General features: G+C 36.3%; 2 protein-coding genes across 2 annotated transcripts; one reads left to right on the top strand and one right to left on the bottom strand.

The window, feature by feature from the left end:
* Nucleotides 1–708: 708 nt before the first annotated feature.
* On the bottom strand, nucleotides 709–19,878 carry LOC139117734 (uncharacterized). The gene is made up of 20 exons (XM_070680976.1): nucleotides 19,080–19,878; nucleotides 17,975–18,346; nucleotides 17,238–17,491; nucleotides 16,964–17,081; nucleotides 16,023–16,201; nucleotides 15,315–15,500; nucleotides 13,441–13,558; nucleotides 11,376–11,627; nucleotides 10,789–10,943; nucleotides 10,259–10,519; nucleotides 9,773–9,925; nucleotides 9,337–9,483; nucleotides 6,040–6,165; nucleotides 5,418–5,623; nucleotides 4,773–4,935; nucleotides 3,371–3,493; nucleotides 2,809–3,108; nucleotides 2,380–2,499; nucleotides 1,532–1,657; nucleotides 709–890 (listed from the first exon to the last, which is right to left on the bottom strand). The coding sequence occupies exons 3-20, from the start codon at nucleotides 17,296–17,298 to the stop codon at nucleotides 709–711; spliced, it is 2,976 nt and encodes a 991-aa protein (XP_070537077.1). The 5' UTR covers nucleotides 17,299–17,491; nucleotides 17,975–18,346; nucleotides 19,080–19,878.
* Nucleotides 19,868–35,493, top strand: LOC139117519 (uncharacterized). The gene is made up of 5 exons (XM_070680716.1): nucleotides 19,868–20,671; nucleotides 23,187–23,299; nucleotides 29,886–30,058; nucleotides 31,195–31,315; nucleotides 32,553–35,493. The coding sequence occupies exons 1-5, from the start codon at nucleotides 20,191–20,193 to the stop codon at nucleotides 32,937–32,939; spliced, it is 1,275 nt and encodes a 424-aa protein (XP_070536817.1). The 5' UTR covers nucleotides 19,868–20,190; the 3' UTR covers nucleotides 32,940–35,493.
* The last annotated feature ends 25,455 nt before the right edge of the window (nucleotides 35,494–60,948 follow it).

Genomic DNA, 60,948 nt, shown 5'->3' with positions numbered 1-60,948 from the left:
AGAATCTTCTGCCTGTATATTCCTGATGTAAAGTTGATCATCCACAGACTTGAATCTATCCCGGGATAAGTGTTCCTTGTTGTCCATCACCCAGAAAAATCTGGATACATAAAATCTGGATCATCTTCATGAAAAGTTGTGGTACACCAGGAAAACAGGATAACTTGTAGTTGGTATCCTTCAGGGCATACAACACTGGCATTGAGAAAAGAATTATGGAAGATTAAATTCAAGATTGATATTTAAATGGCATCATCATTGGAACATTTCCCTCAATCTTTCATTCAGAAATATTAGTGAAAGGATAGACTTATTTTGTAGTGTTATTGGTAGATGTATGATGAATTGTCTCTGATTGGAATCACTTTACACATCAATGTTTGGTTCGAGAGAGATAAAAGATGTATGACTGACATAGATGCTCTACGAAAACAACATATTGTGAAATGAATTTAATCCAGAATTATAATATCTATGCATCCACAACAAAGTAGATGTTCAGAACATTGAACTTGTTAACAGAATGAAAACTATTGGAACTATGTAAAGTAACAATGAAAATCAAAACAGCATTTTGAAACTCACAAAACTTTAAAAATTATTGTAATATAATGTCAATGTAAATTTAACAATAATTAACGATAATGAGACTTGCCAATTCATTAAATTGATAACATAAACACAAAATGCCAATATTAGAAAATCTGTTTATAGCACCAGTTTACCTGTCTTCTTTGTCTCCAGCTCCATCATTAATGTTTTGTTATATTCCATCTTGCTAATATTCAAATTTACTGGCGGTTCAAGTTCTTTTATAGGTAATTCCATGCCCATCATGCCAATTTTAGCCTGCTTTCTCATCATGCTTTCATTACGGTAACCACCATACTCTGGCAAAATAGAGTAATAAAATTCATTTGAATATTGACCTTTATGCAATGACTTTTAAAATTTGTGCAGATGTATGCTTTCCAGACTTTACTGTGATCTTATTGTGATAAGTTTCTGAAAAGTAAACCTTTTTCCACCATGGTTTTGGCAGACCCCAATGTTTCCATTGCTGAATGTTGAACTGTCTACAGGGAACTGTAAGGGGTGAAGCAATTAATTGTACAAACGCCTTTCAAAGAAGAGAATTGTAGTGTTAACTAGACATTTCTTGAAAATTACACTGTAACATGGACAGTTTGGTGACAAAGTTTTACAGACTGTACAGTACAGAGCAAGACCTTCAAATCTTACAAATATATCATTGAAATCAAAGAAATTATTGTGTCTGGGAAACACATGGTTTCATGATAAAAGTGTAACATGTTGAGTAGTTGGGTTCAAAAAGTCCTTGGCCTAGGAGGTGGATTGAATGGAAAGTCTATGGCACTTTAAGGGTTAACAATGCATAAAGTATTGTGTTACACTTTCATGTTTAAACTAAAATGAATTGACATTCTTGTGTTGAAGATAACAGAGATAGGTGAATATGATCTACTGTATGATATTCTGTTTTCAAATTACTAGCACTGACATTGCCTACCTCCACATGTACTGTCCTCTGTTGTCATGGCAGCGCTATGGTAACACGTACATGTAAAACCACCATCAACATTGGTGCAACGAGCATGATGATGACAAGGATTGCTTGACTGACACTCATCAATATCTGATGACAGATGTAGAGATACAGAGAAATGACAAAGTTAGCAATGACAGGGTGCATTAATACCGAACTCAATCATAATCTCTGCTAATTAGTATCCATTAGTTTTGGGGTTTAGATCATTTTTCTGTTCAAAATATAACAGGTGATTTTTTACCAGAAGACAATAAGTTTTCAGACACTGTGGTATGTATTTTAGTCAGATACTCATAGCTGTAGCTTAAATTATAGTAATATGAAAGGTTTATTGATCTGATTATAAAGTTCATTGTTGTGTTATTGTATCAACTCTTTGGGAAGTCATAATAGTACACTAAGTAACAACTTTAATGTTGGAAATGTTGATAATTTTCCTGAGATGAAGGGAACTATCATACTTTACTAATCAGATGGTGAATTGTGGGTGCTTTGTGTGTACAAGCTGAATCCTGAAAGTATTATGTTTTAAGGTAATCATCTTAGTCTGAAGTAAGCTTTGGTTCACAAACAAACAAACAAACAAATATGAAATTTCGTTTCTACTTCAATGAGTGCAAATCACACAAAACAGATGGAAAAAAAAAAATGCTTGTAATGACATGATCAGTTGATAATCAGTCCCATCCCTTCTCATATTTCTTCCTGGATTGGCAGAATATTTCTCATTACATATAGCGCAAAGATGAAGTTTGCTTTGTAATAACTTGACATTTTAAACACCATATGATGATGATGTGTATACATACCAGCACAATGAGTTCCATCACCAAGGTAACCAGTCTGACATCGACATTCAAATGTGCCAGGTAGATTGGAACAGATGGCACGGGGATCACAATAGTTGTTTACTTCACATTCATTGATGTCTGCAAGACAAATATTTATCGTAAAGGAAATTCAGAACTCATTATCTTGTCTTTCAAGGATTGATAGAATTATGTACACCACAATAAATTACTGTTTGTACTTAGCCTTTCATTGCACGGAATGGTATTGGTTTCACTGAAATACCATTTTTTGCTCTTCTGCAATTTCAACTCTTCCAAAAGATTTGCTATGTTTCAGTTTATAAAACCATGGAACAACATTTTGATGACATTTGATGAGCTAAATGAACTGGAAAATGGATGGAAAGGAAAGGAGAAAAGAAAATAATTGTTGAATGTAAAAGTTACCTTCACAAACAGGTAGCTGAGCACTCCACTGTCCAGTTTGTAAGCAAGTAAGAGCCTTGGATCCAGACAATCTATATCCATTGTAGCATGTAAACACAGCGTTATCATAGAAGGAATGAGATGCTCCAGATACCCTACCATTTTCAAACTCTCCAAGTTCAGGGCAATCGATTTCAACACAATGGTTTCCATCTCCTTTGTAACCTTCTTTACAGTGACATTCATAGCTTCCTGGTGTGTTGATACATTCTGCATGGCGGTCACAATTGTTTAAATTAAAGACGCTACATTCATCTAGATCTGAAAAAATAGTTAAATGGAGAAAACATATTACAATCAAAACAATGTGATACATTTTTTTTATTATTTAAATATTTCAAAACACTGGTTTGAGTACCACTGATTTTTATTTTCCAGCCTCCTAAAAAGGTGATAGTCAAATAAAAGATCTAAAGTTAGGCCTAGGAAACCTTCATACATCATTATCATGTACAACTATAATAACATATATTTTGAGAGAGAGAGAGAGAGAGAGAGAGAGAGAGAGATTAAGAGATTTTACCTTCACATTTTTTACCACTGCCTTCATAGCCTGTGTGACAAAGGCAAATGTATGCTGCCGGTGTGTTTTCACATTCTGCATGCTCATCACAATCATCAGTTTCCAATTCACATTCATTAATATCTGTCAACAAGAGTGAAAACATATGCTGTAAATAGTGATTATCCTTTAACTTTAGGATAAAACAGAAACACAAGGTATATATTCCAAACAAATCCTACATTACAAACAAGTGGTTTTGATTTTTGGGAAAAAATATACTTCAACATTTACGTAGGCTTTTTATACAACTAGAAACTCTACCAAACATTGGAACACTTCTAAAATTACGAAATAAGGCACACAACTTAATCTAAAGTCTCTACAAAAATTATACTTTCAGTAATTTCACTGATTATATGAACCTGACTATGGAAGCTATTGATTTCTAGTGGGCTTTTATACTGAAAATGAGTCAACAACGTGAACATATTTCCCTATATGTGAGAATGAGGATAAGTTTTCAAAAGTTTTTTTTATCCCAAAAAAGGTAAATTATTCTGTTTCAATGGTTGAAAAATGGTTTACTGAGCTCAAAGGTCACATGGTTTGAACCATAAATGAAGGGTTCTTCAAAACTTTAATGTCTTCACTGAGTCCATTTCACATACTTTGTACGAACTAATCTTTGTCAAACAGTTTAAGTTTTCTTGAAAGCCAGGGAAGAGATGGTCAGATAAGGAAAACAACCTCTGTTAGGTAGCTATTGTCTATAAACATCTAAACAAAATACATTCTAATTTTTAAGATTTGTTGAGAGAAAGCTTGAACACAATAGTAAACTACCACAAATGCCTATCTTCTTGGTGGAATAAAAAATGTTGGAAATATTTACCAAGTTCATCATGAAATCTTCTAGAAGCAACTTGATTTTCATCACTGTCATATGCATAGTATGTCAAATATCCAATAGTATTTGAATCCAGACTATTGATGTGGTATTGATATGTGACTGCTGGTGGATCAAGTATTGTGAATTCATGTGTTTTCTCCAAAACCCATTTACCAATCCAATCAGTATAGGAAACAGATCATAGTTGTACACATTGACACCAAATGGTTTGTTCGGTAATTGTGGTCCAAGTTCTGAAAAGTGATCAAAGTAGTACATGTGAAATATTTTTATGTTTCAACGATCTGACATACAAGTTATTGAAATATTGATGCATACCAGTTAACTTGACACTTAGAAGATTGCCTCACGGCTTTACTATATTAAAGTCAGATACTTATAAGTGTTTACAGTCTAGTTAATTTTGATTAGATTCTTTTCAGATTCAGATATTTCTTTATGTCTCTTGGTTTTCCATGATATCAACAACATGTACCATGTAAGTTGTGACAACATAGCAACATACCCTACCTATTGATTTGTGTATTATCTTAAAGGTGAATTTTGGTGTTGGAAATTGACCATTCTGAACCTCTACTGTAAAATAGTTCTCAGCAAAATCACTCTCTTCACAGCTGAATTGCTTCTGTTTACCGTCTTCACTGACCATGAACTCAACCTCTTCATCCTTGAACTGCAATCATACAGTACACACCATAATCTTTGTAGGTGATTGACATTAAATATCTTTAGATTTTCTCTCAGATGATCAACATTTCAAAATTATAGGTGACCGCCTTTGCACAAAATGGCAAATTATTAGTTCCTTGCAGTGACATTTGGTGAAAAAGATAGCATCACTGTCCAGTACACAAAGTATGCATTCACATAAAAATTAGATTGCATAGATATTGCTTGGATTGCGTCACATTTGATGGGTTAGATCAACTAAAAGTACATCTGTAATCAAGCAAATAAAAATCAGTCTACTTTGCTTTTGTATCTACCTGACTATTTTATCCCAATGCATCAAAAATTTGGCATGATCCTAATATAATCGTATGATTCTTTGGGAAATAAAAGCACTGAACAATTTTTAGCAAAAGCATAAAGTAATTGTCAGTCTTGCACATAGAGTAAATTAACAATTGTTTTGTAAGTGAAGTTAATCATTACCTTGGTTGATTTTGAAGAAGTCCTGTTCAACTTGGCAATGTGTTTCATCCAAACTATCTGATCAGTTCTATATTTTCCTGTAATGTCCATGTCTATTTCAATTCCACACTGGTGAAGTTGATGTGTTATGATAATACACCTGTGTACTTTCTCCATATAGTGATCGCAGATGTCCGGATTGGCCAATTTGATGGTAACTTTCTGAGCTGTCAGTGAAAAACATTACAAAGTGAATGGTTGATCTTGTGAAGTGTGAAAATACAATTTTTTCACTTCCTGTCATCGATCTTTTTAGCAATATGGGATGGAACATGATAATTTTGAAACTTTTTGTTTGATGTAATTTTGAACCACAGAATCAAACCTTTCATTTCAAGATGTAACTGAATCAAAAAACTATTGGGACTGTTGCAGGAAAAGTTGACAAGAAATCAAATAGATTGTCTAAAATGGTAGAATACATAACTCTATCTATTTATGTCATACAATCCTGCAATTTGCTGTAAAAATTTCAAACATGCCATTCTAGAGTGCCTTTACCATACAAATATTCACCTTACAAAGTGAGATTGAAGCCATTTGCTTCACATTAATTAGACAGGACAAAGATAATTGTGCATACCTATACACTGTTTACCATCACCATGGTAACCAGTCTGACACTGGCATTGGTAGGAACCTTCAGAGTTTTGACATACAGCAAACGGACTACAGTCATTCAATGTTGCATCATCACATTCATCAACATCTGAAAATCATTGAGAAATCTGTCATTAGTTACAAATCCTGTTGTAAAAGTTGAGTAAATTTTGTAGTGTTTCATCTGGGCAGCATGACTTTAGAAAGTCATGCACTACTTTGTCTAAGCAAAGTAAAGCAATGGTGCAGTGTGATGACAGCCTATCATGTCAGTACCAGAATTAGGATACTTTTATGATGAAAACTTTTCAATGCATACTAAAATATAATTTTTTGAAATTTCAGGCAGTTTTTACAACTTGCATAACATAATTCTCCTTTAATAATTCAAAATCTCCTTTAGTGTGGAAGCTTGGTAAAACTCTTTGTTTGGATTTTATAATCCTCATTAATTAATTCTTTAATCTTAAGTAACTCCTTTCTGATTAAAATCCAACAGAAAAAGTACTGAATTTTCTGGTCTCAAATAGTGCCATGTATTTTACAAGTAAACCCAGTCACAAAGTACAGAAATCATTAGAAATGAACTTGCATTATAGCTGTATAAGCATCTTACAAGGTCTGTTCTGCATGGTTCTCAAAATCATACCATGAATATTGACTTGAAGAAGTCACGTCTATGCTGTGAATTTATTTTCCAATATGACCAGCTGATGAATAGGCTGGGCACTATCTTGAAATATACAAACTCTATTACTCTGGACTCTGTTAGCTCCAGCAACAATTCCGTCTATGATTTTTTCCGACATGGGATGTAAGTGAGAGCTTAAAGATGAAGGAAAGCTACTAGAAAAACAGAACTTGTGACATAACTACAGGAAAATATTGCAAGAGTTAACAAGTCAATGATGCAACATTTCTAACCCATTGTAATTTGCCTCTCACCTTCCTCACATGCTTGGCCTCGGAAACCAGGTAAACATAAACACTGCCAACCAGTATTGTCACCATTCTCCAAACATCTACCATGTACACATGGATTACTGTGGCATATAGATTTCTCTGTGATAAGACAGGGTTTAAAAATGACACATGTGACAGGGATAGAAATACTTTTTTATTTCTCGTGGCAAAAGTTTGCCACTGGATATAAAATCAGGTGGCAATTATGAAAAATCTGGTGGCAGTTTAACACATCATGTGATTGGTATAATAAAACATTTTCTCATTGCCACATACTCTATCTAATCTATAAATTCTTGAAAATATGGTGAGTAACATCACAAAAAATCAACCAATACTGCAGGCCTCGAAAAAAATTTTTCAAACTTACTAACCGTGGGACACGTGAATTTCATTTTTACTTGCCCGAGAGGAAAAATTACTTGCCCTAAATTTCTAATAACTGTACTAGTAATTTGTAACAGAGAGCAAGAGTTTGGCCATATGAAGTGAATTCAAAGAGGGAAAAAAACAGATTCAAACATGAACTACATTCTTGTTAAAATGGAGGACTATTACCAAATCTGAAATGTCGCAGAAGAAATGTGAGAATAGATTTGGCCATCTAGAAAACATCCATTTGAATTTGGAGTTTTTTCCACAACCTAATCCAAATTAAAATCTTTGCATAAGATTGTGTGATTTACAATGTGCATGGCTGGCTGCTGCTCTTTATTGTACCAAGCTGAGATCACAAACAACTGCTCTGCTAGTGTTTATCTGCCAATGCATATGCACATGTACCATGTGTACATCTGCACCCTTTTACCTGTTTACATATATGTTTACTCACGGAGCACAGCCGTCTTTCAAAGTTTTATTTTGATAAATGTATTAGTCAAGAGAGCAGATTCAAGTTTCATTTTCGTTACTCTTCAGTGCAGATTTGTTTTCTGTAAGTGAGAGCCGATCCCTAACAACCAAGGTCACGTAATTTGAAACTGTCTGCATCTCACGCACTACGTAGCTGCAATATGTGGCCTCCTTGGTCGACTGCCAGTGAGCCCGTTTTGACTACGATGTAAACTTGTACTTTTTCATCTGGGTGTTGATTTACGTTGAACAGTAAGCATTGCCGAGATCCATGGCTTCGAATAAGTTTACATCCATTTACCAAGCACATGGTGCAATTACACTATCGCGTGAAGCCGATCGACTGTCATACGACATACACTTGCACAAAGAGAATGGCAACCACTGTCAAGAGCATACCACTTACCACTTTACGGCACACATACAAAACAGTGAGTTCACTCCGTGTCGTCGGAGAGAACATGTCGCAAAAATCTATTTTTACGACTTTTTGTGTTTTACAACAGCAAGAACGATTATTTTGCGATGTCGGGCGGATTTTCAAGGGTTTTCAGAAAAAAATTCTTAGAGTTGAAGGACTTACAATGATTGTAGGCGTGTACAGACCTAATGAAATACGTTTTCAAGCTTGAATTGTCCAGAGCTTAGTTAATTCAACCGCTGGTGCACTTTCCCGTCGGACGGGAAGCATATTGATTTTACTTGCCCGAACGCAAAATTCACTAGCCACGGGCGTCGGGCGATAGGAATTTTTGAGCCCTGTACTGGCTAATGAATTGCAAGTATTTATTGTTATTTAATTCATGCAGGCTGCAGTTTGGCTTTATTTTCAAAATATCACAACATGCTTTTATCTTGTGCAGTATGACTGCATATGCGGCTATCACAGAGGGCAACAACATGTCAAGTGTACAAAAGCTGCTGTCATCGATATGGAGATTAGCCAATCACAAGTGTGGATTCACGCTGTGTTTTCATTCATGCCAAAATGTCGCAATTAGTTTGGGTTTTTTTTTAGCTAATGAGTTTTTCCGCCGTCGACGCGTCAGACAATGCGTGTTCCTTCAGTGTTCCTTCATTCAAGCCTTACGATCGATGACATGATGACCCAAAATTTAGTGGCAGAAAAATACCACCAGAAAAAAATTTTGGTGGCAGATTGACAGTTTTTGGTGGCAAATGCCACCATTGCCACCGATTATTTCGATCACTGTGTGATTATAAAATATGGTACGTACTTGTGATTTTGTTAATAAATATGAAGTTTCTATCTTAAAATTTTTCACCATTTCACTGAATTGTTGAAATATTTAAAATTTCACACACACAACAAAAGAATTAATATTGATGTATTGTGAAAAAAACACAGGCTGTCAACTGATCTGATTACACTTCAGAATATTGTTATTGTAACTAAAACAAGTGGGTTTAGTATTGTTTCGTAATTGTGGTGTTCCTCTCTTACCATTTTGACAATTCTCTCCAATATACTCGTCAGTACACAGACACTTGTACAAATAATCAATCACTGTGTTTTCTCCAAGTTTGTACTTCACTTCCTGGTTTTCACATGTTCCACCATTCAAGCATGGATAGCTGGCACACGGCAATTCTAGTAACAAAATAAAGTATTGAAAGTTTATATCTCTGAACGATCGAACTGCACTGTAGATTTAACTGCTTATTGCCACACACAATTTTGTTTTCTCTTATTTAATCATGAACATTTATATCATATTTATTTATGTACTTCTCCAGAGAAAATCATCAAGTTTTGGTCGAACTCTCTTCAGAAAAGTTAGCCAATTTAAGTATTTCAGAATGCACATGACAGTGCTCCTTTAGTAGTTGTATAAACAGTGTTGACATTCAAGATTACAAAAAAATACAGAAAAACTCACCTCGCAAGACATCCTGCTGTTCAACACCAGCAGGCTGTTCATTTTTTTGAAATTGCAAAATCATTTCATTGTGTTTATCTTCTTCTTCTTCTTTTACTTCTTCTGTCATGTCTGATGTAAGTTCATGAATGCTCTTTTCTTCTTCAGGTACACCTGAAAACAAGTATTGAAAAATACTTGAATTACTTGTTATAGTGTTTATAAAAAGCCATATCTATCATTTTTTTTTGCATGTGTAGCAATTTCTGTTTTCCATGAAGACTTATCCCTGCTGACTTCATTTAACAGCAGAAAGTGGAATGGTGGAACATTGAAACACATCTAGAACAAATTTCATAGCATTTGAAAAGGATAAAATTTAATTCTTGTGAAACGGTATATCAGTAGATGAGCCAAGATTCAATATACTCTTGATTCCAATTCTATGTCACCCTTTTAGAATAATGAATTAATGAATAAACAAACAAATAAATAAACAAAATTTACCGGGAAACTTGATCTTGAACGGATCTGATATAACTAATCGGGCACCACTAAAATATTGACAAGTCATACTGAGCATTGTATCACCGATAACACGAACATCAGACCTTCCACGCAATTCAGGTAGAATATGGTCATCCCTGACCCAATTCAGATGTGAACGGAACAAGAGTGGTATCTGGTATGGACAGTGAAATGTGGCACTTTCCCCTTCTGCAATTTCAAACTCATACGTTGATTCATCTTCAGGGTATGGCCCCATTCCTGTGAAAAAGACAAATGAGACTGAAATATTTCAAATCTGCAAACAATGCAGAAAAACAACTGTGATTGACATGCCAAGGTGGGCAGTGTGCTGCCCTGAATGGGTGTTACCCAGAGGTGGTGAGACTGTGGTTGACACGGTGGGCAGTGTGTTACCCTGGATGGTTACAGACAGCAAAACTGCTTCCAAGGTAAAAACAAAAGATTCATTGATATGTAAATGTTCCCTTTGTGCCAAAATAATTGTTTCCAACTGTCAAATCTATTACCTCGGACTTGTAGGAACATTGTTGAGGTTTCCTTTGCAGATATAACCCGTTGATACCATATTACAAGTTCATCATACAGTCCATTTATGTAAGAAATATCTTTCTCTTCTCCAGGGCCTTTTCCTAGATATGCAATATGTTGTTCTCCTGCAACCCTTTGTTAACATAGAGAAGAGAGAAAAATATGCCACAAATTCACTTCTTATATCCTAAAGCACACTCATCATTTCTGCACGCTAAATGATATTAACAAATCATGAACAATTTGTGATGCATTTCATCAAATCAATGTGAGTAGACTTACAATATTTGATTAATCAATGTCAAAACAAACAACGACAAAGAATATCGAAAGTGACATATATTGTCTCTACATTGAGTTTTTCATGATCGTACGGCAGGATTTTCAAATGTATACACAGTTAGAAGTGAACCAAAGAACCAAATCGTTTTGTTTGATGTTCTCCATATCATTCACATTTTGTCAGAAAAAGTTAAAGAGATGATATTGTTCTCAAAGTCCCATTCACTTTAAAGCTAGTAAATTTCAATAAATCAGAAAATGAATTTTTACAAATCAAGATTACCTTGGCTGGGCTTTCTCCTCAGCAAATTGTGATCCTTTAAGTTCAGAATTCAGGTACACTCTCATTTCACCAATAGGATCCCAGGAAACGACAATGTTTTGCCATTCTTCAATAACAATACGCAAGCCATCAACTTTCCACCTCCTTTCAGTTGTTGTCAGCGACACACTAATGGTGAAGTGACCCTTGGCTTCATTGTATTTGCCTTTGAGACACAAGCCACGGGGTTCTCCACAGACTAGATAGACAAAGCTTAGAAGCACAAATAACATGATTTATTGCAAATACATGTATTTACAAGTAATATATGTATCAGTCATGATTAATGTAACCACAAGAAGTTTGCTGAAAAAGTTTACATGTTGTGATATATTACTGGTGACAACTTCTTTATAATGCTTCAAGTAAGAAAAAAAATCACAACTTGGATTCATGTTTTATCGACAGGTGACTGATACATGAATTTGACAATAGTAGAGCTGGTCCGCAAGTACGTTAAGGCTTGGGCATCAAACGTTATCATGAATATGCATTAGGGCTCATGAATATTAATAAAACAACACTGCCCACACATGAGGCAACAACAGAAAATCTCTAAAATCACATCACAAACAAAGTTCCAAACTAGAACATCATCGAGCCAACGAATTGAATTAATTTTCACACTAACAACCTTACCCAATACAGACACAAAACACATCAAAGCACATAAAAGACAAGAGGGATGATGTGTGCACCCACTTTCCAATTTACAATTACCGTTTTAGTAACAGGCAACAGGGTCATAACCTTTTGGGTCACTTGTGAGATGAGACAATCGCGTACACAGCGGCAAGATTTCTTCCGAAAATTCCAACTTGTATAATGTAGATCGCATTATTTTTTAGAAATTTTGCTTTCTTCAAACTTAGGCTCAAAATATCTTTACAATCATACCTTTAACATGTATGATTTGGTAATGTTTCCTCAAAGAAATGACCAAAATTCAAACAAGAATTGTTTTTTTTTCTACGAATCATACATATTTGGCAGAAATATGAGGCGATTACCTTCAAAATTTTCTTTGAAAAGTGTGTTGATCGATTGTCCTGAACCCACTCTATTATCATATGCCGAAAAAAGTTTAAACGTTGTTAACAAGTTGGAATATGCTGATAAAATATAATTGATTTTGGCGGGGAAATGTTGATATAAAAATCACGTGACACATTTTATGCAAATTTAAATGACATAAACTGAAAGAGCTATCAAAACTACGTATGTGTACCAAATTTCATCAAAATATGACCGGTTGTTTTTGAGAAATTAATTACAGCCCGAAATTCGGTCTGGACCCCTGCCTTAACTCACTTGCGTCTTACAGTTTGTGTTATAAATCATATTTATTCACATGTTTTATTTCTCAGTCAAAGGAAAGTTATTTAAAGTAGCTATAACTACCAAATTACCAAATCTTGCATAAACATATTAAATACTATAATATTGTCATTTTTCTTGAAATTTCACCAAAGACTCTATCTTGGAAGCCAGTTTGAAAAGTGTATTCCTTGCAGAATTTCACTACATCAGGACCTACAATAAATGCTGACTCTAAGTTTTTTGTGAGTGTTTTTGACAAATTATCATTCTGAATTTTCATTGCTTGTCATCAACCTATTTGTTTCTACCCACACCTTAAAATCATTTGTAAAGGAATGCTTTAGTTTAGAAAAAGGAAATGATAATGCTTCACTTTTAATCAGCTTCATACATTGTTGGAAGTGGAAATTTATCATAAGAAATGTGAGTTGCAAAAATGCAACGCAAAGTAAACTTAAAACATCCATTTTACTTATCATCTATCTTATCTGATACTGTTAATTTTTTTCTGACTTTATGTTATTTTTTTTTCTCAGTTCATGTAACCCTTTTCATCCCCACCATGGAATGATATGTGTTAATAAAGTATACTAATATCCACTCATTGTAACCTACAACATATATGATCGTAATATTGTTACTGTTGCACAGTCACCAAACTTTAATTAAAATGAAACATCTGTGTTTGTTGTTATGGTATACTTACTCATCTCCAGTTGCAGAGTTTGGATTCAACCATAACGACAATGAGAGACCATCGATACAATTATCAGGTTCTGTTAGACATTCATCTGCATATGTATCTTTATACAATGTGAAAAACCCTGAAAAGAGGTGGATTTTCTTATATTAATGATTTGGAAAATTTCAATCTGAACAATCTGAGTTGCAAAGAATTTCAACCCTTACAACCACTTACTATTTGTGATACCAACCTTGTTTATGCTGAACAGGTTTCTTCTTAAACAACTATTGGCAAGAGTTTGGCAAGCATTTAGAATAGCATAAATGTTAAAAAAATACTTAAAAAATGTTTACCCATCTGCCTTTGAAGACTGAACAGTTCTATTAGTCAAGAATTAGATGAACTTTTGACAAAAATTTAAAACCTTGTGACAACTTTTTCTGCACAAACAGATTCTATTAATATAATAAAAATAAGAAAAAATAGTTCCCTTAGAGTATGGATGACAAAATCCAGCAAAAGTGCACATTTTGATCAAAATAACAATGATAGGCCATCTTCAGCATTCTGAAGAGTTAAAATGTGTAAATTATGAAAACAATTTAGCTTTTATTGTATGAGCAAGTAAACTCATTCATTGACATGCCTGAACATGCAAAGAAACATCAATCATGATAATATTACCATCAGAAAATTTCATCAGAACTCAAATGTGAAATATTTTGTAGCATATTAATATGTTGCCACGATGGTATCCTGTTCATCCAAAATATTATAGTTATCCACTCTTTTGAGCAAACTATTTCTTCATACCTTAATCCTAGATATATCTGTTCCATTTCAACTCAAACTAAACATCTGACTCCACATTAATAAATTTTACATGACAGGTTACAATAAACAATGCACACTAAGCAATTGATTTTATGGTTGTTAATACCAACTGCATTTTGATGTTACAGTAACCAAGGATGAAAAACTCATTTAGAAATCCACTAGCTCAATGGACAAGCAATAAACAATGATCACTTTCTCAGCTTCACTTCTCGCTAACCCACTGGTTACAGTTCAGCTGAAAGATTCATTCGTCTGTTGGGCTCGTAGAGCCAAAATCTACCAGCCTGGTCATTAATTTTACTAGTCCATGAGTTTGGGGCAGTGGATTTGACAGCCTCTGAGTATTTGATATATTGATCAAAATAAACATAAGTTACAATACCATACTGTGTCAAGTATGCCAATGCATCGTTCTAATTGGATGAGATCTCACACTAGAATAAATAGTCAAATCTGTCTTAGTGTTGACACTTACTGAGCAGTCACGTCTTTATGGTCATCACCTTGTGGCAGTGCCGTAATATTTTATATGTCAAAGGCCCTATAAAACAGCCACCTTTCTTGTGTAGTCATTGGTAACATGTAATTACTCCATTTGGTAAAAAACCTGTGTATAATTATCAGCATCATCTTTCTCTGAATAAACTCCGTTAAAAAGTTCCCAGATCCATTATTGACCAATTCTATATAAATCTGTGTGACAGTTGTACCAGATTTATAATATTGAATTTTTGTTAAATTTTCCTAAAGCCACCACTCAGCACACCACTTACATGTATACTGAAAGTAATGCCACACCCATCCTCTATAGAATGGCCACCTCCATTTAGTGATCACTTTTTCTTGGTTCCTCGTGTGACCACTATACACAGGTTTGATTGTATCTGCAATGCTAAAACCTTTGGAGGCAGGTATATATCTCAGTTTCGGTACAAATCACTCCATACAGAACTTGCCGAGCTGCTTGTACTATATGTTGCATATTGTACCAAAATCTTGTATATATCTGCCTGCATTAAGGGAATTGAAAAACCAAAAGAGAATTATTTTAAACTCACCGTTACATCTCTTGCGTTTCATATTTAAATATAAACTGTTACCAACAAGGCCTTCACTACTACGAGCACAAGTTCCAGTACTCTTCTTGTGTGATATGGTGTCTAGGAATTCCACATGCGATTCTTCACGATGTTGCATCATTTCAAAGTCCCAGTAATGGGCTATATCACCATAGTGATCAAACACTATTGAAAGGAAAGAAAAGTAACATGCAAATATACATATAATTATTATACATATATGTATATGAAGAAAGAGTTGAGTTATTACCCAACAATGAAGATGCACAATGATACATTACCTAAATGAACTGTGAACAACTGTTAAGCAACAATTGTCTTAAAAGGCATTGTAATGAAAGCAACAATCTTACAACTCAATCTTGAAGACGTAAAGTAAAGTGATCGAGTTGCCTCTTTTTAAAGACATTTTTTAAACTGGGCTCTTTTTAAATACACTTTTTAAACTGACTTCTTGTACTGAGACTTTTGTGAAGGAAAATGATAATACGAAATGTAAATGGTCTTACATTTCTACATGTAAATCACTGTAACTGGCCAACACTGCACTACCCATGGGTAGTAATCTAAACCTTAACCCTTTCACCCCCAGTTCCCTGTATACAGGTCCAACTTTACCATAGAAAACAATGGATTTGGGACAACCACGGTGGTGAAAGGGTTAATACATCATTGACAACAACAAACCTGGCTGAGACAACTGGAAATCTGTTTTTGCCCGGGTTTCCTGAGTTTCTTCATCTTTCAAGGTGCAGATATAACTACCATAGTCACTTTTCTTCAGATTTAATACTGTCAAATTTCGGCCATCATCACTAACCATGATATCAGTCCTGTCTAAATCAACTTTTGTAAGACCTTTATACCTGTTTAATAATTGAAAGAGCATAACTATGTAATTGCAGTAACATTTCACACATCATTAGCAAAAGGTGTCAAGTAGTGAGTTAGGTGGTCCACTTGACCGGTGTAAAACCAAGTGGCCATGATGTTCACCTTGTAATAGCCTGTGAACATAAAGACTGTGTTCTTCAATGTGCGATCAGTAGCTATCTATTGTACATATTGTTACGTTACAATTCCACATGTAAATTTGATTGTCCAGGGGATCGCGCAAATTTGGTGATCTTCACTAAAAATGTCACTGCAAATGCTCATCTGCAACAAGCATTGATTCAAATATTACGACAAAGCAAAGACACCATACGAAGATATTAAAAATAATTTATCATTCTGTATTTTGTGTTCTGAAGTAATTTAAATCTAAATCGTGATATCATGTATATTCATGGGGAACACACAATGTTGAGTCAGATAAGACAATCACAGTGTTCTTTAATTTCAGTCAATAGCAGTCTAATGTTATTGATGATAGACAGACAAAGAATTCCTTAATTAAAATGTGTCTTTCTTTTATGTAAATAGAAAAAGAACTGATTTAACACATGCTTTGACTTTCATTTGTTTTTACAATATCTCTAAAGCTTCTGAACTTGAATTCTCATTGATATCAGCTTTGAAAGCAGTTAGAAATATCTAGCAGATATTTATTATTTTTTCTCTCATAATTTCCTCTTCAATGCTACATCCTGCAAGTCATCTGAAATTGATCTGAACTTGTATCTTACCATTTGATATTCTCAGGTTTATAGTCACCAATGATTCTGACTGCAAAACTGACAGATGAACCGACAGGTCGGAATATTTCTCTTGGATAAACAGGAGACAGGGGATATATTGTGACTTCTGAATAACAGAAATATACATGCTATATGTTATTTAGGTCTTCCACAGAGCCTGAACATGTTAGTTTCACATTTATATCTATGAGATAGTTACAATCAATATCTGGATAAATATTTTGAAAATATACAATTCCGAGGGACAAATGATTATTCTTACCTCTACTGACTCTAATCTTCTTTTTGCTACAAAATATTTCTGTGTACTGTATATTGCACATGTAAATATCCCATAGTTCTCTTCCTGCAGATTAGAAATCTTCAATACATGTCCATTCTGTGAAATTTCTGCATTAGTTGGTAGTTCGCTCTTTCCTTCCATATACCAGTACAAGTAAGCAGCATATGTTGGTAATGTCAGGTATTTATCAATTGTGATTTCTACATCATCACCAACATGTTTGATGCCTGTACCTGTAAGTTAGAGAAGTGATATGTGTGAAATAACTGTATAAACTCAAGAAGTATAGCTAGATAACACCCCCTGACACCCCTGAGTTATTACAGAAATTAGTTGACTTAGTGCATGGTATCTATTCAGTCTATTTTTCCCATTCACATTAATTTCAATCATCAGCTTCCAACAAAATTAAAGATTACAAGCTGCATGAATGAAAAGAGTAAAAGTTGTATACTCTTCAATATAAAAAAGTGCATTACTGTTTGACCGCACTTTGAAAAAAAATTGCTGCCATGAAGGGCAGGAAAAAATTTATTGATACCCCTATCTTCTCCACCCTTCTGAAATTTAATCACAGAATGTTTCTCCCCTTATCATCTATAAAAGGATCAAAATTATATATCGTATAAATCTATCACTGAAATTGGTTACTGTCATGATTTACTGTAATTATGATTGCCACTAAAAAAACAAGCACTGCTAGTGACATTACTCACCTATTGGTTCAAGTTCAATTACAAATACTTGCTCTGCTGGAGTTTCACCATCATTTAACACAACCTTGAAACTGTTACTTGACACATCATAGTCTCTCAAATGTAGAATGACCACATAGCTTCGGTTGTTACTCACGTACATATTGTCTGGTGGACGACCATTCTTAAGCAACGGAATAGTTTGAAGGTTTGGCTCTTCATAAACCTTAACTCTTCTGTACCATGTTAAGTCTTGAGGGGTAAATGCTCCCCTTATGCCAATTTTTAGATCTACTCGGTCACCAAGGTTCTTTGTCATAGTACAGCTTCCAATTGTGTCACCCTCGCAAACTTTTTCTCTATTGGGAATGCTGATTCGGCTTCGGATAGGTTCTTGTCAAGACATAAACAAAAGTTGAAGATTAATGATAAGCCCCAAAAACTTGTTTTCACTGGTATATACAGAAGTATATCCAGGCGTAGCCAGTACAGAGGGATTGTCTCCCCTTCATACTGTCTGCAAGCAAGTGTGACAATCACCACTAGGAATTTTGATCAGCCCTGGCAATCACTTCTAGCTTCTCAAACAACATACTATATTCTGTAGACATCACTTATTAATTATACAACATAGACATATTCTGTTGACATCAGTTTTCTGCTCCTTGCCACTTTTTTGCAAGCATAAACCATTTAATGGTGTGAACAGTAACAAAATATGATAACACTGACAATCATATTCAATACTCAGATTCAGCTGATGCCAATAGCAGCAATGCTGTTTCGTTGCCCGTAATTTAATTTCCCTTTTCCATATGTGTGTAGGGGATCCCTATAGATGTAAATTTTCTCCTGTGACAAACTTGTATGTAGGTGATTGATTGAAATGTCAAAGGTATAAAACTCGTGCATCAGCCTGTGTGATCTTGTACGTAAATTACCGATATGTCCTAATCGTTAACTCATGAAGTCACATGCGTGCATCACAATGATATATGTAAAACGACACGAATTTTTACATAATATTTTAGGAAGAATTCCCTCTGAGCATTTCCCTATTACCTGTGTGCTTGCAGATAGTTTACAGTTTATAGCTGATTATTTTGCTTTACGGAGCGTTGCTCACCTTCAATTTGCTCGCTTTGTTGCTGTTTTTGTCTACGTGCCGCCGGTGGCTTCTTCTCCACTTTGACCTCTTCTTTTACTTTTTTCTCTTTTGGTCCCTTTTTCGGGCCACGTTTAGGTGCGGCACCATCGCCCGATCTTGTACATAGCAGAATGATGGACAGGAAGATTACCACTTTTCTCATACTATTCATTTTAAAATTGCTGCATTCGTTCATTTTTTCGTGTACTTTTCATCTTTTCTGGCAAACCAACGGAAACGCGTTAGAGCGGTTGGAATACACACATTACACTAAATCTGGATTCTGAGAATAGAATCGCGCGCGATCGGGTATAAGTAGAGCGAGCTCGAGCATTTAACTAGGCATTTTGATGAGTGGTGTTTCCGCGCACTTTAGTGTCAATGATCAAGGCGACCACTAAAGCTAAATCACCTCTAACATCAGACGACTCAAATCGCATATTCCGTCGTGATTTTCGGTGCCGAACGCTCGATCAGACCGTTTTGTCGCCGCCCTTACAATGTGACTAAACTACGTATGACGTATAACGCGCCCCTGCCTGGGTTCGGACGCACAACCAAGTTCAGGTTGCGGCCTGGTTGTCTGCATATGTACGTATATCTGGCTATGCATCTGGTCTGCGCCTAATTTTTTTAATTGGTAATGTTATTCCAACAAAGTTGCAAATAAAACAAATATACAAAACTGTGAATGTGCCAAGCGATTGAACAAAATTACGCTTGGTTTGCATAGCATACAAAGGGTGGACTTGATTGGGACGCCCCGTTCATGTGACCGGAGTATGACCGGTTCTTGCCGTCACGTGGTCGGGGTCGTCCGGTGGATTCTCCAATCAAGTGGCCGCCATATTGTATTCGTCGTCTGCCCCGACCAAAATCGATCGGGCTATTCGGGGATCCCCGAATAGATGCGCGCGCAGAATCCCCGACCCAATCAAGTACGAACTTACTTGGCCTGGGTGCACCGGTCTACACCGGTCGTCCCAATCAAGTCCACCCAAAGTTAAGTACGCCTCTAGCGGCGAAACGGTGAGCTGCAAGCAGCCGGGCCACGCTCCCGCGAAAGTGGTGTCAGGTCAATGTTATTTGCATGATGATTACGATGGATGTTGTGGAGAGTGGTGATCGTGGTGGCGGGGATTATGATAGTCAGGAAATTGAATTGGTCGAAACTAACGATGTTGTTAGTTCTACTGATGGTGGTAGCGATGTGGAACTACCATTAGTTTATGATACTCCTCGATACACCGAGTGCCAAGCGTACAGAATGGGAATGTGTATCGGGGACTGTGCTGAGCTTGCACATCCCCACATAAATTTCCCATCTTCGTCAAAATGGGAAGATCGGCACATGAATAGATTGCGATTCACCCTGCATGAGTTTGACAGCGAAACTGGACAAGAAGATGATCTAATCCATGATTGGTTAATAGGCAACATTACAGCATGTGGCTCAAATGTTTATCCCAATCTCAATTTGCCCAAGTATCCAGCTAGTCCAGCAGTAGCTGCAGCCAGATATGAAACTCGTATGCCAGTTGCAAGATATCGGGAATTACTGTCAAATCACAGTGAGTGGCAAATCATGGTCCCTCCACAGGGGGCTCGTACTCCTTGTTTATTTGTGTCTGTTTGTTTGTGTGTATGTGTTTGTGTTTGTTTATTTGTTATTTTTAATAAAATAACAGCAAAAAGCTGTTTTGTTAATATTTGTCAATAAGGAGCAGTTTATCTATTTGTTTGTTTGTTTGTTTGTTTGTTAGTTATGTATTTCCGATGGTTTAGGTTAGGCTTAAGATGGGGTTAGGGTTACGGTAAGACATATAGAGGGAGTGAATAAGTCTAACCCTAACTTAAGCCTAACCCTAACCCTCGTACATATCAACAAACAAACAAACAAACAAATTGACAAATATTAACAAAACAGTTTTTCGCTGTTATTTTATTAAAAATAAATAAACAAAAACACACAAACAAACACAGACACAAATAAACAAGGAGTACGAGCCCCCTGTGGTCCCTCCACAAAAGGGACCGTGGGCAAATGTACAAACTTTCTATTGTTGTACGACTGAAGTACACTAGACCCACACACAGTAATTTTACAAATGACAGGCGTTAGACACGAAGCTTCGACTCTGCTGAAGCACTGAACTGTGGCTGTCGTTAGCAGACAAAAGTTGTGACCTGCCAGACAAAACTGTCGAGAAGATAGCACACAAAACTTGCACACCACATCACTGTCACTCCCATCTTTTAAAGGCAAGTGTGCATCAATCTCATATACAAGGTTTGCTGTATTAAAATGTATTAATACATAAACATCACATAAATGTCATTTAATAATGTATTTCTTTGCATAATATTATTATCTTCATTATACCAGTAGTAACACTAACTTAAGGTGGAGCTGCATGTTGCCAACACAGTTTTTTTCAAAGCAATATTTCTCATCAAAGATGACAATTAAGGAATACATATTTTCAAAAAGGAGAGACTCTAAAGTTTAATATGGTAGCAGAAGTTTACTTGAAAGATGAAGTGGGTTCATATTTGGGGTAAAAAACCTCAATTTTGGTATTAATGATACAAATTAATTTAAGTCAAAAACTTGACACTATTTTCTAAAATGTAATATTTAACTTGAAAGAAGAGTATATGTAGAAAAAAACGACTATTTTATTTTGCATTATCTATCCTCATTCAAAAATGGCAAGGGTTGAAAAACTGACACTCAAAAAAGTGATTAAAATCATGATTAGTAAAATTCAAATGCCTCTTATTTAAAATGTAAGAACTTTATTGCCAAACTAAATAGTCGTTTTTTTAAAGAGCATTTAAAAAACAATGTGAAAATTTCAGAAAATTTGACCCAGCCAGAGTGGAGTTAAATTCTTTGGAAATTTTGAAATTAGGGGGAAAAAGAAGCAAGGAAATTGGGTGATTTGCATTAATTTGCATAAATTAACACTTCTTTATCACGAAACTTACGACTGCTTGACAAGCTAAAAGATGAACCCCACCAACATTTTCATTTTGGGTTAACATATTAATTGAATGAATATTTGCAAAAACAATGTATTGAAATTAGGATGAAATCTTCAATTTTGTTATTTTTGGGCAATTTTTGCCATTTTTGGTCAAAATTTTGTTTCTCAAAAATACTCGTCTGATAGCTTTGGAACTTGGGATAGAGGTTCCTAGGGTTATCTTAATATATTATATTGAAATTATGATGAAATTTGCAATTTTGTATTTTTAGGGCAATTTTTGCCATAGTTGGTCAAAAAATTTGATTCTCAAAAACTACTTGTTTGATAGCTTTGATGTTTGGTATAGATGTTCTTCGGGATTATCTTAATGTGATATATGATATCTTCAATTGCATTTTTGCCCCAATTTTTGCCATTTTCGGTCAGGCCACTCTGAAACAAGTTGTCAAAGATTTCCACCTTCTTTATCAAAACGTGAGTCACAAATAGTTATTCTCTACATAACACAGTGGAGCTGTATCAGCTGTTACGTCTGTTGTTGAATATAATGTTCAAAATGACTTCCAAGTCTTTTGTGAAAGTCTAAAGAACAAACTGCAAGGATGTTTTCTTCCCTTTCTACATGCAAACCAATGGAATTGGTTGATACAGTGCTATTCATACCGGTAGGTAGTCCCCTGTCTTAATAACATAGAGTATATTAAGGGATAAGGATAGGAATCTGGAATTTGTTTGATTTTTACTGCACTAGAATGCACCTTTTAGATTACTGTATTGAAACAATTTCCTGTGGCATAAGGGGAGTAGGTGCACAATGGTATTGTGGCCCCCCGGAAATTATTGCATTGTATGTATAAGAGTACACCCATGTATTACATGATGAGAATACATGTACAGCTATTCATGGTACATACCACATACCGTAGAATTCATAAAGCAAGCTAGCTATGTTTCTGTGAGTCTGTAAAGTTGGTCAAAAGCTGCTTACAGGAATTTGTTTTGATCAGTGACCAGATATACAGTTCACACATGGAAATGTAGTCATGCCACCACCTCACATCCTTGTTTCAAAATGTTTTATTTGTTGTTGCAGTTAGATCAAATATAACAGAAGATAACTTTCTCAGTGTTGTGAAAGACTTTACAGACAACAATGACATGAACACTGATGATCTACAAAATCTTTTAGCGGCTACTGTTAAAGATGTGAGTATAAAACAGTTTTTTTAGCTCCCATATGCCAAATATGGCAGTCTGGGAGGTATTTGTATAGGCTTGGAAAAATGTCTGTCATCTGTATATCTGTATGTATGTATACATGTCTGTCCACATCAATAATTTGAAAAGCACAGCATCTCCATGTACCATCTCAGTGGTTGGCGTTCAGGCACACCCAAGCGTGAAGATGTAAATTTGTTCAAATGAATGTGTTTGTGTCAAAAATATGCAAACAAGGTAAACAAAGAACCAAAGTCAAAATACTAAAACTCTGGAATCACTGGTCAAATTGGGTTTATATTTTGTTCTTTGGTACTATGCATGAACTGTATACAAATGTAATTAATGGCTCACTTTTGTGTAAGAAAATTGTTGGCTGTTCAGTTATCCAAGTACTAAAACTTTAACCCTTTTCCTGCCGAGCGCCCCTGTCCGTTATCCTGCCAAGTCGGTCAAAACCGGCCCCCTTTTCCGTGTCTACAGAAGATAGGCTCTCCTGCACACTTTCCTGCCAGGCATTTGGCGGGAAAATACCGCATTTTCGGGGTACGATTACCGACCATATACGTGTTAGACTTCAAAAATTTTTGCATGCCCGTATAGAGGGGCAACCGCTGATGAGGTTGTGTCCAGAAAATGACGAGGTCACGGGCGTTGTTTGCCCCGGGGGACGTGCACTTTTATGCCCTTTTCTAGCTTACTTTCGCGGAAGTAAAGCTCGTTCGCCGGCACGCACGGCCACACCGGGGAAACGTCACCTCTCTCGTGGGTTAGTAGAAGACCCAGGGGTTAGTGCTATGGGTGCGGGAGCACCCTCAAACCTGTCCTGTTTCCCCTGGGTTGTGTCACTTGGCCACGTACTTTGAACGACTTGGAAGAGTCGCACATTGCAGTCTGCTTTGACGTAGTGTCAACGACATAGTTCCGCCATTGAAGGAAGGCGTGTACGTAGTTTGGCCAGTTCAGTGAACACTTAGCTCGTTAGTGTTACCGTTTCCTAACACGTTAGTTGTGCAGTTGTTACTAAGGTGCAGTTTTGTACCACCTTAGCTCTGGACAGTGCAACTGCTCTATGCACTAACCCCAACGACAGATGGTTGGTACAACGTCTACGTCGCACGAGCACAGCCTCCGTTGGGCTGTGCCCCTCCCACGTGATACAACGCACGTTCATCCATTACTATAGCGTCCTTACGGATCTGCCAAAAACGAAAGTGGGGGTAAAAACAAAACAAACGAAAAATGCGATCCATAGATAGTATTTTATTCGGGAATAATTTACATTATGCCGAACAATAAATCTCGGAGTCTGTCTCGACGTCCGAGTGCATGGTCCGTGTTTCAAAAATTACAATCGGGGTGGCAGATCCGTGTTTCAAAAATTATAATAGGGGGAATTGTACAAAATAATCCGTCTAAACAAAACAAAACAAAACGAAAATATGCGATCCATAGATAGTATTTTATTCGGGAATAATTTACATTATGCCGAATAATAAATCTCAGAGTCTGTCTCGACGTCCGAGTGCATGGTCCGTGTTACAAAGATTACAATCGGGGGATTGTACAAAATAATCCGTGTTTCAATTTACAATCAGCGGGATCGTAAAGCACAAACAAACGGCACAACCGTGCTCAAAATGTGATCATGGTCCGTGTTCAGAATACAGTCAAGCCACTGTTAGGCGAAGCTGTCCCCTGTCCGTTATTTACGTCGGGTTCTCTTGCTGATGGGTGTCGTCGGGGCTGTGTGAGTAGAGGTCTGCACGCCAATGCTCCTCTTACCTCGTAGCATCATGCGATGATGAAAAGCCGCAAAACACTCGCCCTCGTGAAGATGAACCCCGCACAGACTACATCCTTTGGACGTCTCAGACAGTCGTCCGCTCGCAGTGGTCTTACCCTCTCTGCTACATACTTTACAGCATTTCTGCCGCCCCTCCAAACGGCTGACAACGTGCATCGGCTGATTTTGTGGATTGATGTACGAGGCAAGAGAAACAGTGGCCTCGACCTCTCTCACACTGGGCTGCGATCGCCCACAATAACCGCCAATGAGTTGTTTCCGACACGCAGATGAAACATCTTATGGGTCAGCTTACTATCAGGGTGTACATGCTTGAAGCATATATATGCATTTACCAGGGCAACATCAATCAGGTAACATGCCAGATATGTCCACCATCTGTGGTTCTTGCGCCCAGTGTGAAAGTACTTGCGCTTCTGGTTGGCTCGGTCGACGCCTCCCATGTACCGGCGATAATTATACAGCGACAGAGGCACTTGTCGCCGCTCGTCTCCCTCCCCACTGGCACGCACTCCAAGGGTGGATAGACCGTATTCAAGATCAGCACCTGAGCGTTACTATCCTGATAAGCAGTGATGTTAAGACGAGAGTCCGTTTGGTCGTGGCTTTCATATCCCCAACAGACAGAGGAAGGCGCTTCCTCTTACCCGGCGGAATTAATTGAGGGGGCATGGTGCGACGATTACGGCGGTTGAAACTCCCGACCATGTAGATCCCGGTCTCCATCAGCTCTCTAGCAGTAACGACCGTGCTAAACAGGCTATCACAGAATAGGCTGTGATTATATCCACAGAATGGCTGGACCAGCTCCATCGTAATTCTTTTCACCACACCTCGCTCCTGCCGTCTCCCATCAGTCCGATCCCGATATTTCACACCTAGGTACGGTGCAAAGTTAGCTATGTATGCAGTGGTGGAGTCGCACAGCTGCCATATCTTGAAACCGTCTCGATCAGGCTTATGCGGTAATCTCTGCTTAAATTTAGAACGGCCCTTAAATCGCACCATGCCCTCGTCGATGGAGATCTCTCTACCCATCTTATAATTATTTACGCACCGGTCAACTATGGGCTCCATCCATGGATTGATTTTATACAGGGGATCCTCCTGACACCGACGTCGGCGGCGTGCCTCATCAGGATCACGACGTGGATCGTTCTCTGGGTCTGCCAGATGAAAGTATCGCATAAGCTGCTGAAAGCGACTGCGGGTAATCACAGTAGAAATACCCTGGTTTCTCAGAAAGGGATCGCTAGACCAATAATCCTCCACTGATGATTTACGGTCGATACCCATACAGACTAAGACGCCAATGAACGCCTGCACCTCTCGGTAGTCAGCGTTACGCCAGTATTTATCTATTTTCCTAGCGATATGTCGCTGGTGGAATTTGGCGTATTTATTAGTCTCGTCCTTGGCCAATCTGATCAGTGTAGCTGGAATAAACTTAAAAAAGTAATCGAGCTCACGGGCGTGGCTGGGCAAGGTGAAAGTCGGTCCTCTCTCATGGTCAAAATCGATCTCTTCAAATATATTAGCATCGGTAGTCTCCGACATACGCCAGACAGGAGGTGTGTTGTCCTCCGCCAACACAGCAGCAGCGTCATCATCGTCGTCAGAGCTTGCCTCACCTACGTACTGCCTGTCATAAAAGTCATCGTCCTCTGCCGCATCCTCGTCAACCTCCGAGTCGGACTCAGCGGTGATATCACCGTCGTCTGGGCGTCTGGGCCTGAACTCGCCCGTAGCGGCATCAAGGATCATATCTGGCTCAAAATCAGGTGGGCTATCCTGATAACGAACCCTCCGCACTATCTTTTTCGGCGGGGACATCGCAGCACACGAAACTATGGCAGGAGCGGGCTCGGCAGCCTCTGCTGATGACGAGGACTCAAGCTCTTTCGCACTGGGCACAGGAACCTCTCCTGACGCAGGATGAGGGCTCATAGTAGACACAGGTGGTGTCTCTCCCGGAGCAGCCGGGGGAGAACCAATGGCATCAGCCGTCTCATTACTCACTGTCTCACTAGCAGCAGCAGACGTAGTCTGTGCAGGTGAAGTATCTCCCACAAGAGCAGATGTAGTCTCTGCAGGTGAAGTAGTCTCTCCCGGAGCAGCCGGGTGAGAACCACTGGCAACCGGTGACCCGTCATCATCCTCATCGGCAGAACGATCGGTCTTACGTTTACGCTTACCACTGGGTTTTTCAGCCGGAGATGGCTTCGCCTTACGGGAGCGTTTCTTGCCCGACTTCTTAGAACGTTTACTAGGGACATCACAACGATCGCTACCACTACCGCCCGGAGACTCTGCATCTTTGAGCTTCAGTCGTCTGCTCGCCTTCAGAAAACTTTTGCGGTCCGTCAAGCTCATGTCTGGAACAGTGTCGACAGACTAACAGGTCCCTCCCTTTTAAAGCCACAGGGAAACAAAGCCCTGGACATGATTGGACGCAGGGGTGTTAATATATGCATCCACCTGTTATTATAATGGACCTACGGCAATCAGTCCACACACCGGCGCTGACATTCCTACCCGTCATGTAAATTGCCTGTCCGCACCATTTGATATGCTAATAATACTCATTTGCGATGCAAATCAATCGAGCACTTAGCATAACATAGTCAATGTCATTAGCATCTCAACTTGACATTCCGTCCAGCTGGGTACGTGGCATGCACACCTGCCACCCAAGGACGTTGCCCCAAGCCCATGTTTAGTACGGGTGGGAAACCCGTATCTTTAACCTCATGTCCCTTCTAAGTACGCCTGCGCAGGGCGTATTGTCATCCAAGTCGGTGACAAGCCAACCCGACAGATTGCCCATTAAGCAGTAATGGACTGGCCGTCTCGTTCTTGTACGGCAACGAACAGTGCTTCAGCGGCTTGTTTAGGTCATAACCGTCGCCTGCCGAGCGGCTTACCCAACTAAGGCGGTCAAAGATGAAGGATGCCAAAATTGTCAACGGCTGTCTCGGCCTCGTCCGTTGGGCAAACATGGCTCCTTCAAATAACGTGGCCAGCACGTCTACGTCATCAGCGGTGATGACGACCCGTCATTGACGCCCGAGTGCGTAAAACTCGGAATATACCGACAGGTACCTCTACCTGAGTCGGTCATACTACGGTATAAACCAAACACAGGTCTGCCAACTCCCGTTAGACTCGGCCGTTAGCCGAACTTCACAGGGACAACATAGGCGTAACAAGTCGGTGAACAACGGTTCACGCACCTAACCGCAGCCGCCAAGTCGGTGAACAATGGTATCAAATTTTGAGGCCATGTTCCTGAATGGCAAGGCTGAGGCGGTGTGTTTCGTTGCACGGCTTGAACGTCTAGAGCCAAGTGCAGCCGACAACGTCCGACATCTGAGTGGGTAGTCTTTTCGAGAAGGTAACAAGTCGGTTAAAAGCGGTGGTTACCCTTCACAAATGTCGCTCAAGTCCGTTCGGATCAGTTCCATGTCAGGGACTAATCAAGCCGAGTCCGTCAAATCCGTCCGCACTTCCCGTCAATCAGGCAAGTCCGTGATTTTCGTCTCGCACCATTGGCAAAAAATTGCACCGCCAGCTGAGGCGGTCTTAGGCGGTTGCCTTCGAGAAAGCCGAGTCCGTCAAATCCGTCCGCACTTCCCGTCAATCAGGACCAAGTCCGTGATTTTGTCTCGCACCATTGGCAAAAAATTGCACCGCCAGCTGAGGCGGTCTTAGGCGGTTGCCTTACAGATTAGCGTTGCCGAGACGGTCAATTTCGGCCGCAATCTATGTAGTGCCTCAGAGCCAAGTTACCCCAAACTCCGCTAGAATACGTCAACGTGCTAACCTGCCAAGTACGCTACTCGTCCCCCAAAAAAAACCAGTCCCCCACCGGGGGGTGGGGACTGGCTGGGTAGCTTCCGCACCTTTCCCTGTCCTTGGACTCTCTGTGAACCCATTTCGAGAGCAAACGCCGTTCCTCGCCCAAAACCTGTCCTCGAACGACCCCTAGCGCGAGCAAGGGTTTGCTACACGTAGTTCCGTCGACTAGGCAGGAAAGGGGGTACCAAAAAGTAGCCCGATTTCCACCGCCTTGGCAGGATAACGGCCGTGGCTGCTCAGATTCTAGCTACACCGAATTTCAAGCGGATTTTCACCGACTTGGCAGGAAAAGGGATAAGTCAGTTTGAGCAACCATTCATCAATTCATTAAAATGGTGGGAAAATTCCTCTTTGTCCAAGTATGTACAGTAATGTGAAGGTATGAAGTATGTTGTAGAAAAACAATTCAATATTTATTGTACTGATTAAAGTAGACACTTTCAAAAAAATCATGTACTTCAAAATTACTCATCTCATAGCTTTAAAATTTAGTATACTGGTTCCTAAGGATGACCTGGTTGACACAGGGATGTAAAACATTTTGGTTACAGGTGGCAAAAATAAAGATACTGGTGTAGGGCAAGTAGTGTTAGAACACATTAAGCAGGTTTGACTTATTGAAACATGCTGAAATACTGGTCAACTGTGCACAACCTGAACTTAACTTGCAGCAAGACCAGTGCAGTGAGGAATTTTCCTCACGAGGAAAAAATATAAAATGTGTTGAATATTTTGCTCAATGGAAAAAGCTTGCAAAAAGCCACACTCCTGAGAGTAAAGTGGTTGAGCAGACAGCCTCTTGAATGAAATTTTGCTGATCTAATTTCTCTACTGTATGGCAGGCTTAATTTTCACTAAGGCCAATGCTACAACTATGTGAAGTTCTGTGTGATTTTCTCTGTTTTATAGGAATTGAATGTACCAGAAGCCATGAAGCCACTTTACAGGTCTTTTTTAATGGCATGGGTGACAGCTTTTGAGCGTTTCAACAAAGGAAAATTACCAGAATCATATGTGGATGACTTATTGGCTGCTGTGATAAATATTGCAGCATGTAACACAAGGTGTCCAGTGTTAGTTAGGTATGTATATGTAGATCAAATAGTATTCCAAGTCTTCAGAGCGTAATAGAGTTAAAGTGACTGTGTCAAGGCAGGACACATTAAAGTGACTGTGTCTAGACAGGACACATTAACTTGACTGTGTCAAGGCACGGACACATTAAAGTGACTGTGTCAAGGCAGGACACATTCAAAAGTACCTAAAGCATCAATGGCAAAAATCCTGGTCCCATTTTTGCCAAATTTTGGAAAACTTTGTGCATGGTAACCTTTAAAAGCTAAAAAATAATGTTCCTGTTCAAGCATAGAGTTATCAAAGTTTGATAAAAGTTACAATAGTGGAAGATTTAATATTTTTATGAAATACAATTGTCAATCATTGCAATGTAGAATGTGCTTATTGGAGTATTGGGTCAAAAAAGCAATAACTGTTCTTGTAATAATTTGAACATGTACAAATTATTAAGATTGAGTATACCAAAGTTGGAAGTTATTTTTTGCTCTTATAAAACATCAATGAAAATTACCTTCAATGAATGAATTTAAAAAGGATGGCTTGGTGTATTGGTTGACTTTAACTGATTCTTTTCTTCAATTTTTTATCATATACATATAGCATTCATTGATTATCCATTAAAGTGTAATTCATGGTACACAATATCCCAAATTTTTGAAGTGTTTGTTTCAGTATTGATACTTGGTAGTCCACCAGACAAAGACCGGAACATGTCTTTCCTTCATCTGTAAAATTTTCCATGGTCTGTACACAGTACTGACTTCCCATGCGGCTGTAACTGACACTCTTATTATCAACAGAGACTATTATGTTATCTCCGAAGAAAATCTGAAAAGTTGTTGAGTTTTTAGGCCTTCTGGAAAGTCCCTGTAAAGCCCCTGAAAATGAAATTGAGTTCTAGAAAGTCTTGGAAAATTGATTAGCCACCCACCAAAATAACAAAATGATTAGTCATCAAGTCATGTCGTGAACATGAGATATAAAATGATATGTAAAAATGATAACTGGAAAATGATATTTTGAACCTCATAAAGTCCTTGAAAAGAAATTGAATTTTAAGTGACTTTTAGCGTATGGACTTTCAATTCAAGTAACACCTATTTGAGAGTCAGTACATTTACTTACTCACTTGCCTTTGCAGAGTTAGAGAGTCTACTGCACGTCAAGTTCAAATGTGTGGTCGATATGTGAACATACAGAATGGTATAGAAGTCCACACCCAGGATCAAAGAGGTCTTTTGCAAGTCATTCTATTTTCTAAAGTAAGTGTAGATATATCAAGATACTATATAACATTTTACTCTGGATGGTGAAGAGACAGAATGGTTTTGACAGTTTATTGTATTGCTGGCTGTGGTTTTTGCTTATTAGAATTTTTAGCATTAAATCAATCAGAAGCAGTTTTATCAAAAGGACATTGATGGCATGAAAACACCAGATGTACCATGCATTAAGTTTATCATCTGTTACTATTATGTCAAAACCAAAACTGCAAAGGCATTAAAACACACAGGGAATGTACCGATAGAGAATCTAAACATGTAAAGTTGCTGTTCAGCTATCCCTGTTTAATTTTAGAATCAATGATATACCGGTATACCCCTTTTCCTACCAAGTCCATATTTCATCACAGGTCAAGATGGTTAAATTTAATGAAACACAACATATTCCATATGGTGTATTTTAACATAATACTGTACATTTGAAGGCTGTTGAAAACATAAATACTGTAAACTTGATTTTTTTTTGGACTATAGATGCTGTAACAGACCAAACCAAGCGGGTGAAAATACATCATGTTTTGGCTCAATACCGCTTTTTACTGACTAAGCTGATATCGATGGGGAAGTGATACTGTCTGGAAGGAAAAGGGATACACTAAGCTAAAAGGACAGCATTGAATTTTATCAATTTGAAACTTTTAACAAATGTTGGTTACATGTGACGTCATTTTAGATACAAGAAAACATTCAAGTACAGTAACATGTGGTTGTACTTCAGAACTAGCAGTTGAGACAATGTCTTTTCAGCAGTCTTGATGATTAGATTAACTAAAAGTAATGATAAGGATCACTGCAATACTTTTAAATGTCACTGTAAAAAGATGACAATTTTAAAATCAGTGGATCACATCAAAATGTACATTGTTGTTCTCTCTTCATTTCCATTGTCTCTAAAATAGAGTTGTTTGGAGTTTTGCACTGCCATGAATATTGTAATTATGCCATTCCAAAATGTCATTGTAGTGTCTATGGTGGTTCAGTGATATCAGTGATAAAACTTGTGTCTAGAGTTAAAACACCATCATCCTGCTCTCTGGTAATGCTATGTTTCTCAGTGATTACATACTGCTGATATGCAATGGTCAGTCACTTTTAGAAATGAAGGACTTTATATGAATACTAAATTTCTATAACAACATGAGTTAAAAATTTTTCAAACAGAGCTATACTACATGACATCTTAGTTATCATATTTTTTATTGTTTTGTTTTCACAGAATAAAGTATTTTCAAAACCAAATCTATCAGATGTTGCCAAAACCATACCACAGACAGCATGTGAAGCATTGGCTGTGGCTAAAGACTCTCCATTTGGTAATACGTTTTATAAGACTGTGTACCAGCTGTCAATTCACAGTGTTATGTGTACAGATGATAATAACATGCAGTTCTATGCATTCCTTGTGAAATGTCATGTTTCAGTGGATACACTGGATGGAATGGCTGTCTGTCCCATTGAAAATCCTTGCCAACCTTCCATCATCATGTACAAAAGACATGCATGTTCACCCTTCAGAAGCTATGGTTTTGTATCATTTATGTACAAGGCAGTGAAAGCAGTGATGCTGGCATATCAAGGAGTGGATGTGAATCATAATGAGTGAAAACTTCATAGTGCAGAGGTGGATGGTTCAGTCTTTATATTTTTACATCAGTTTATTTATGACAAAATATGTATAAACGTCCTCATTCATAGATTATTTTGTAGTAGTGGTGAAGATGACAGCCATGTGACTGGCCATAACCATGATAGTTCACATGGAACAAAAGTACAGTTACACTCAGCAATAGTCCCAGTTTCTGTCCCTTTAAATTGCAATGAAATATGATATATTTTGTCTGCCATCATCCTTGATGTGTTGTGTAATGGTATATATATCAGAAGTGTACTTTGGCCAACTAGTAAAGTAAAAAATATACAGTTTTTAGTGTTATCATCCTCGAAAATTTTACTGTTATGGGATTGATAAGAAATGCAACTGATCTTTGAAGAAAGCATAAACAAATATGTCAGAACTTTAATTTGAAATGTGTAGATTACAAATCTGATTAGCTTCAGTCATAAATAATTAACAAAACTTGTCGTTACCTGTTTCAAAAATTCTTAATTACCAGTCTTATAAGCTTTTCCAGAATTATATTAATTTTGTTCTTTTACCAGTTGACAATATTTGGAGTAAATGTTTGATTCATGTGATTGTTATGAAAATCAAAAACTAAAATTTTTCCATCTCAGGTTTACCCAGGGATAGCAGTCATGTTGAAACTCAAATATCAGTAAATTTTAGGTAATTTGTTTCTCTAGTGACAAAATTTCCCTGGTTACCCCGTATTTTTTTTTTATTTGAAAAGGGAATAGTTTAAACGTTGCATAACAATAGTATTGTTCCCTTGCTATTTGTGAAGACCATCTTTTTGTGTTGTTGTCTTCGATGATTTATCCTCGATGGAATCATCAAATATTATCCAACTCTGCATTACTCTCAATTGCCTCCAGAAAAATTACTGTGCTGTCCCCTTATTTTGAAAATCTGGTTAATAGATTAAAAAGCAAACATGCTAAGCTTTACACAAACAATGAAGTACTTTCTTTACATATGACTTTCAATCATGAATCAAATATAGAATAACTTGAAAATGATGGAAATGTTCAAGTGTGCTGTCTCATAGAAGCTTTAAGCTTATTGGTTGATGGAATATTAATGACATACATCGAATCATTTAAAAACAGCCAATCAGATATATAGTATATAGTAAGTAGCATTAGTTTCATAATCTTTAAATTGCTGTGATTTACCAATCAGTTTATGATCTACCAATCAGCTATAACCTTTCAAGCTGATACACATTGCTGGGAAGTGTTATTTTTCAAATCCAATCTACCCTGGTTTTGGTGTCATACCTGATAAAAATCCCTCCATTTTGTATCATTGATGTGGCTGTAACTTTTTATGAGTCTTCAATATCAATAACGTTATCCAGACATGTGACGAAAGATATAATTGTCACCAAGTGATAGGCAATGGAACGTAGTTGTCTGCACTATGCAGTGCATGCGATTCACGGAAGTTACCCATTGGCTGGAAAGTTTAATACACACATGACCGGATATGACATCATTTCATAGAAGAGAATTTTTCACTATTTTTGTATTGAATGTCAACTAGTTTTGTTCTGCTCCCCAAAGCATGTTTGAGCCTGAGATACACAGTATTCAGCTTGTCAACTCGGCCTGTACATGTGTAGACTGTATTGTTACTGTTGACAAGTGAATTCTGGTCCAGTCTAGAATTCAAATGAAAACAATAAAAGTTCATTTTAGATATATACTGGTAGATGCGGTGTTGACAAGCTATGGGGAGTAGAAGAAGAACTTACAATGGACATACAAAACAACAATACTACTTGCCCCTTAAAATGCCCTGTAGTTGACTGTTGCAGTCAATGTCAATGTTTAGGGTAACTGTAAATAGGTTGTGAAAGTAAAGAAAACTGCCAGCTGCCAATATTATTACCAAATAGCCCTGCTTGGTGCCATGTGTTTGGATTTTATTGTGTTGATGCCTTATGCCTTTCATGTTGCAAGAATTAAGTTCTGAAGCAAATGTGTTCTTTTGAGACGATAATAAAACGAATTCAATAGTTTTGAGTATTTGCTTTCTTTTCTTTTATTCTGGGTCAGTTACCATGATTTAATTTAAAGAATTGAACATTTCATTTTTTGATACCTAATCTCAACTTTCACTGTATGTTCAGGTGAATAACTTGTTCTTAAATATGTTTCTTATAGTTTACAAAAGTTTGATGTTTGAAATCATGAGGCTATGTTACAAAGTTTATTGAAGTGTACATTTTAGAGCTCATTTTCTGTTATGCATACAGAAACAGCAACAAAAGTGACAAACATGGGATATTCTATTAGAGAATATATTTTGATATTTTCACATTCAAATCATTTACTTACAGCTAAAAACTGCCAGTATTTTTATAACAGGATGTAAATCTTTTGTGACTTCAAAGGCTCATTTTTACCTCCAATATTACCTTTCTGCAAACTTTGTAAAATGCAAAATTTCATTTTAAATGGTATCTTTATCATATCAGGTAAACTTTGCCACTTACACTTGGCTATGTAATAAAATCATTCTTATGAATTTGATAATGGTGCATTGTGTTTCTTTCTGTTACCTCAGTGCTATAGTGTCTATACCCTCCTTCCCTCATGAAGGTGCAATGAAGACCTGCCTTGTTTCTGTTTAGGTTGGGCAGTTAGTGCAAAAGTGTTCCTACATGACATGTCAGACCCATACTTGTAGCACAAAAATAAACTGCGAAGATTTCTATTGAAATTTTCCAATGGAAATTTGGTGCCAAAATGACCCAGCTTTTTAAATTCAATTTGGAAATGCTGTGTTGCTAGCTTGATATTCTGTTTAGTTTCAGATTTTCATTCTATGCACTTGCCTCACTGAGAAATTTACCGTAGGGATAGATGTTTGGACCCTTAAAATCAATAAGTTCTTTGTTGTTCTACAGTTTGTATGTCAACATAGAAAACAATAATTAAAATATCAAAAGTTACAGAGGTAGCCCCTTTAATGATACATTTAAAGATGAAGTGGTTCTTAACCGTTGAAAATCTTTGAGCTTTATTCGTTGTTGACCTTGAAAATTCAATACAGCATAACATAGGCTGTATTGAATTTGCAACACACATGTATAGTTAGGCTGCAACGCACATGTATAGTTAGGCTGTATTGAATTTGCAACGCACATGTTTAGTTAGGCTGTGTTGAATTTTGCAGCGCATACTTTGTTCTTTTCTGCAAATAGTATCAACAACGACAACAACAATAACAACAACAACAACAACAACAACAAGAACAAATTTACTGAGTCCAAATATATTTTTAAATTTCTTAATTTTTAAATATTTAATCATCATCATCGTCATCATCGGAGATCGAATCCCCTATGGTCTACGTAGACTCTGGAGCTAGGCCTTTAGAAGGACACTGGCAGTGGCATAGTCATAGTACGCCCTCTTTACTTTTTAGAGTGTTCCTTTTGTTTTCAACATGTGTTGCGAATGTTCCACCTTTGCTACCCTATTTATTCCCCATAAATGATACTACAGGGCCGTGGCATCAATTTTAAGCTCAAATAACGAATTTTATAAACTTATAAGTGTTTTTATATTTCGTTGAAATAACATCGTCAAAAGGTGATATGATTTATTCCTTGCTTTTCCGATGAAGACCGTGCAAGAGGTGGATATATTTGATTTTATGCACGGAAGTTCCCGAGAAAGAGGGAAAGAGAAAACAAAAGGGTTCGTATTTGGGAAAGGGTAACGTACAAAAAATGATGTTTTTGTATCATATGTTTGTGAAACCGTCAATGTCAAGTAGGGGTCATCAGCGCCCTTCAGCAGATAAAAAGTGCATTATGGGAATGAGTTTACACTGCGCATGTCACCCATATCCAGTTCCAGTTTCCGGTGTGTCAGACTTCTCGCTTCCACTGCGAAAACCGTTGTTTTTTTCAGTGAAACTATGGCTTAGTCGTTGTCCGATATCTGGAAAGTATCTCAAGATGACTCTTATCAACCCAGAGTTTAGTAACTCTCTGGCGATCAGGGAAGAAATTCAGCGATTTGAGAGCGTCCATCCCCATATTTATGCGATCTATGATCTATTGGAGCAAGTGGAGGACCCGATCGTACTCAACTCGCTGAGGAACATGTTGTGTGCATTGAAGGTAGCGTAGACAAATATGCCGTTCTTCTTTACACCCTCACACAGCTTACTCATGACAGTCTACGCTCGAAATGGCTAAACGTTCACTGGGCGGCGGCTTTCATGATACTTAACAAACTTCAAGAACGCTGTGATATTTTTGTTGTTTGTGTTGAGCACATACAGCTTTGTTTACGTCTAGGCTTGTGAGTTCAACTACCCGTCTATGTCTTTAATCTTGCATGCTGGCCGTAATGATCATAATTGTTAAAACTCAGGGTCGGGAGTTCTATGTCTAAATAAGGTCAACCATGGACTGTCTGAGTCCTCTTTATGCGACAGAGTGTTTGCATTGATAATAAATTTTGTTGTTGTAAACACGACGTCGAAATTATCCTAACTTCAGTGTTATGTTACAATCCGTCGTAGTCTCAGCCAACCTCTGCCCCTGTCGCTTTCAGAGTGGTAGTGATCTGGGTAGTGAGCTAGTTTTACCATTTTAACTTATAAACCGAAAGTTTTAACTTTTCATTGGTCGGCGTACAGTTTGTTTGAAGCAGATGTTACTTATCTTCTTGTCAGTAAATAGTCTGTACACTAGGGGAGTGGCATGATTTGATCTTTTAACAAACGAACGGTACTGAGTTTATATTATAATCAAGTCTTCTGGTTACAATAATATCCAGAATATGCAGCGTGACCTTCACTGTGACTTCCAATACAAGAAAATGTCAACACCTGAAAAGAAATAGAAAGTGTCTTTAATGAGACAACACTGTAAATTTACTGTGACCATAATGTTTGATATGACAGCAGATTATGATTAGTCCCCACTTATTTCAAAATTTCAAGTGGGACTTGTTCGCTGCGGTAATTAAAATTTTGACCGATTTATCACAGGACACTTGAAGCTGAACATTCCCAAATAGTCATTAAAAATGATGTCTTGTTTTACGGATGTCCGACCTCTCCCATATTTTGATACAGTTGTGAGCAACCCCAGATCACAAGAATTTAAACTATTCTCTGGGCAAACTCCAGCATGGAAAGGCAATCTGTGTAGAAGCTATTAGCAATCAATGAACAATGTGAATGTAGGTCACCGGTCAGTTGTGAATATCAAACTTTCCCATTGGTCTGTTTAAATCCTCAAAACATGGCACTACTTTGTGGCAAAGAAATCTGAAATAATCCCAATCAGGCAGATGATCGTAGATGAGTAAATGTGGTTTGAAAGTAAACTGACCCTCATAGTGTATTCTGTGTATAAAATGTTTTGTTGGAGAAACATTAGGGAATCATAAGCCCTCTGCTCAGCTCCAATCAGCATCCACTCAGAGGCTGAACACATGCTATAGTTTCAAGTTAGGTATGTCAAACAGTGTGTGTTTCAAGATGATAGACGGCTAGCATATGGTAGCATGGTGAGGCTGCATGGCAAGTGTTTAGTCTCTGTGTGGTTCATGTCCACTTTATAGGTACTTCCAGTCCCACATAACTCAAGCTTTTATATTTGATGTAATACATACATGTACATCTGTGTTGGCTTTGTTAGTTTAACATGTGTTCTTTGGTAATTTTTTTGAGCCATCAATTGATATCAAACTTATTTATTTATTTATTTTTTTATTTATTTATTATTTTTAATATAAGTCACAGATCAACAGACATATGACCTAAAAAAAGTATGATTTTTTTTAGTTGACAAAAATATACCAAAAATATAATGAAATCAAACCACGAAATACATACACTACAAAAACATTTACATAAATACAGCAGATACACTGTACACCAACAGGGAACGTGTAAAAATGTTAGAGTAATACTCAAAGGTATTCTTCTAAGAAAAATTTCAGTGATGGGTACTAGTACTTGGTGATGTTTTCAGGCACAAAGAATTCTGCCATGACCACATCACCTCCTTGATCATTTGTACGTCAGTGTATTTCAGCTCAAAGTCCAATCATTAGAATCTTGCTTGTCTGACCATTCAAACAATGGTCTCATTCCTCTGTGTATTGATAGGGTCAATTTGTATATGGCCTTGTCCCTGTATTCCAAATTATCACAAGATAAAGACAGTTTATGTAAATATCTTCTCAATTTGTGGAAAAATAGGACAATATCTGGAGATTCTTAAGGATGAATTGTTGTAAAAATCTTGACTTTAGATCTTTAATCAGTTATGCCTTCTTTTTCAAAATAATCTTTTCCTCTTCATATTGGCTATCTATCTTGAGAATCAGATTAGTGTTGTATTAACCATGTCCACTTCAGTAAATCTAGTATTGACCCAGTTTCATTCACTTTGTACGTTTGTTGCTTGTCATTAGTGATATTTTGCCTACCCATGACTTGTAATCACCAGGGAGATACAGTTATTCTGTTGGCATTTGTAGCCATTCCAGAATTCCCCCATCAAAATATCTCAAAATGACTGATTTGGCCAATTTACAAAAGATCTTTTCCTTTTCATATTGGCTTTTCATTTTGGCCAGCAAATGTACAATATAAGTTTATAAATATTTATTACTACAAATAGCATTTTTAGTGAAAATTTCGAATTCTTGCTAATGCTTGTAGAGAATTGCATGTAACAAACAGTCTGTAAAAGTTTAATAAATGACATGTCTAGACATTGAGATGCAATTTAATACCATCTAAATGTTTATATGCAACATTTCACCAACTGATATTCTTCCCAAGAGTTAATGATAGTAGAATTACAAAAGAAACTACCATGGCATTCTAAATAGAATATAATCAGAACAGCCATTATTCAGTCGAGTAGATTCAAAATTTTTATCGATATTTACATTGAGGAACAGGGCAGAAATGTTCTTTACAAAATCTCAAAATAGATCAAATAACAAGACATTCTGATGCAACCATCTGTGATCTCAATGAACATTCCATATGTAAATCAGATATCTGAGATGTTCAACGAACTACTGCATCATGGGATACATACATGTGGATGAAGGACTTTTCACCACAGACTTCTCACATTTCAACCACAGTCTTAATCTTGTCTGACATTTCTAATCCAAATCATTCTTGATATCTTTGCCACTCTAATTTTCACTATTTTACTATCTCTGTCATTTATAACATTTTAAAGAACAAAGGCATGGTTACATTAATTAATTCTTATTTACACTGAATTTCAGGCGTGTTAAGAAAATAAGGGTTTGGTTTTACATTTGGTACCGGTAGTTTTGGTATGGATTGATGTCTGAAAATACAAGCTATAGATACAAAAGCACTATCATAAGATGAATATTAGCTCTGACCTATTCGAGAACACTCATCAATAATTTGTATTTATCTTAAACCATACCTTGTTAGTTATTATCAATAATTTTTCTATAAATAGTAATCATTCATAATTTGTTTGGAATGTCTATTTATTGTCATAATTTGAATATGTAAAGGTCATGAATGGATCTCCATGGTGATTTGCGATTATGTGAAATCAATCATGGATGGGTTTTACAAGAATGATGGTCATTCCCAGGAGTGGTTCAGATTAGCTGCAAATGCTTGCAGAGTACAGTACACATGTGTAGTATGTCAGTGTGTTAACACTCTGTTAATTTACATTGTTCATATGTTGTGTGTATATGCTACAGCTGTACAAGACTTTACAAGTCATCATGGAGTATCAGATACACTTTACAAATTGCAAGACTGTGAGGTTACATAATATGTACCTTCACCTCATAAATATTATTTCATACTCTATGGCCATACTGCATATATCAACACTGTGTAGTATACATGGTGGATGTAAATGATATAATACCGGTATATGTGACCTCATACATGCATTGATCTACATTGTACATGTACCGGTGTAGCTGTCAATATTGTAATGGCAGGATGTTTCCTTCATATTCATTTTTCTTGTGCAATACATATAGACACCTTGATGTGGCTTTTTGTCAGGAAGAAAAGTTGAGTATGGGAAGCCATATAAATTGTTCTTATACTGGCCATGACTTTTACTTTAGAATTGAAAATACTAATGAAAGTTTCTTTCCGAAGATTTTTGTGAGCTTCTCATCTATAAAACAATCAATACTATTATGTCATGTTGTAACTTGCAAACAAAGTCTTTCATAAAAGTAGAATGTACATGTACACACTACCTGGTATGTTTTTATTCTTTTCAAAATTGTTCACTTTTGAATGCGACAAAGATAGTGATGAATGTGTTGAAGAATGTATCGTTTGGAATTTCAGCAATGTGTAAAAAATTAATCAAAATAGATGAAGTGGTTTGCCTAAGGATATGTAAGGTTTATCATTGATCAATCTCGTGATGAATATGACGAACATGAAGTGAATTTTTATTGCCTTATAAAATTACAATATAAGTGTTTCTCCAAGTCTCTAGCTACACTGCTTTTGAGATGAATCATTGGTGAGATTACAGCCATATCAACAGTTCAGACTTCTGACTGCCTTATGTACCAGGAGTTGATTGTGTTGGACAATCTGAGTGCAAACATGATTTTTGTAACATCAAAGAGAGTTCATTGAAATGCAGAGAGTGTACTGTGGAGATGTTCATGCATGGATGGAGCAGGCCATAGATAATTTATAATTGCACAATGGTTTTGTTTAGATTGACAACATAGAACTAATCTGAAATCACAACTTCTGTAAGAAGTAGATCTATACAGATAGGACTTCGATTTTTTGAAATTTGTTTTGAATGAGCTTATTATAACAAATATGATCTCATATTGAAATTAACCATTCAGCTATGTGTAACCTGACTAGTTGGTGTCGCTTTTCACATAATGAGAAACTGCTGCATGAAATATACATAGAGTGTGTAATTGCCAAGCCGACATCATTTGTATTTTACACACACTGATGAATCAGACATTTGAGGTCAACCAACAGGCTAAGTGGTGTCTTTTCCAAATTGTCTGTCCACAGTCAGTCTAACAATGCATCATTATCATGTTAAGAATATTTATCAGGAAATATTTTGACTAGGAGAGGATGGTCTGTCAGAGACAGTTGTCATTTGTGCCAGGCTCATTGTGCTGTCACTGCTGATTTCAAATATTCATATTAAATACCATTAATACATTAGTATGCCTGGTTTTGAAATATGTATGTTATGAAAATAAATGACCTCTTACATTGCCCCAGGCTCTGCTTAATTGCATCGGCAAGGGTATACATCTGTAGTGTTGATTACTGTCCCATTGTTTTGAAACTAAGGCATGGAATTCATGGTCACACTCAGATACAATCAGAATGAACAGCAAAACATTTTCTCTGTCTATGCTATCTGTGTATTCCCTCTTAATGATGCACACCCAGAACATGTTATATGTAGTCTGCAAGAAAACCTATCGTAAATTATTCAAGTTGAAATTCAGTGCATGTGATAGTAATCACATCACTAGTCTTGATTTGCCAACACTGGGAATCTAACCTTGGTACAAATTGATCTGTTGAGTATAATTTACAAATTAGCATTGATGAAATCAGCAGCTTGAGAAAGATTCCAGTATAACGGTGCTGTAAACCTCCTACACACTGTGAGCTATTCAAAGATGAAATGACTTGACCTCGGATAGAGTTTTTAAAAACCCTCAGGCTAGGCCTTGTCAATCTCTCTAAAAGGACATTTATCTTGGGAAAAATCTTCTTTCCTGATGTTATGCACACACAGGTTACAAGATACAAATTTCGATGACTTCGTACGCTTTAGCAATGATTCTGTATTTTTACATCACAAACAAATATCAATTATGTATTTTAAATTCCATATTACATGTATCAGTGCCTGTACTTAGAGTTACAGTATCAGTAAGGCTGATTATTGTGTTAGGTTTGTTAATAAATATCTCCAGTATTGTTCGGTGTTTGATATTCAATGATGAGAAAACTTGAAGTACCTCAGAGTCAGTCCAGTATCTCAGGCAATAAACAGTGACCAGATATCACATGAATTTGACATTACTTCTTCATGAGTTCCACACAATCTTATGAAACATACAGTATTGAACCTGTAACAGTGTTCTCCCCAGAGCTATTATAGAGTGGTGGCCGCCACTCTATAATTTTTGGTAAACAATAGAAACTCATTACCATAACAATTACATTTATTGTTATGCAAATTATCCGCCACTCTATCAGAAAATCCTGGGGAGATCACTGAACCTGTAATCAAGCAGGAACATAGTTTTACATGAATAACAATTTCATTTAATTGAAATGAGAATAATTCTAAAAATATACTTGTGATCTATAATTATATATTTTTATCATTGGTAGTATTCTTGCTAACTTATATTTATAAAAAAAATACTGAATTGCTGTTTACGTCCTTTACTTTCATATAAATTTATATGTTTGGATGCAGACAAGTGTAACGGTCTGTTGTATATCTTATGACTCAGTCTTACAGAGTTTGTCAAGTCAATCCAGTTTTCATAAACTGAACATACTGTAAAGTTCTTGTGGAGAGTTCCTTCCTAATTATTAATTTATCAGTGTCCACACATTTATCAAATGTCCAGATATTCTGATGTCATTGACCTCCAAGTATATGTGCTGTCTGTTTCTGTAAGTGTTGAAACCATGTAGAAACAATCTTGCTGACATGGGTAAAATAAAATAATTTTAAGTGTTTTGTGCATGTAAAAACTAGATGAACAAAGATCTGTATTAGCATATAGAATTGCATCAATTTCATCAGATCAGTATAGCTTTTATACAAGTAGCACTATGTGAGTACTTGTATTAATTCTTGATAAAAATTTCACTGAATGGATACTCATAATATACATGTACATGTGTGAACACACACAATATATGGGTATGTATATACATACTGTCAGACAAGAAAACAGTTTTGAGTTTTTGAGTGAGAAGCTACACTTTCTATTACAGAAGGCTGTGTTGCAAGATATTTGAAGGATTTGAATATCATTTAGATTTAGCTTCAGCGCATATTTTCCACTTGTCGCACTTCATGAAAAATTTGTTATTCTTTGTTTTGGAGTTTGAAATAACCTGAATCCCATTTGATCATCATGTTAACCACAGTAGATAAGCTGTAAGCAAAACTGTATTAGTTGTGGTCCTTGATACAGTAGTTATTTTTTGTGTGCATACCAGTGATGTATTTACTCTGTGAGTGCCCAGGCTTTAGTTTAAAGTACAGTGTCTGGTACTGATGAGAATTTAATAGCCCTGGCAGAAAAAAAAAATTGGTATTAGGTAAAGCTACTGAACATCAGTAACAGGATAGAGTGAAAAAGATCACTGGAATGATTTTTGTACGTTGTTTTATTTCTCCATTAGGTGATAATTTTAATTAACACATCAGCAAGTGTTTCACTCTTGGATTTGTAGAGCTTGTCTGATTTGAAATTTATAAGGAATGTTGTATCAGAGCTAAACATTTAAATCTTTTTATGATTCTTTGAAATACAGTATAAGTGCTTCAAAAACCAACAATAGAAAGTAAAATAACTAAAATAATGGTTGGATTGTAGTCTGGTTATCATAAATGGTGTAAATTACTAATAACAATATCTCATAGTACATAATGCCAGTAGATTTCATTTTCCACTATTTTATTTTGTTTGTGAATATTAAAGCCTGTGGAAGAGAAACATATTCCATTTATGAAATGTAGGAGTCAATATGTCACCAGCATTGGGAGATGTCTGTTTTAAAATTCACACTTGATGTGTGTTTGTGACGGATGATGTTTGAAAAACAGACATACTCCTGAGGCTGAAAGAGAGAAAATTGAATCATTGTGAATTCAACATTGCTTCTACCAAGGAGTGAATCTAACTCAGATACAATAGCCTCACACATGGATGAACACTTCACTGAGGAGTGTCACTACAGTATCTGATGAAATTGTCACCACTTTTGAACCCATCCCTACTATCACATAATCAATAAATTCATTGTATTTATAGCAAGATGAACAATAGAAATGCAGTGTGGTTGTACACATTTGACCCCTCAGGGCTAAATTAATTGATTTTTTTGAAACTAATTGAGTAATAATCATATTCAATGAAAGCAATGAATAGGAAATCATCTGTTTACCCTGATATGACATTCAACTTCACTTGATGGTTTGTAGATATTCACATTTTACATTATTTTGTATTTGATAATTTCTTTACACGGAAGGAAGTGTACAAGACATCAGGTTATCAATGTACTGGTAAAAAACAATGTATATTTTCATAGATTAGCATCAGGAATTAAGGTAATTCGCAGCATTCTTTATGATTGTTTAAGTAGAATGTGAACTTTGGAAAACTGAAATTTTGAGACTGGCAGAAAGTTACATTCAGGAAATCACTGAAATGAAATCCTTATAGTACGTGTTGAATTGCACACACACATTGTTGATTGCAATCAAGTGTGTTGCTTTCATTAACTGTATCCCGTTGTTAGAAAAGTATACTGTGTTGTTTGTATGCATCGGTGAACACACAATCAGGTGTGACAAGTAAATGAACACAGGCATCAAGGTAGCCATTCATTTCTTAATCAAATTAAATCTGATTTAATCAAGATACTTCACACTTTAATTTAATTTGCACCTTCGAGCAATTGAAAACAACAGTATGTTCAGTGTCTTTTACTAATCAAATTTAGAACCATGAAGACTTCTTCACACAAACCTGCATTTTCTAGAGGAAATTTGATCGGCAAAGTACTAGAGATTTGATTGTTATTCAAATTTTTCTTTTGTAATGCTAATAAGGCTGTCAACCTGTCTTCCATGAACTGTGGAGAACGCTTGGTAATGAGTTAGTGTGGGTGTTGTGAAGGGCGTACAGTGGGTGTGTCCACATCGCTGAGACACGTTTTCATGACATGGGTGAAAAAGAACAGTCAAGGCATTGCAGATTATTGTCAATATTTTGTAAGATCTCTCATTATGTTTCTATTTGCAATAATTTACTCTTTCTTTGGGGATCAAAATCCTGTAGTCTATATTTGTGAAGATTTCGTCTCAAAGCTTGTGTCTGAGTCATTCCCATAAAAGATGTTTGTTCCTTATTGGAGTCATGTTGCTCATAAACTAACACCTGGCAGGCCAGCTGACTGCATTTATTCAAAATTAAACAGATGCAGGAATTATTGTATGAAAACAGCAATAATTGCAGTATTTCATTATTACCCTATGGAGCATGTAAATTTTGAAGCAACACTTTAGCTGTACATCAGAGTATCATGATAAGCTCTTCCTTTTTATTGTGTGCTCGGCCAAACATTGCAGAGTAATAAATATTAAAATTACGGTCATTAAATCTATGAACATACTTATGTGTACAACAAAGATGTATTCTACAATGGTAAGATAATGATTCTCCCAAATTAATATGACTGTTATTAAAATCTTTTTGTCCTTTTTTCAAATGTCAGTAATTTTAATATAACCTTCATTGCACAACAAATTATGTATTTCTCCAAGTGCAGTACACATGCAGGGCTCGAAAATTCTCGCCGCCCGACGCCCGTGACAAGTGAATTTTGAGTCCGGGCAAGTGAAAACAACATTCTCCCAGCCCGACGGACAAGTGAATTTCAATGAGGCCACTGTACGTACGCGCTGCCACTCTCTAGTTCTTTGAGTGAACTGCTTTCGATATGGCCGGCAGATAAAATAGCTCTGTTATGCTTGGCTACAAAATGGCAAAATATTGACGTCTTTGCACGCTCTTATGTTTTTTTCTTCTCATGAAATCATGTCACGATGCCTCCTCAACCATGGAGGTAGCCTCAACAGAAAACTACAGCTATACAATAAAATGTTGTAAGGTGTTGAAACAATTTACCCTCCTCTCTACAAAGTTACAATGTATTGAAACACTTTACTCTCCTTTCTACAAAGTTACAAATTCCCTGGTACGTGAAGCAAACATTGTTGCTGTTCGATACTGCAATCACGGTCCCTCATGGACGGACCGTGCTACAATACATCACCATGAATAGACTGAGGCCTGGCTTAAATTTGCCTCTGTGAGTCCCGCGTACCGGTCGTCCTTCTTAGTCCAAGTTTTACCTACTTTGCTTGAATCAAAATTTGGCCTGCAATTACTCAGTTTGATAGTAAAAACCATTATATCAAAGGAAACTTTCACAAACAGAGTCAGAATACAAGGGAAAAGGAGAAAAACATGAGGTTTTTCTGAAAGGTCAAATCTGGGTCATCTTATGTGATGTCATAAATGAAGACCCTTTAAGTACACAATTATGGTTCAAAAGAAACCACCTAGGGAGGTCTAATAGGTACAATCTTATGATACAAGGTAATTTCTTGGTGCTTTCCAATTTAATGGCATTAAGCTTGACTGTCAGTTTTAAATTTAAATTTTATTACCAGTTTTGGCAAAGGGAAATTGTCAACAGTAGTTGAAGTAAGCATATCCATTTCGAATCATCACATTTATTAATATTTCTGCGGATTCCTCCAGTTTAATGATGTAATAGTGAACATTACCAGACATTTCTTGATGATATCAAAATATCAAATGAAAATGTTCCTGGGCTACAATGTTATCATTATCATTAAAACTATTAATACTCTTTAAAACATTGGGAAGTGAATTGAACAATATAATTGTGTTTTGTTTCAAAGGATTTTGACCTGACCCTTTTTGTCTCAAAAAAATACTTATGCTGAAGGTGCTATTGAGCCTGCTTGATCAAAACTATGACAAAACACCACAATACTTGTATCTACACTGTCACCATGCTACCGAATGCTTTCTTCTGCATGGAAATTTGTATTTGTGTGGCTAACAAAACCACTTAAGGAGCTTGTAGTGTAAGTTGTCATACTGTGAACACTGACTCAATGCTGCAGAAGTATCTGTATCTGTGGTAATATACACCTGGTAATATACCTGATTTTAGAATTGCCACCTAATTATTTCTTGTGGCAAAAGTTTACCTCTAGAAATGAAAAAGTATTTCAATCCCTTCAATGTCATAAAAACACAGATAATTAATGTCATAAAAACTAAACAAATATTTCTTTAATGTTTAAACTATCATGAACAACATACAAAACATCTTGATTTGTAAAATTAGGAACTCCTGAATGCCAAGAAAGCTGTTGCTACACTTGAGATCATAAACTGTTTAAAAGTTGCTCAAAGTGGCTACAAGATTTTTGATTTGGCTAATGAGTTGGCTAATCATTTTGGTGATTTTAATTGGGAACCCTGCAGTTTATGCACATGCCATGTGGTAGCAGTAAACTAAATGATACTGAAAGTTTCACATGGGCACAATTTGACACAACACGGTGGCCTATTATATACTTACCCTTAGTGCACCTACCCAGTGTTTCCGCTGCCCGCTCGCCAAATCGCAAATGCGAGAAAAAAGTAGCGTTTGGCGAGAAGATTTTGGCAAAAGTTAGCCAAACTTGCGAATCGAAAATTGCACTATTCATCACTTTGTCTGTCCGCGCGCACATCGATGTCCTGCATTCAACTTGGGACGTCATGCTTTATCTCTCTACATCCCCGACCTTATGCGTCAGGAGATCCTATTTGTAACACATACAGTATGAATAAATTGTAACGAAATAACTCACAAATTAATAGTACCGCATGTATATCATGACTAGTTGACTAAAATGTTGCGAAGTTTTGGGTTTGACAACGCGCAATGTGTGATAAATCCGTGCAGTGACAGCCATGTCATCGTCAACACTGAAGGATCGTAGTGACTGTGAAACTAAGCAAAAACGGCAAACTTTCCTTTTTGACTTTGGCTGCTCCACCAATATGGGGGGAACCACCCCTACAACACACATTCTACGCGCAAGTAAAGCTATGAAATGGAAAGAAAGATTATGATCAATGTACGAAAGTCGACCGTGAATTTGGAAAGGAAGGTAGCGCGGTGTGCCATGCATGACGCATGGCATTTTTAGAACGTAGAGCGAGTAAGGCACACCTGAATAGCGAAACTGTTCTTGGTGTATTGCTGCCAACAAGAAAATACCTTTACTGGCGTTAGAAACTTGTGTGAATTGGCTTCCTTAAATATAAATTCGCGACAATTTTCAGTGTATCACGGACCGTGGTGTATTGTGACGTGACATCGGACTTTCAGAGAAGGCGCTCGCTCGTCCGCTGAGTCGCTACGGCCTAGTTCCGCATTCACATCGTGCAAATACGCTTAGTCTTGTCGCGATATTTGAGCATTTAACTTGATCGTCAGTGAAACAAAAAGATGTTTCTCCATATCAAAATGGTATATATTTGATATTTTACGGTTCTGTTTACATAATAGACGTGAACATTTGGAATTATGATCCGTGATTTCCGCGATCCATGGCAAGCTTGCTGTGAATACACACTGACGTCTTTGATGATGACCCCTGACCCGAGCTCCATTGATACGCTGTGCGCTGTCCGGTCCGAGCGCCGAGCTTCGCTTGCTAAAACTTCAAGCGTAAAGCAGATGTATTGGAAGTCTAAAAAAATGCACATATTTCTCAAGTCTGAGAGTATTTTACTTTCGAACTGCTACGAGAATGGATATCTGATTCGTTTGAAAAAACTAGTATGCTGAACCAGGTTTCGTGCCGTTGTCTGTAGCGATATGTACAGTATCGCACAATAGCGATTTCAGGTTGTTACTGAGTATAGTTGCATTCGCCTAACTTTGGACAAGTGTCGCTCGCGTGGTGTCGCTTGAAATTCGGACAAATTTTATGTTGTATGCGTGGATGATGTTGGCACCTTGTAATCTGAACCATAAATTGGTGTTACTTTTAGTATCCATAGTAGCACTAACAGGGTTTATTTCCGTCATTCTTACGGAAAATGCAGACAAATATTTATTTTTGCATATTAATGAGAAAGAAATGACGTCATTTGTGATCAGTGATATCGGCTTGGCTAATTGAATATCTCGTTTGGCGAATAATTTTTTAGGGCTTCTAGCCAAATTTGCTACAAGATTTTGGGACCCAGGGGAAACACTGTCTACCTGACTTACCTATTTAACACAAGGTATCAGGTCATGATGACACACAATGACAATGTACCGGTGTTGTTTTATTGAAATACATTACATGTCCCCCAAAAATTTAATTGGTCCCCCATTAAGACCTACTATGGGTCACTGTGTCCCCATGCTAGCAAAAGCTGGCTGAAATACTGTGCATGTATACGTTACATGAGAGATTATTTTTGATACACAGAATAAGGACACAAATTTATCAGTAAGTTACAGCTACATTTTCTTTACTACAGTAACAATGACATGAATAAAACCATACGCATTTACTCCTTAAATCATCTGAAATTCAGGGCAAGTGAATTTTTCTTCCGGACAAGTGAAATTGAAAATTCACTTGCCCTATGGCAAGTGAATTTTTAAAAAAATTTTCGAGCCCTGAGATATGCAAATATAAATATCTGAATATCACAGTCAATATTGATTAAAAATATTCAGTCAAAGGGGTTGAATGAAAATGAAAAATGACATTTGAATTATTTAGGATTTGTGTTTTTTTTGCAGTGTCCTTGATAAAGAGGACATCAATTGCTGATGACAGTTTATTGCAGGATAACAACCTTGGGTGGTCACTATGAAATCACTCACCTGAGATTTTCAATATTACAGTTCTATGCTGGGAATGGTGATGTGGTTTGAAAATTTAGTCATCTGTTACAAACCAAGATGATAGCCTGGTACTTAAGGGCTCAGTCGCTGGCTGTACTTTCAACAAATTTGAAATTTTAGTATTTTTTGGCAGCCTACTCTATACTGTCTTGAAACTTGCCAAAAACATTGTATATGGAGTAACTAGGAATATTGTAAACGTTGAAGATACAGTGCATGAACATTGCAGTTGTGAGTCAATTTTCAGTAAATGAATCCATCTTGTTAGCTGCCTTAGAAACAGAATTGCCAATTTGCCTACAGCAGATTGGAATTTGTTTTTAAGCTGGCCATTTACATTGTGTATGTTGGAATACTAAGTGACTGATAAAATGTCTCAAATACCGGGTTACTCTGTATATACAAGTGATGGCGTCAATTGCCTACATGTAGGACAAATTATTTGTCAGCTGCAATGGTATCTGAAATAGTGTTTGACTTTTATGAAACCGATGTACAACCAGTGCATGTATACCTTGGCCTATATCTCAATCTAGTTTTCATTTCTATCAATACTCAAGTATGAGGTGTTGTACTATGGTGTTGATTGAAATTGTCAATTATGAAAAATTAGAATTATATCTAGAGTAAATAAGAGTCAATATGGTAAGATGAAACTGACACTATGGTGAGATTCTGACGCATGCTACTTTTACAGTTGTTCAATCAATGCCAATACAGTGTATATGCTGGTAAGGCTAGTATAGTAACTGACAATTTACGGTAAGGAATACATTTTGTGTAGATGGGTACTCAAAAATTGTACTAGTAAGCATTGTATTTTCAAGGAGCTTCCCATATTCCCAAACTTTGTACGAGGAGGAATTTTGGGGACTTGTTTCATGGTGTACGCAATTACACTAGATCAAATAGGCAATAATGAAAAGTTAAAGATTTCATGGCATGAAAAGATGAAACTGTGGTAATGTTAATTATACTCAGGCGAGATATTTGAATGTCATCTCTGTACACTGTCATTGTCCAATGGTTTCATGTGACAGTGAAATGACACTACATTGGGACATACTCAACTCTTCCATTAGCATTAGGTTTGTATTTCTGCCAATGCTATAATTATATCATCTATTGTATCAGCTGGTACATTGTTGAATATGATCTTCTGTATTACATTACATATTACCTCTACTAGGTGCCCATGAAACCACTATTGTCAAAGCTGTCATAGTCATGATTCTAAACATGTACACATGTATTGTTACTGCATTGCATGATAAACTAAATTGTATTCTACATGTACATACATGTATATTTACAGAAAGCTGGATCCTAGAATATTGACAAGTCAATCTAAGAGATTGTCTGCAGCTTTGTTAGAGACAGTAGTGAAATTCATAGTTTTGATTGGTTTAGCAAGTATGATGTCATCATGTGGTATATAGGTGTGACTCCATTATCAGACCCATTCCAGTATGGTACTTTCATCTGCTGACACAATTTTTGAATCTCATTTCCAGGTCCAGGGTATTTAAAGTACTTGTACATGCACATCTAAAAATAACATCAACTAACCAGGACCCAAATGTAGATTTACATTTGGTCTCTTATCAGTTGATGCTATTTTCATGTCAGCTATTGCTAAGATAATAATTATATGCAAATATATGCACATGCATATGTAAATTTCCAGGTCATTTCTATTCACATCACTGTATGCAGAAGACACCCAAATATGCAAACGAATATGATGTTCAAGTCAACATTAGTACTCAGAGATATCTTATGATCAGCCTGAACTTACAGACATGCGAGTATTCCGTACGTGTAAATATTCTGAAATAAACAGCTTTGTTTTATAAATTATTCGTCCCAGTCAAATTAAGATATGACTGATATCTATTGGTCAAATCACAACAATTGGAAGGAAACCAGACTGATATGCTGTTCATTTGAAGGGCAGACGTTTATATGTCTGAATAGAAAAACTGAATGTGTAATTGAGTTGTAGCCACTGTCGACTCATTAAGTCTTTGTATTTCTGTTGTGGCAGAACACATTTATGCTCTTTAATTTCATGGCCATTGCACCAAGCCCATTGTGGCAAAAATAAACGTAATTTGTACCAAGTCAATTTATATGCTACAATAACTCTGTCACAGTACCATGTTGACCTTGATATGTGACTAATTTCAGCTATGCTCATAACATTGGCTTGTAAGTAAGTGTCAGAGTTTGTAAAGTCAGCCCTCTGTGTTGTCCCACAATTTTATTTGTGCACATCAGCATTTCGCACCATTACAGGAGTGGTACTTTACAAGACGTTGCAGTTAGTGCCATTATTATGGACACCTGTTTTGTCTATGGCAGGTATGACGTCATTAGTTTGTGGTGCGGGCGATGTCACTTCTGTAATGTTCCCAACATTTCAGATATGCGATTTACTATCACTTTCATTAGGATTACTATACGTACCACAATCCATAGAATAGCAAATACTCAGTGGGAAAAAAATTTCAGTTGGTCTGAAATGAGTATAGGTAGAATATATATTTATTCATCAAATTTTGATAGTGCAGTTTGTTTCCAGTAGCAAATCTCATTGCAGTATTATTCTGTTTGATCACAGTGTTTAGCCTAACAGAATAGGGTCATCATGTCCTCAATGGAGATGTCAATTCTAGTAGTACCGGTATATGGCTTGTCTCAATATTTGTTACAGCTTTTGTGAAGTATACCGTAATAACAGTCGTCAAATGCTTTTTAGCATTCAAGACATCTTTGCACTGTTAAAATCAATTATTGAACAAGACAACTGCTAGGATCCTATCACTTCAAATAAATGTTTATTTGTTTTTTTCCAAGTTTACTGTGTTGAATTTTGTCAAGGACAAAGCTTTTGCCATTATGGAATTGTTCTAGGGAATCATTTTACACATAATATTCAACTGTGAGTTGTTCTCTAAGACAGTGTGTACTAAATACAGTCACCAAAAGATGATACAAAACAAAGTCACTCTGAATTCCACTGTTCTGAAGTTTCAACATTGTGACTTCTAGGCTTAGCATTTCAAGGGACTAACAAAAAAAGTACAAACCAACTACACATGTATTCATTGTAGTATACATGAACTAATTTTCTTGTAATGACGGACAGTGTACACTAAATCAATGGCCAGTCAGATATAAAGCTGTCAGTTTCACTGTTCAGAATCATGTCTCCCATTTATCTATTGTTTTCTAAACATATTCATGGCCTCTGTGTCCAAGGTATTCAAGTTTTAGGATTAACCTGAGGGCTTTAGTCACCATTCATTACATCCTCTGTAGACGAAATGTTTTTTTACATGCAAATATGTTTAGTCCTGGTAGTTCATTATCTGTGATTGTTGCTTTGTCACAGACCAGTGTGTTTCTTCAATATGATGTACAGTTATTTTAGAGTACAAGCTTTGTTTTGAATACCCTGTTGATATTTTATCAAGGTTAATATGGACAGGAATGAATTTATGGAAAGTTTAAAGGTTGTATAGACGGTGCGCTTATGATGATTTTGCAGAATAATTTCAAAGAAATGCAAATGTGATCATATAGGCTGTCTTTGTGGATGTACCTATGTTATCAAAATAGCCCTCTAAGGCACACAGGACATTCTGGTGTCCTGAAGCAGCAAATGGATCCATGATACAGTTCAAGCAAACAAGTATCAATCATACACTGTCGAAAAGCGGAACTAGAGAAAAGTTTCTCTCAAATACTCCTGTCATAGCACTTTTGAATCCTAACATTAATTAGTTGTATAATACTCATCATACCTTACAGGTCATGTTAGTAATTTTATTGAAAATATATCATGTATTGGGTGTTTGTGATATTTCTCATTTACATGAAAAAAGTTCAGAAATTGAAGTTACCACAATCTGTATGATTTATCTTTCCTATTTAAGTACATGTACCGGTATGTTGTTCAAAGGATTGTCAAACATATTTTTGATATCTTTAATAACGCTTTTTCTTTTCACATATGGTACATGTATGTAGTGTTGTAATTTGAAATAAAATAGTTTATTGCGTGTGATGTTGATGTTTCAGACAGCAATGTTTGTTATCTACATGTACATGTACATGTAGGTCAGTAGAATCGGAAATACTTGTACACAGCTGTGGTTCATATCAAACTCCAGCAGTAAAACTTGACAGAGGTGAATATTGTAATGCATTTATGGCCGTAGGTTATATCCAGGTCGGTACTTTATCCCCATTCCATGCCCTGTACAGTCTTTTCTGCTAATGTATCATTATGCTGATGGTAAATATATTATTCCATCCATTAGGGGATTTCCCAGTTGCCTTGGCATGTCTCATGTAATAACTGTATTGATTTTGCTGTATCACAGGCACTTGTAAATTTACTTCATAAACAATGGTCACAGTGTCTCAGAATTGAAAAATTATTGTTCAGTATATTTGTCATGAAAAGAAGAAAGCAAATACATGTAAAGTTGTTTGTCATGTTTTATTTATCCTTCAAAGTAAATAATGACATGTGTGGTTGAATTCTTTAGGAGATATACCGATATGTTCAATTATTTCCCTGCAGTTCAATCCTTGGTACAAGTAAATCACATTGGTGGTAAATAAGATGGTCTTATTGATTGCATCCTGCCACTCTCACCGAAATGTCTGCTATGAAAGTGCCTTTACTGGCGTGTTGTACACAAGTTTGAGCAAATCCAATGGTCCAAGATCGCAAATTTTTGTGTAGGATTGCATTTGTTTTGTTGTGTTCTGACAGACCAGTGAATAATGAGAAAAAACAATGAAAGTTTTGATGGATGAATTTGAGCAGGACCACAAGACAAAATTGTAGAACCACTAGATGAAAACTTTCCGGTAAAGAGTAAGGCAAAAACCATCGGAAAAGAGAAATTGAGATCAAATAACTCTTGCATTGCAGTTTATGGCCAACAGTACCGTACTTATCTTCAATGATTAGAAGGGTGAAGATGTAGAAATACAAATACCAAAACTGAAATTCATGTGATGCATCAGAACTCTGATATGTACATGTATATCTGTCATGAATAAATACCAAATGAATAAATTCACCAAATGCATTAAACTTTGTTTGACCAGATAAATATATGAATGTATCATTTGTAATAATTAAACACAGATGTAGTGATTCATTGTGACATTCCATTTGTAGCAACATTGTCCATTTGTACATGTAATATGATGTATCTTTTATTTCTGGGCTGCTGTGTCAACATTATTACATCGTCATGAACAAATGCATGAGATGTATGGTACTGTAACGTGTTCAGAGGAAATATTTATGAATTTTAATGCCCTGAGAAGAACTGAACTGGGTTTCAAATTTTTTTATCTAGACTACATTTATATATATATGGTACATCTCATAGTATTATTCCGTAATTTGATTTGATGTGGTAGGGGTCAGAGAGAAAGCAGTGTCTGTCTGTCGGTTTGAACACACATGCACATTGTAAGTGTCAGCCAGGACAAAGAAAGTTACGCATACCAGTGCATGTATGCATCTATTCACATCGTTAATTACACATAAGACTATATGTTCCAATTGCTATTCAGAAAATACCAACTGGTTGTCATTCTCAAATTGAAATTAATTTCTGGGTGTTAATATGTTTTGTATGTATAGAGGATATGATTGTCAGTTTGTAGAGTTATTTTGAAATGAATTTCATCATCGGTAAAAATTTTAAGTTTTTTTTGCCAGGATGGACAACACAATATCGTTATTTCAGTATATAAATGATGTACCATATACCTTGCCATATTGAAATTAGCATTTGTTTATTTTAATAATTTATGAATTTTTGTCTGTACACAAAATTTTATGTACAGCATTTGAAATATTGGAGAGATAATTTACATGCTGTTTACCATAATTTATTAGATGTCTGTATTGGTATAAACTAACCTAGCTGTCATATTCACATTTATTTATAACTATGGCCCATTAAATCATTGGAATGGAAGTGCTGGTAGAAATGTGTCTTGTGGCTCAAAACAGCTTACCAGTACTTTCTGGATAATTATGCGATGTCCTGTCTGTGTAGTTATTGATATAATTTGATGTTTTCCATGTTTAAATTCCATAATTTGCAAGTAATACGAATGGTGATATGTCTATTAGTCCCCCTAGGATAGTAAAATTTTGATCAGACACTGTCAACATTTTCACATTTACCAGTTTAAGACAATTTATCTGTGTTCTTTGACAAGACCCAAATGAACAAATGCTAGTTATAGAATGGATCTTGTCAAACCGCAAGAATTTATGTGGCAGAAATTGAACAATAAAATAAAACAGATAAACATGCACATTTTACAACTGTCAGGAATGACATTCTTAAGATTCTATCAAAAGTGATTCAGTGATAATTTCTCAAATGTCTTTCTGAAAAACCTATTTGTTGACACATACTGATTTGACCTTTGACATTGTATATGGACATGCACTGTGAATGACTGGAGGTCACCTCCAATTTTAGAATCCTTTCATAGTGTGACACCGACACTGACCCTGTGTGACCTCTAGTAATGTGATGTATCAGTGTCTTGAATTGACAGAATTCTTCTGTTATGACAGCATTCATACTAGGGTGTGTAGGGTCATCAGTGGAAAGTATCTCTGTACACAAAATGTCTCTGTGCATAAATTTTTGTTGGCTTTTAGAGAAATTACGATTTGAGAACAAGAATATGAGGAAATGGAATGGAGTGTGTGAAGCACTGTTCACAAAGGCATGAAAATCATTCCCCTCCGATTTTATGCAATGAATTTCTAAAGTGGGACTGTATTAGAATGCTATACTAATATCATGGTAAAGCTATCTTGACAGTAGAAATCTCTAGAAATTAGAACAATGCTTTCAGTTTATTCCGTCTTCTGTGGAATAAAAATTCATCATTTCACTATGATAGTGTACAAGTAATATACATAATCTATGTAATTCCTTCTAGTGGCTTTCAGATTCAATTGTGAAAGACTTGATACTCAGACACTGTTCAAGACCGTTCAGTGCAGAGCTCCCTGCTCACCTAAGTGTATGGCTTCTTGTGGAATTTGTTACAGCATTGACTTCAAGATCTCTTCAGATCTAAAGTGATGATGCTCCAACTTATCCCTTCAAGACCCTTCATCTTATTTTCAATTTGAACTTGTAATGAAGTGATTTTAAGATTAGCATACAAAGTAGCTGTTATTCCCCTGGCTTGTCAGTGTTAAGTTGAACAATCATCTGTACTACCGGTAGATTGTGGCAGGGTATCTTTTGTTCACATAACAAGACATTCTCAGTGAATTTTAATAAAGCACAACTAGAAATGATCTTTCAAACAGTAGTGTTTTCCAACTATTTTGATAGTTATAAAGAAAATATTAATCAATGTACATGCCATCAGTTTATACATAGAACACCAAATCCATGTCATAATTCAAAATACCAAGTGATGATACTTTGTTTTCATGTTATCTCAATACAGTGACTGATTTGTTCAATCAAATGTTAATCAATGTGAACAGGTAAACCTTTAAGTAAACTGTGTAATAATAGACAGTAGACCTACTCTATATACATAAGCTGTAATATTTAAATTTTATGTAGTTGCTGTTAGTTTCGTTTCACTTGTTAAAATTAGTATCTGTTTGTATTATTAAAATCACATCAAAATTGCCAAGTGTTCATTTTTTCAACACTAGTTATTAATCCTCCATAATATTCAATGTTACTGTTAACAAACAAATTTTAGTTTGGACTTAAGAATTCACCATCTTGCAACAATGACATTGCATATAGCGTACACTATATGGAGTTTGTAAGGCTAATACGGCTCTATGTGTTTCAATATATTGTGGAAAGGAAAAGAACAGATATGAACTGCAAATGCTCACGTGTTTCATTATATATTGCAGTTGTGTAAAATTGAACCTTTGCCATATGTTTGCAACTTCATTGAAAGTATTATGATCAACATAATGAACAATAATCATCGCCGATTAGGTCATGAAGTATACAAATATGTAATTAGCTGAAATAAAATATTAAAGTTCTTTGACTGCTGTCATTGTATCACCACTTTATATAGCAAGTGTAATTACCGTTGGCCAAGTCCTTCAAGCCATATATGCCGAGCTGTGAAAGCTCATTATATATGCAAATTATAAATTAGCTGACATGAAAATGTGAAATGACTTTTGATATTGTTTTAACCTGGTATAATCATCAATGTACATAGCATGTTTTGCCAACTTTGATCAAGTAAATCTCAGTATATATCCCTAATAAGCAAAGTTCATTAAATATGTAAATTAGGAATTGGCTTAAGTAAAAATGCTTAATGATTTTCAATAATGTTGTATCATGGTATATGCAATATATGTAGCAAGTTTTGTCAACTTTGGTCAAGTCGATTCAGATATATATCTCTAATTAGGAAAGTTTATTAAATATGCAAATTAGGAATTGGCTGAAGAGAAAATACTTAATGACTTTCAATAATATTGTATTATAGTGTCTTTAATGTACATAGCAAGTTTCATCAATTTTGATCAAGTCAATTCAGATATATATCCCTAATTATGAAAATTCATTTAATATGCAAATTAGGAATTGGCTGAAGTAAAAATGTCTTTTGACTTTCAATAATGTTATATCACAGTATCTTTGATGTGTATAGCAAGTTTCAACAACTACAATCAAGTTAATCCAGATATATATCCCTAATTGGGAAAGTTTATTAAATATGCAAATTTGGAATAGGCTGAAGGAGATATGCTTAATGACTGTCAAAAATGTTGTATCATAGTAGCTTCAATACATGTAGAAAGATTCATCAACTTTGGTCCAGTCAATTCAAATATATATCCCTAATTAGCAAAGTTCATTAAATATGTAAATTAGGAATTGGCTGCTGTTAAAACGCTTAATGACTTTCAATAATGTTAAATCATAGTATCTTTAATATACATACCAAGTTTGGTCGATTTTGATCGAGTCAAATCAGACATATATCCCTAATTAGGAAAATTCATTTAATATGCAAATTAGCAACTATCTTTCATGTCATCCCTTAATGGTTCCCATTGCTGATATATCTTGGTGTGATCAACATTTGTAGCAAATCTCATCAAATTGTGTGTAGTCGTTTTTAATGTATATCCGTTTTTTCTAAAATCATTAATTATGCAAATGAGCAAAAAGTATGCAAGCCGCACCCACCAAAAACTAATCAGTTCTTGCCATTTGCTAACTGAATTATGTACCAGATTTCATTCTGATCTGATGAGCCGTTTTTGAGATATCGGACCAACAGACAGACAGACAGACAGACACACGGACACACGGACACACAGACACACAGACAGACAGACATCGCTACGACATATGCTCACGTGTGTAAACACGTGAGCAAAAAATGGACATGTATTCTGGAACAAGACAGGTTGAGTATCATGAATGTCACAATGATTGTCCCTTAACTTTACAGAGAGCATGAAAGTTTTAGAAAGTAGACTGAGAGTGGAGAGGGAATGGTGTAGTATTATTGTTGTGTTCATCTGCGTAGGAAGTTACCTTTTACCAATGCCATGCAGATGAACTAGCTACGTCAATGATGACATCATTCATGACATTGACTGTGTTCAGTCACTGGTGAAATTCTTTGTACATCCACTGTCTGATCAAAACAATGCAACTTTCAAAATATTATTGTAACCCACAGGCTGACATTCCATTTCATTGGACCTAGAAGTGTACACATCAAGGCATACTGAAAGTCACACACTTTGATCCCATCATTGCTCAGAAAAATGTCCCTTCAGGTACAAGACCCTTCTACGTAACTTACATGTAGCAATCATCACTTTACCACAAACCATATTCAGAAAGAATTACAGTGAAATGTGCAATGAAATATTGATATTTATATCCAGAAATAGATAATATGTGAAGCACTTGAAATGCTTCAATGTAGGCACGTAATTGGTCAAGTGTCATTTTTTAGCATGTTTGTTTTGGCTGAACAAATATGACTGCAGGACTGTGATGGAAATTTGTTGTTTATGTGAACTCGATGGTTTAGGAAAGGAAAGGCACATTTCCATTGTATAATAGTCAAGTTCATTAGGCATACAAGAATATGTAGGATGTGTCACAGTCTGGTGGAC

The sequence above is a fragment of the Ptychodera flava genome, chromosome 18 (assembly GCF_041260155.1).
Source record: "Ptychodera flava strain L36383 chromosome 18, AS_Pfla_20210202, whole genome shotgun sequence".
NCBI classification, from domain to species: domain Eukaryota; kingdom Metazoa; phylum Hemichordata; class Enteropneusta; family Ptychoderidae; genus Ptychodera; species Ptychodera flava.
The sequence above is the reverse complement of the archived record's forward strand: the minus strand, read 5'-3'. Positions and strand labels throughout refer to the sequence as shown.

Coding starts and splice junctions, on each gene's coding strand:
- LOC139117734 (XM_070680976.1), bottom strand. CDS start 17,298: ATGTGCAATATACAGTACACAGAAATATTTTGTAGCAAAAAGAAGATT. Junction 6,166..9,336: donor TGGAGAGAATTGTCAAAATG/GTAAGAGAGGAA, acceptor AATGATTTTCAG/ATGTTGATGAATGTGATGAT. Junction 3,494..4,772: donor GATAATACACAAATCAATAG/GTAGGGTATGTT, acceptor TCTTGTTGACAG/ATATTAATGAATGTGAATTG.
- LOC139117519 (XM_070680716.1), top strand. CDS start 20,191: ATGATGATTACGATGGATGTTGTGGAGAGTGGTGATCGTGGTGGCGGG. Junction 20,672..23,186: donor GGAATTACTGTCAAATCACA/GTGAGTGGCAAA, acceptor TTGTTGTTGCAG/TTAGATCAAATATAACAGAA. Junction 30,059..31,194: donor AGGTGTCCAGTGTTAGTTAG/GTATGTATATGT, acceptor TTGCCTTTGCAG/AGTTAGAGAGTCTACTGCAC.